Raw genomic sequence first — 60,948 nt, forward strand, 5'->3', positions numbered from 1 at the left:
GGGTGGAATATGGTTATTTTGGCGCAAGCCGACCATTTTAACGGACCTTGTTGCTGATTCGCCGCATGTCCTTCACTCCCTTTTCAAAGTTTCGCCTTCTGATCCGGAGGTCCTTAACCGGTGTGCATGCCCCGGCAGCAGCAAGAGAAAAAAGAGAGCTGTGGTATACTTTGGGGGATAACTCTCCTCCAGCAGCTACGCCTTGGCTACTCATGGGAGATATGAATGAGGTTCTCTCCCAATCTGAAAAAATGGGAGGGAGGCCGGTCACAAATACTCAAGGAAAAGCTTTTTCAGAGTGGACTGACTCTGAGGGGCTGATCGATCTTAACTATAATGGTCCAACGTTCACTTGGAACAATGGTAGGGAAGGAACGGAACTAATTAGGGAAAGGCTAGATAGGGCTCTTGCAAATGTAGAATGGATGAAAGTGCACCCTCTAACTCAGGTATTTCATTTAGCAAGAACTTATTCCGATCACTGTCCGGTTATGATTGATACCGGTTTTGTTGTTCATAATGGCAATTATCCTTTTCGTTGTAAATTAAAGAGGCTTGGCTGAAAACCCTACTTTTGATGTGTTTTTTAGCAAGTCTTGGGGGAAGGGGAATAGTTTTAATGAATCTAAAACCTGCTTTACGACAGAGGTGAAGGTTTGGAAGAAATTTGTTTTTAATTAAGCCATCCAGAATAAGAACAGATTAATAGCTAGAATTCATGGTATTCAAAACGTGCTTAGCACCAAATACTCCTCCTTCCTAATTAATCTTGAAAATTCTCTTTTAAAGCAGCTAAATGACGCTCTAAAATTAGAAAGAATTGCGTGGGTACAAAAGGCCGGGGTTGATTGGAGGAAATACGGAGATTGGAATACGAAGTATGTTCACATTTTAGCCAAGATTAAATATAGTAGGAGTAAAATTTTATGTCTAAAAGTTGAATCCGGAAATTGGGTTGATCAAAATGTGCTTAAATTAATGTGTGTGAATTATTTTAAGAACATTTTTGCGTCTAAACAAATTTGTCAACCTAGAATTGTATCTTTTGTCCCTAATGCAGTGGTAAAGGATGATGACTTTATGTTCCTTGCTAGTGAGGTTAATATGATGGAAATAAAAAGTGCTTTGAATATGATGGCTCCTATGAAAATCCCGGGACCGGATGGCATACAACCTAGATTCAACCAAAAATATTGGATGTGGTGGGCAATTCTATTGTTAATCTTGTTTCTAACCGTTTTATGGAAGGGAAAATTTCGGCTTATATTAATGAGTGCATTTATCTCATCCCAAAAATTGAGCAGCCGGAAACTATGAATGACTTTAGACCTATAGGTTTGTGTAATTCTATTTATAAGATAATCACTAAAACAATTGCAAATAGAATTAAACCTTTATTAGGTGAGTTAATCAACCCGGTTCAATCTAGCTTCATAGAAGGAAGATCTATCGATGAAAATGTATTAGTTATTAAGAAATTGCTCAATTTTTTCAAAAAAGCGAGCAAAAAACACCTTATGGCTTTCAAAATCGATATTTCTAAGGCCTATGATGGCCTGGAATAGGGATTTATTAGGGAAACCTTAATTGGGCTAAACTTTCCTAATTCACTTGTTAATCTTATCTTAAGTTGTATCACTACTCCCTCCATTTCAATCTTATGGAATGGAGAAATTACGAATAGTTTTACACCTTCTAGAGGGATTAGACAAGAGGACCCTCTTTCTTCCTACATACATTTTTGTTCTTTGTCTTGAAAGATTATCATTAATGATTGAACAAAAGGTAAGTGAGTGCCAATGGATTCCCATTAAAATTGATAATGAGGTTAGTATTTCCCATCTTTTTTATGCCGATGATGTATTATTATTTGCTAGGCTTCGGTGGAAAATGTGGGAATTATTAGGGACGTTCTTCTTGATTTTGGCACTAAGTCGGGTTTGTTCATTATTAGTCCTACTAAGTCCAAGGTTATTTTTCCTCCTAAGATGTGCCTTTCCCTTAAAAAAGCTATTCTTGAAGCTTCCAACATTAAGGGGGCTCCATCTTTTGGAAAGTATTTAGCAGTAAATATTAGCCCTAATAGACTTAGAAAGGCGAATTATGTAGATCTCCTTAATAAGACTAAAAATAGAATAAAGGGTTGGCAAGCAAAACTTCTTAACATGGCCGGAAGATGTACCTTAATTAAGTCCGTTCTTAATTCCTATCCTCTCTATGTGATGCAAACTACTTTGCTTCCTAGTGATATTATTGATGAGTTAGAGAGGAGTTGTAGGTGTTTTTTATGGAACAAGGTTGATAAAACTCACTATCTCCCTAGGACTAGTTGGGAAAAGGTTTGTCTTCCATTCGGGTTAGGGGGGCTAGGAATGCGTAACTTAAGGAATTGGAATCTTGCTTTTATGGCTAAACTTGGTTGGAGAATTATCCATGATCCGGATAAGCTTTGGGTTAAAATTCTTCGTGCTAGATATTTCAAAAGATCCACTTTCCTTAATAGCATTCCTAGCACTCAAGACTCTCCTCATTGGAGGGATATTCTAAAAGGGAAAGAGTTGCTTATGAAGGGTATCTCTTATAGAGTTGGGAATGGGGAGGATATTTGTCTATGGTACCACCATTATATTAGGTGGGAGATAAGCCTATTTATTTGGCTATAGACAACCCTATCCCGGATTCTATAGCTCATTGGAGGGTTAATTACATTATTGATAATGGAAGGTGGAATACTAATAGGATTAAGCATATCATTCCGGAGTATCTTTGTAAGCTAATTGAAAGCAATTCCCCTTCCTAGAGTAGCCTCGGTTGAGGACACCCTTTGTTGCGGAATCGAATCAAATGGTCAATTTAATATTCGTAGTGCTTACAATTTTGCTTTTAACTTTGCTGCCCACCCCTCCTTTTCTTGTATTAATTGGAAGAAATTTTGGCATATCCCAATCAACTTTAAATATAAAATGCTAGTTTGGAACGTATGTCATCAAATCTTACCTATTGCTACTGTTTTGGCCACAAGGATTGATAATTTTGACCCTTTATGCACTAGATGCAAGCTTGATGAACAAAGTCACATTCACTTATTTAGAGATTGTATCAATTCTAGAACTTTGTGGTCTAGGATTTTTAGTCTAAAAAAGATGGATAAAGAGCGAGTTTAATTATCAGATTTTTTTTTCAACATTAATTGGGAAGGATGGATGAACTATAATATGAAAATGAGTACCACTTGGAAAGTTACATTCTCGGTGGCTGTATGGCATATTTGGAAGACTCGAAACTATACGGTTTTCCAGCTAGCTATCTATCACCCTTTAACCTTGTTTAATAGATATAAGTTGGATTTGGATGCAACTCTTAATATTTTTCAGTGGAAGGGGAGAATTCCAGCTGTTCTAATTCGTGAGACGAGATGGCAGAGGCCAATGGGAAGCAGCATCAAGATTAACACTGATGGAGCGTGGCGAAGAAATTAAAAGGCAGGAGATGGGGCAGTGGCTAGAACTTCTGAGGTTTTTTGGCATGGCTTGGAGTGTGGCTGCTAGAAACCTTGCTCAGGATGCGGGACTTAAGGATGTCATAATTGAGACTGGTGCATTATCCCTCAAGCGTACCATCGAGGATGTGGGTAAAAATGGTACTCATGAGTTTGCGGTGATCCTCAAGGATATGCAGAGTCTTCTCAGTAAGGGCTGCACCTTCTCGTTCAATTATGTACCAAGGGAGGCGAACAGGGTGGCGCATTATCTAGCCAAGATAGCAGTGGAGTTGGAGGGAGGATCAGGTTGTTTGGTTTTGTTAGCCTGATGAACTCGATTATGCGTGTGTACTTTGATCTTGAGTTTTTGAATTAAGTTATTCTCATTGTATTTGATCTTGTAGACCCATTGTCTATCACTTCCTTGTCTAGAATTCACATCCCTCTATTATTCTATATTCTTACGCCGGTGGGAATATGAGGCCTTACGAGACTATATATCTAGCTATTGATGAAATTTCCCGTCTCAGATCACTACACGTCTACACCTTCCCACACACGTACACCCCTCAACATAATGGTTTTTTCAAACGACGTCATAAATATATTGTTGAAATTGCACTCTCTCTTTTAACCCATGCTTCCATGCCATTAGGATAGAGTATTGGACAAATGCTTGTTCAACTACACTATATCTCATAAATCGTCTTCCAACCACAACATTGAAAAGTGATTATCCATACGTACCCAAAATTATTTGGGAAACTACCAAACTATGAAAAATTAATTGAAAGTTTTGGTTGTTTATGTTACCCATGGTTAAAACCTTATAATAACCATAAACTTGAATCAAAATCAACTCCATGTGTTTTGTGGGATGTTCCACTACTTAAAGTGGCATACTACTTTCTTGATCATCCAAATCAAACAAAATTTACATGCCTAGGTAAAACAAGTTCCCTTATTCTATACCTATTGCTACTTCTACGCCACCTACACCGTTGCTAATTACTAGCATTAATAATATAATTTTTTAAATAGTAAAATTAATTCATCATTAAAATAACATCAATTCTTAAAAGTAATTCATTAATAAATATTTTAACATAACTGTTTCTACATAACTGCATGTGTTGAAAGTGTCGCTGAGTGCTTCTTGGCCATTTGGGTTCTTGACAATTTGATCAATTGATTTCCAAGATTTGCGAATGGATTCGTAGCACTCTGGGTCCGCCTCCTAATTAGTAAATCGTAACGAGTAAAATAAAAATTATGTACTATTATTGTACATTCGTACTAAACTAAATTTAGCTAAAGTATGATAAAAAGATAACCTGGTAATCTTTACTTACTATTTCATAACACCCATCGGGCTGAGTAATGTTACCATAATACATAATCGGTGTTGATGATGCGAGGGCTCCGATAGCTACCTCATGGTATTTTAGCCAAAACCAAGTCGCTAAAGCTAAATTCGCAAAGCAAGTACGAAACAATTAGATTTTTTTTATGCTTATTTCCGTAATTATTGTTTCGGTCAGAAAACAATGGGCCTTCGGCTGGCCCTTCAGATGAGTGGGGACAAGGCCCAATTCAAGTGACAACTGGATTGGGGATTTCCTACACAGCAATGTAAACGTAAACTAGCCTCGGGGGGTGTGCCGAGGAAGGCCCCTCCGATGCCGAAGTCAGTACGGATGCAAAAGTATTAGAGGAAAGCTATGCAAGAGTATTTGTTGCTTGTGGCATTTAATGTGAATGAATGTAATTGTGTTGAAATGAAAGCTTTTATACCTTTGTCCATTGATTAGGTTGGGCTTTGCTATTGTTGACTTGGCAAATGTATTGAAGGGTTGAACCTTACTATTTGGGCTTTAACTATTTTCATTTGTGGGCTAGGCCCAATTGTAAGCATTTTGGACCCCAAACAACTTGCCCCCCAGACCCGATTCGTGAGGATAACGGGTCGGGTTTCAGCAGCTGAAGGATTTGGAGGGAAATAAATGAAAATAATTTAAATATTTTTGATAATTCAATACGGTTAATATAACCGTTAATAATGATTAATTAACCTTAATGACGGTTAATTAATGATAGTGGGGAAGTGGAGTGGATTTAGTGGGAAATTAAATTTAGGCAGTTTTGCAATTGGTTTGAGGAGAATTTGAAGAGTTTGCAACTGACATTAAGTGAGTGGGTTTTTGCGCCAAGTATATAATTTACATTTCGCATAATTATTTCCGGTATTCCCAAATCAAACACTCTTTGCATTTCACTCTCACTTTTCCAGCGAACTCGCGCAAGCTCTTCTTCTTTTTCACCAATTTCCACCCTTTTCCGAAGCTTTTCAGCAGAATTCGTTGCTCCGAACCACTAAATCGGCGAATTCCGAGTCAGATAAAGGTAATTTTCTCCGAATTTCATTCGGATTTTCCTTTCTTTTAAGCTTTTCCCCTTTTTCCTACTCTTTTCGCGTCGCCGTCGACCTAGCAATGGCCGGCAACCCTGGTAAAAGGCCAATGGAGCCTGAAGACGAGGACATTGAGGAAGAGGCGCCGCAACTAATTCTGAAGAGGAACCGCCCTCTGCCTGTTATGCCGTTTTTGAGCGGCCGAAACCCTAACGCCCGAATTGAGGTTGGTTCATCCTCGAGTGGGGAGGGATTAAGGGTTATTCCGCTAAAAATGCCCCTCCTAGAGAGCCATCTGAAGCAAGTACTTCTGGCCGAAGGGGTCCTACCAGACCTCGGCCCCTAACCCCTGAAGAGAGGGAATGGACCGATGAATATGAGAACGATGGTCTGCTGAAGACCGAGTCAGCCGAATGGTGGCTAGCAAATGATGCTCGGTACCATTTTGCCGAGCAGCTGGAGGTTTATTATGGCATAATGGAAGCCGATGGGTATTGGTGCCGAATGCCCACAGTACTGGAGAGAATCTATCGGCCCCCTCCTGGTTACATTGGGGTTTATGTTCGGCAGCTGCAGTTCGGGCTGCGATTCCTAGTGCACCCCTTCGTCACCAAAATTCTGAATGGGTACAATATTTCATTGGCCCAGTTAACCCCTGTCAGCATCAAGAGGATCATGACTTATCTCTGGGTGTGCATTTTCTACGGACTGCAGCCAAGTGTTCACTGCTTTCGGTGCATACATAAGTTGTCGCCGAATACTCAGTCCAGCAGAATACATGGCCGAGGTTGGTGGCACATAGAGGATGAAAGGGGCTACTTGACCTGCTATCCTAACGACACCTCGGATAAACATTGGAGGGAGCAGTGGATCTAGGTGCGAGCTCCTTCAGATGAGGGCCACCCTAATTATTTCGGGGGGCCTCGCTATGTCAGGAAGCCAGACCCATCTATGTCGAGCATCGGCGATGATGATTTCACCGAGCTGGATCGCATGCAGATGGAGTTGTTCGGCAGATCCACGAATCCTGGTGCAACAGGCCGAATGACAATTGTGCCTACCGTCTGGCTGCCCTGTTACCATTACATTTTCCAAGGGAAGATGTTAGCCGTTGCTGGCCTCAGCCGAAGATACCAAGGTGGTAAGTGATTCGGCTGGGGCCGAGGCATTTATTTCCTGTCTTTTAAATGCTCGTGATCCGAAGCCTTTTTGATTAAAGATAACGTTTTGCTCTGATATTTTTTCAGCTATCTGCGAAGAGACCTCTGGCATTGACTACGACCTGCTGGGGATCAGCCAGACTAGAGTGCCGATCACCAACACTCCTCCCATCACAGCCGTGAAGGATCGGCCACTGACGCTGCAGCCGAGGAAGCTCGAGGTGGTCAGCGCCTTTGAGTATCTGGCGCAGAAGCCTTGGTATAAGAAGATCGACCCTTTCTTCCTACTCTCGGCTGAAGAGGAAGCTGCTGCTGCTGCTGCTGCTGCTGTTGAAGGAGGTGACTTACAGACACCGCCTCCTCCATCCAAGCCTATAAGAGAGGAAGACTCGGAGTCTGAAGATACTAACGAGCTGTTCGGTCCTTCGGTTAGTCCTTTACTTATTGATTTTCTCAGCTTGGAACTTCAGCATTTTGATTGTTTGTCTTGCAAAGTATTTTTCCGAATATGTTGATACATAGCTTCAACTTCTGAACATGCATGTTACACATAGCTTTCCTTGAATTTGCACATAGATTTTGCTAAGTGTAGCTCTTCGGATGCGCCTCTGTCTGATATAGTTTCATTTTGCTAAAACTGTTATGTGGCCTCGGCCGAAACATCTGTGTGCTTCTGCTTTGAGCCTGCTTGCTGCTTATTATTTCCTGCATTGTTCTGTTTGTTTTTTTTATCTTCTGCTTCTTTGATCTCCTGCTTATCCTCTTGCCCCCTCTTTCTTCGCTTTTGCAGTCCGAAGAGGAAGAAGAGGTACAGAAAGAAGAGCCTGCCCCCTCTGAACCTGTTGCCGAGGATATGGCTGGCGGAAGAAGAAGGCCTCTGGTTCGGCCTGGCCAATTCAGAGCACCAGAGCTTCCTCTAAAAAGGCCTCGGCTAGCAGAGGTCCAGGAAGAGGCGGTTGAGGTTACTTCCCCCTCTCGGGAAGTTATCATGGAGGTGGTCGATGTGCCTGACCCCTCGTCTCCTCGTCACATGCAAGAACCATTTTCTACAGAGGTTCAGCACGAGGTTGAAGTGTTGGGGATCCAGGATGAGGATCCGAAGCTTGCGGAGAAAGAGGGCGAGCCGCAGCTGAACGACGCTGCAATGTCCGCGCATACGAACATCCCTTCCAGTTCAGCTGCGACCTCCTTCTGCACTTTTCAGTCAGCTGAGATGGGGTTCGGCTCAGCGCCCTTGGTCCCTGTTCCTAGCCATGCCCGCGCAATCATTGAGGATAGGCGTGATTCTACCCTTTCCTATTTCGGCAATTTGGGCAATCTTTCGGCCATTGAAAGGGCCAAGGTCTTGATGCAGGGCGCTGCTACGGGAGCTGCTGAGTCCTTGGAAAGCGTGCCCCATCCTCTTCTGGAGAACCAAAGGGTTCTGATGCAGGTACCCTACTTACACTTGCGTTTTTTTTTTTTTTTTTTTTTTTTTTTTTGGCCAAGTGTTGGACTTCGGCTATCTGCATAATCTGCTATTGTTGGGTTTTGTAGGCTGTGCACAATCATTTCCTCACTGTGGAAATGTTTGACGAGCTTCAGAGCAAAGCAGCCAAGGTTGAGGAGGCTGATACTCTGGCTCGGCTAGCTGAGCTAAAGCAGGCGAAGGCTGAGGACGATGTCTCAGCTGCTAAGCAGGAGATGCAGAGGATGGAAGAGAGAGCAGATAGTCTTTCCTTGGCTGGAAGAGGGCCAGTCCCTCATGAAGGAGTTCGGAGCTAACACCCTCGCTGAGTTCCGGGCTCGGCTTGAGACCAAGGCCAAGGAAGAGGCTGATGCTCAACAACTTCTCATCTCTGCCCATGAACAGCAGCTGGCCCAGGTTCGGGAAGAGGCTAAGAAGGAAAAAGATGATCTGCTAGCCGCGAACCAGAAGCTGAAGGATGATTTGGAAGCTCAAAAGGTCGAGCTGCTGGATGCCAAGGAGCTGCTCAAAACCAGCGTTTGGCTCTGCATGCTGCTCCTGACATGAACTGGGACCAGGTTGAGGCTTGGTCAATGGATGCTGACAACCCTCGGATCTAGGAGGCTAGCTAGGCTGAGATTGACTTCCTAGTCCGCCAGGCTGAAGCTGAGGCTAAGGAGGCTGAAGGGGCTGCCAAAGAGGCTGAAGCTACTGGTCTTGCCTCCTCTTCAGCTAAGGCTGGTCCATCTGGAGTTCCAGGGAATGCTGAAGCATAGGAACTCGGGCAGTCGTCTTCTGAGTCCTGCGGATCAACATGCGCTTAATTTGTAAACGCCGCATCAGCTTTTTCCTGTTCTTTTGTTTCAGCTTGCCTTTGTACAAACTTTTTATCTGTTTTTGTGTACTTTCGGCAGCTGTGTTTTCCGCTATGTGGGCGGCTGCCGACTTTGAATTTTTGTAGTTTTAAACTTCTGAATTTGGTTTCTGTAACTCGTACTCAATGTTTGTGATTTTTCAGTTTCTGTGAGTAGATGAATAGAATTTCTAGTTGTTTCCTCTTTTTCTGCCTGATTTTCCAGCTTTGCATTTGACTGCCCGATTTTTCCGAATTTTTTCGAAATTTGGCCGAGTACAAAGCTTCGGCTAAGAGTTCTTCAGCTGATAACACTTTGACCGTTTTACTTGACTTTTCGTGAAATTTTCTCAAGTGCCAAGGGCCTCAGATAGCAACCCAGCGCGTAGGCGCCTTCTGCTCCCCCCAGAACCTTGAAGATGAAGTCTTCTGGGTTCTGAGTGCTACTGAAGCTTCGTTGTAGCTTGCACATATATGTTTATTCCTTGCGCTCCTGTCAATTCTAACTCATCCGAGGGAACGACTACTTAAGACATAATGCCAGGGCAGTGATCGTCTGAAGCACAAGGCGTAATTTACGCAATACTTCAGAGGTGCAATCACCACCTGAAATTGACTTGCCGACGCACAAGGCATTATTATGCAATGCTTCGGGCATTCTGCCAATTCCTATTTTCGGCTATGTCCTAGATGAGCCTATGGCCTCTTTGCCGAGAGCAGTAAATCCATCCGAGGTACAGTGCATCATCATGCAATACCTCGAGGTTCTATTTACCACTCATATTGGTAGGTTCTCCGGCTTGCTGAAGCACAGTGCATCATAATGCAATGCTTCAGACAGCACCGGGTGTAGACCCTGAGTTCTTTCAAGAATCGGCAGGAACAGAAATAATGGAAGCAGAATAAAATTGTGAATAATTGTGGCTCGAAGGCCTTTCATTAATCTGAAGGGAATATACTTACACAGATTTTTCAAACATGAAATTTTCTAAGTACATCTGCGTTCCAATGATTTTTCAACTCAGGTCCGTCTAACTGCCGAAGAGGATAAGTTCATGGTTGGAGCTCATCATATATTTCATAAGGCCCTTCCCAGTTAGCTGAGAGCTTCCCATGGATGCGACTTTTCTGAACAGCGGCGGCATTCTGAAGGACCAAGTCCCCAACTTTAATGAGCCTTGACTGGACTCTTCAGTTGTAGAATTTACTAATTCTCTGTTTGTATGCCGCCATTCTATCCCTCGCCGAATCTCGGATCTCATCTAAGAAATCAAGGGACTCTTTCATGAGATGCTCATTTTCTTCGGCTGAGAACTGATTGACTCGGAGGCTTTCTGAGCCAATTTCCACTGGTAGAACGGCTTCGGACCCATACACCAATTCAAAAGGCGAATGCCCCGTGGCCTCTTTTTCGGTTGTCCGAAGTGACCATATAGTTCCGGGAAGTTCCTCTATCCATTTGGACTTTTGATCTTCAACTCTCTTTTTGAGAGCGTTGAGTATCTGTTTATTTGCAGCTTCGGCTTGGCCATTACTCTGAGGATGGCAGACTGCTGAGTACGCCTGTTTTATGTCGAACTGATCTGTGTACCGCCTCAGCGGCAGATTGTCAAATTGTCTTCCGTGATCGAAGACGAGCACTTTTGGGATGCCGAAGCGCGTGATGATATTCTGCCAGATGAATTTCCTGACAGTTTGCTCAGTTATGTTTGAAGCTGCTTCGGCTTTTATCCATTTGCTGAAATAGTCTACTCCAACTATCAGCCAATTTTTTCTGGTAGGGAGCCTCGGGGAATGGTCCTAAAATATCCAACCCCCATTGAGCGAAGGGGAGCGGATTCAGTATCGGCTGAAGGTCCCTGGAAGGCCTGTGAATAACGGGTGCAAATTTTTAACATTTTTCACATTTCCGCACCAAGTCCTTAGCGTCTTGAATCACAGTTGGCCAATAGTATCCTGCCCGTAGTGCCTTATGGGCTAGGGTCCTCCCCCCAACGTGGTTTCCACAGATGCCGAAGTGGATCTCCCGAAGGATGTAATCCGCATCTGTTGGACCCACACATTTCAGTAGTGGGGCTGAAAAGGATTTTTTCAGCAGCTCCCCCTTGTAGACGATGAACCTTGAGGCTGCCCTTTTCGTTTTTGCTGCTAAGTTTCTGTCCTCGGGCAATGTTCCCTGCAGCTTATAAGCCAAGATGGGGTCCATCCAACTAGGCTCCGCCTCGGCGCACTGAACCTCAACTTCTAAGTCGATGCTTCTGTTTCAGCGCACTTCCACATATACGGACCGGTTCAGCTCTGTAAGAGTTGAACTTGCGAGTTTAGAGAGTGCATCGGCTTGAGCATTCTGACCCCTTGGGATCAGCTCGATCTCAAAAGTTCTCAGCTTCGCTATAACTGATTTGATCTTGGCAAGATAGGAGACAATGGAAGGTTCTTTGGCCTCATACTCCCCCCGAATCTGGTTAGCGACTAGCTGAGAGTCTGTCTTCAGACAGACATGTTCGGCTTCGAGAGCTATGCACAATTCTAAGCCAGCAATTGCTGCTTCATATTCTGCTTCGTTTTTAGAAGCCTTAAATGAGAAATTGAGTGCATACTCGAAGTTTTTGCCCTCGGGAGAGGTAATTACCACCCCAGCTCCCGAGCCATTTACAGTGGCTGAGCCATCCGTGAATACTGTCCAAGTTCCCTTCCCTTCGTCGAGTATTTCCTGATAGGAACATTCGGCTAGGAAGTCTGCTAGGGACTGGGCTTTTATGGCTGCCCTCGGCTGGTAGCTTATGCTGAACTCGGTGAGCTCGAAGGCCCACTTTGTTAGTCTGCCTGATTTTTCCACCTTGCCGAGGACTTTCTCTAGCGGTTGATCTGTTAGGACCACAATCTGATGCGAATCAAAATAAGGTCTTAACTTCCGAGCTGTTACCACCACTGCATATGCAACTTTTTCGAGCAAAGGGTAACGCGTTTCGGCGTCAGTCAAAGTATGACTGACAAAGTAGATCGGTTGCTGGACTTTTTCCTCTTCCTTCAGCAGCACCGCACTCACCGTAGCAGGGCTAACTGCTACGTATAAGTACAAGATCTCCCCTTCAGCTGGTCTTGCCAGCGTTGGAAGATTTGCCAAGTGCTCCCGGAGCTGCTGGAAGGCTACTTTCTGCTCATCTTCCCATATGAGCTCCTTCGATTTCGGAAATTTAAGCACCTTGAAGAAGGGCAGACCTTTGTCCGAGGCTTTTGAGATGAACCTGGACAAGGCGGCCATTCTCCCCGTAAGGCGCAGAATATCCCTTTTCGTCTTCGGCTCGGGAAGATCAAGAGCTGCTTGCACTTTAGCGGGATTGGCATCAATCCCCCTCTTGCTGACCATGAAACCTAGGAATTTCCCAGACCTCACGCCGAAGACACATTTCTTCGGATTCAGCTTCATCTGATGCTTTCTTAGGGTGGCGAACGTTTCAGCTAGGTCCGCAACATGATCTTTTTCCTCTTTGCTTTTGACGATGGAATCGTCAACATAGACCTCCATGTTGCGGCCTTTTTGCTCGGCAAACACTTGGTCCACCAACCTCTGATATGTAGCCCCGGCGTTCTTCAGGCCGAAGGGCATCATTTTGTAATTATACACCCCGGCGCTTGTAACAAATGTCGTTTTTGCTCTGTCATCGGGGTGCATGAAAATCTGATGGTACCCAGAAAATGCGTCCATGAAGCTGAGCAGAGCGTGGCCACTTGTCGAGTCAACCAGCTGGTCAATTCTCGGCAAGGGATAGAAGTCCTTCGGACAGGCCCTATTCAGATCCATGAAGTCAACGCACATTCTCCAGGAGCCATTAGCTTTCTGAACCATTACTACATTCGCCAGCCATTCAGGGTATTGGCAGGGCTCAATGAATCCTGCGTCTAGAAGTTTCTTGACTTCGGCTGCGATGTCCTGGTTCTTTTGAGCGGAGTAGTTCCGCTTCTTTTGCTTAATTGGCCGACATGTGGGGTCGACATTAAGCTTGTGCGAAATGAGGTTTGGATCGAATCCCGGCATGTCAGCTGCTGAGAATGCAAACACATCTCTGTTGTCCCGAAGGAGTTGGATTAGTTCAACACAGAGGTTCGGATCTAACCCTCGTCCGATGTTGACACATTTTTCAGTATCCCCCTCGGTCAACTGGATTGATTCAGTTTGCTCGTCTGACTCCATTGCCTTGGAGCCAGATTCCTCGAGTTCGGGTCTGCTGTCAATCTCAGCAGGCCTTCCTTTCTTCGGCTGGCTTTCGTCCGAATCTTTCGGTCCGTCCGAAGAGCTCACCTTTTCGGCCCCCAAAGATGCTTTCTTCTTTGGGGACCCCTGAGCTGAAGCACTTAGGCCCTTCGGCCTTTTGGTACCCCGCTCCTTTTCTCTTTCTTTTTCTTCCTCATCATCCTTGTCGCCTCGGCGACTCTTGGATGGCTTGAGGGAGTTGCATTCCCGGGCCTCTCCTTGGCTGCCCAGTATTTTCTCGGAGTGTCCTTTGTCTGAGACATAAATCATTGACTGATGATATGTCGAGACCACTCCTTGAACATCATGGATGAGAGGTCTCCCCATGATGACGTTGTAAACTGACGGGGCGTCGATGACCAAGAATTCGGCCATGATGCTTCGTCTTGCCTGGTCTTGGCCGAGGCTGACGGGAAGAAGAATTTTCCCATCTGGATATGAAGAAGAGCCGTTGAATCCAGTGACCGGATAAGGGACCGGAGTCAAATGCCTGCTCTCCAACTTCAGCTGGTCGAATGCCTTTCGAGAAAGTATATTCGCCCCGCTGCCACCGTCTACCAGCGTCCGATAGACGTTGTGGTTTGCGATGCTTGTCATGATAACCAATAGGTCATCATGGGGGTACACCACCCCCCTCCAGTCTTCGGACGTGAAAGTCATGTTCAGCACCGGAGACTGCGGCTTCTGGAACTCGGCATGATCGATCTGATGGGTGAGACCCCTCAGATGGCGCTTAAGTGCGTTATGAGATATGCCGCCGGAGATGGTCAGGATGTCATTGTGTCCTCCTTCGGGAGGCCTGTCCCTTTTCCGGTGATAGTCCAGCTCTTGCCGAGAATCTTTCTCAGTCTTCTTCTCTTCGCGGAGTTCCGCGACATATTTCTTTAGATATCCTTTTTGGACCAGCTCTTCTATCTGGTCCTTCAGCTGAAGGCAATCCTCGGTGCGATGTCCGCGGGATTCGTGGAACTCACACCAGAGGTCCTTCCCTTTCTTTTGATGCCAAGAAGGAGGTGGCTTCGGCTTTTTGAATATCCCCTCCTCCCTTGTCGCACCGAAAATTTTAGTACGTGGCAAGGTGAGAAGGGTGTAAGATTAGCTCGACGGTCAAGGGAGGTTCTGAGGCTTTTGCCTTCCCTTTCCTTGACGCGGGAACTTCGGCCGGCTGCCCCTTTGGCTTCACAAGCCCTGATTGGGATTGCAGCTTTTCCCTGTTCCATTCCTCGGCTCGGATAAATTTATCCGAGGCGTCGAGGGCTTCTTCCAGGGTCTGCGGGGGATACATGACCATGAAATCCAGAAATTTGCCAGCTTGCAAGCCATTCCGTAATGCAAACACGGCCAGGCTTTGGTCCAGACTTGTTATTCTGGACGACTCGTTGCTGAAGCGAGTCAAATAGTCTCGGAGACTTTCGTCCTCCGCTTGCTGCAGACCCATCAGCTCTGCAGTAGTTTTCTCTCGGCGATTAGCCGTAGAAAACTTGCTTTTGAATTTATTGGCTAGATCGCTCCAGCTAGTTATTGAGCCTTCCTTCAGCCCTTTGGTGATCCATGATTGGGCCACACCTTTAAGGGTTGTTGGGAAGTACTTGCACCAGGTAGCTTCGGACCTGGGGTTAAGGTACATATGCCCCTCGTAGGAGGCGATGTGGTCCTTCGGATCCGAAGTACCGTCATATGTAATGTGTGCCGGAATTTTAACCATCGGCACATGTTCCTCCAGTATCCACCTTTGGAATGGGGAACTGGTTGGAACCATTACGGCCTTTCCCTTCTGCCTCGCCGAAGGAACCCTGCTTCTCCCTCTCAGAGAGGTGGATGCAAGGGGTGTCCCCTCGCGTGACTGGGAAGGATGAGACCCTTCTAGGAAGGTGAGGCGACTATGCACCCCTCCTTTTCCACCTAGGCGTTCAAGGACGCTTCGGCGGGAAACATTGTGGCTGTCATGATGGCCTTCAGAGGTTTGAGCTATGGAACTTTTGGAGTGGCCGGAGCCTCTCCTCTGATTCTGCCCAGGACCACCTAGATGCCCAGCCCTTCGGCTGCCTTCCCCTTTTGAGGATGGAGCCTGTTTTTCTCCCTCGATTATACTCTTCCTCTTTCGATCATTTGATCTAGGAGGGGGAAAGGGTGGCTTTTTTACTGATGGGAAGCGTTCCCCTAAAGTATGCATGAATTCCATGCACACAGCCATGGCTCTCATGACCTCCTCGACTGATGGTCTGGTAGGAGGAGTTGAGCGCATGCTTGGTGAGGGATCACGTTTATGAACCTCACTATCCCTCGGCGAGTCCCCGTTTAGGTGATCCTGCTGGGAAGGAGACCCTTCATGTGAATTTTCTCCCCTTGGGGAGTTGGAAACGGTCGGTTCAGGCGACGGTGAAGGTGTCCTACCGGCCCTCACCGTTATAATACCGGTCTTCCTAGCTTTCTTAGAGCTCTTTGCACTCTTAGTCATTTTGAGTATTGGCTAAGATTCGAATGAAATTTTTGGCTGAATTTTTGTAAGTGTCCCCACAGACGGCGCCAAATTATTTCGGTCAAAAAACAATGGGCCTTCGGCTGGCCCTTCGGATGAGTGGGGACAAGGCCCAATTCAAGTGACAACTGGATTGGGGATTTCCTGCACAGCAATGTAAACGTAAACTAACCTCGGGGGGTGTGCCGAGGAAGGCCCCTCCGATGCCGAAGTCAGTACGAATGCAAAAGTATTAGAGGAAAGCTATGCAAGAGTATTTGTTGCTTGTGGCATTTAATGTGAATGAATGTAATTGTGTTGAAATGAAAGCTTTTATACCTTTGTCCATTGATTAGGTTGGGCTTTGCTATTGTTGACTTGGCAAATGTATTGAAGGGTTGAACCTTACTATTTGGGCTTTAACTATTTTCGTTTGTGGGCTAGGCCCAATTGTAAGCATTTTGGACCCCAAACAATTATTAATGGTAAAATATTTATATAAATGATGATATTGTTGAATGATTTAAAGGTATATTTCTTGTTCCTTGTGTCTAGCTTAGTCATTTAGTAGCACTTTGTTAGGAGTTTAGTTGCTAGTTATCACATAGGTTTGTTATTCTAGTAGTGGAGTGATATTTTTGGGTGTTTAGAGAGCCACAATTGGTGGAGGTGAGAATCGATCTCATGATCTCCTGGAATTGGGAGGAAAGCTCTAACCACTTGAGCTATCTCTCACTCTCACTTTAATTTGTTATATAAGGTGATGTTTTATATGTACTCATTTTCTATTTTATTAATACAATGAATGAAATATCTTTTCAAATCCATTCTCATTTACTATATTTTTATCATTATCCTTTATAAATCTAACAGATGTATGTATGAGATTAAGAAGAATAAAAGACAATATAGTAATCTATCGATCATCTTATCACCACCGTAGCCTATACCGACAACAACAACTAACGCGTAGAGTGCTAATATATTAACCTTGAGGCTATGAATAATCCTCTCTTCTCTCTCCTCCTATATTCAAATACATACAAAATACAACTACTAAAATACATACAAATCCTCTCTTCTCTCTCCTCCTGTATTCAAGTTTCCCCTTTAAAAATTCTAGGAGCTCGCCAGAGTTCCGGCGTCGCGGACGTACTCCGGCGAGCCTCCTCCTCCTCTTTCTCATTCTTCTCTTTTCTCTTGCTTCTCTTCTCCTTTCTTTTCAATTTCCCCTTCTTGTTTAAAGCGTCTTCCTCACACTCTAAAAACCGACGACGTCGTCACCTTCTTTCTTGAGGATTTTTAATCCTAATTTGAGGTGTTTGTGTGAGCCTATCCTAGTGTACGAAGGTTTCGAGGGGAGTTTTCAAATCGTCAGACTCCGACGTCTTTTCCCACCTTTGCATGGAAGGTTATTGTTCGTTCAAAGGGTTTCTCTGTCGGTGAAACAAGGCCTAAGGACTAGGCCTAACGCCGCCGTCAAAGGTCATCGGTAATTTTGACAGTGACAGAAACGGTAAAGTTAGGGTTAGAGTTTCGTGGGCTGGAGGACTATGCCTAACGCCGCCGTCAAGAGAAATACGTGACGGAAACGGTGAAGTTAGGGCTATGGTTTCGAGGTTCTTTGTGTTCGTGGTTTCGGGTTTTTCGGTTTGGACGGTGCTCTCCATCCTCTAGTTTGTTCTCTTTCCTAAGTAAGTTTTTTCTTGATAATTATCAGAGTTTACTTGTCTTAGTTTGTTTTATGGTATATTTTAGCCTCCTTTGGTTGTTTTCCGGGCTCTTGAGTTATTTTGGCTATAGTCTTTTAGATGGTTGTGTGCAAAGGGAGTTAGGATCCTTTGTTAAGGATTTTGGTGTGGTTATAGTGTTAAGAGAGTTTACAGGTGTGTTGTTGGGGGTTTGAACAAGAAGTTGGCCTTGGCTAAGGTGAAGTGTGTATTTTGTTGGAATGGTATTGATTTGCTTTCTTTTCCCTTGCTTGTAATGATTCTTGTGATCATTACTCTTGAAATTTCCTATCCGAAGCAGGCGCCCAAACTTTGTTTTGGGGTTTCTCGAGCCTCAACGTTGTCAAAGCTTTCTTGCCAACAAGGAAAGCTATTGATTGAAAGGTCACTAATTCAAGTGACCCATTTGAAGACCTTACTTGGTGATGAGTTGATCCCGCCAGATAAGGAAAAGCTAGCCATGGTCAAGCAGTTTCGATTCTCTCCGTTGCTCTCTATATGGTGTGTAGTATGTTTTTGCTCCTTGTATTGTAAGGAGGCCCTAATCTGCAATATGTCCGGCCAATTCAAGTTTAATATTATTTTTAATGTCAAAAGTTGTAAAGGGTTAAGTGTTAAAAGCGATGTTTTAAGTCTTAGTTCTTGTTTTGTATTTTGTAAACTCTGATTTCATAAACATATTCTGCTGTTGTAAAAATTAAAAAAAAAATAAAAAAAAAAAGACTGAATAATCACTGCAAAGTCTTGCAAGGCCTGATCCGTACACACAAGCCCGTACTTGATGATTTTCTATAGCTAAGTCTATCTATGGACCTAAACGATATTGTTTCACAGTAAAATCGATGCTTATTGCGATAAGAAAAATAATAAGCTTTTGCATTGCCAAAAACTAAATTAAACTATGTCAATATAACAGAGCATGAATTCATTATTAATCATTATTGAATTGAATATGAACAAGCATATGGAATTTTACCCAGAAAGTGACAAAATTCCTTACATGTTTGGGTCATAAGTTTTCCCAAGTTCATTACCTAATAGGACGATAACCGGAGCCACGGTGTGCGCTCCTACCCACAAAGTATCATTTACCACCACTCTTTGCTATAAAGTGGCGGCTTTAAAGTGTTTATAATGCCCAAAATGATCTAGTTTTTGGGTATAATTCAACACTTTAATAAATACATATACATGCAATATATAATATGATAAAAAAAATATAAATTAATAGATTTTTATAAATTTGATTAAGAATTTGTTTAAATTGATTTGAACACAAATGAATATAACTCTCCAAGCAAATGTATCATTTTGTCTTAGGAGTGCAAATCCTTGATTTTGTCCAAATAAATTAATACGTTCAAACATTATGAATTTCAATATACAGCCTATGAATAATAGGAAGAAAGGTAATTGCATCTACTTGCATGTTTTGAAAGTGTAATTTGATTTAGCGAAGTAGACATGCACATTAAGTACTAACCTTAGAAAGAGCATTTGTACTTTGTTTTGTTTTGTTTTTTTAAGTATACTTTGTTTTGTTTTTGTTCATTTCTCCATCCCACAAAAATGTGAGGTTATGCCACTAAGAAAATAAAGCTTGTAGTGTAAATAATTACTAACCTTAGAAATTAAAGTTTTATTGGCTCCTTTAATAATGCAATTATACCTACACTTAAAGTTTATTGCAATTTAAGTTCTCAAACTTGCTAATAGTTACTATAAATTTGAGTATAGAAAAAAGATAATGAGAGAACAAGACAGTGTTATGTTGAATTGTGTGGAATGAAAAGGAATGGAATGGAGGTTGGGTTTATATAAGAAAATTGCGGAACAAAAAAAATTTCATAAATGGGAATATTTTAGGCATATACAATTATTTATTTCTTGAATAACATAATTGTGTGTATCTAGTCATCATGGTAAATACTTTACATCATACTTAAACTCTAACTTGCGCATGACTTGTCACTTTCATTATTGTAGTTATAGTACGAGCTACTGTTGGTTTTTATGCTCGATCTACTTTCAAATTAAAGAAATACATATTTTGTTTCACTACTTCGTTACAATTAAAAAAAAATGGTAGGCTCACGACTCACCCTTACAAAAGAAAGTCCTTCACGATTAATAAAACAAACAATTATATGAATCGACTTAATTATGTTTAAGAGAAATAAAAAAAAAAAAAAAGGGAAGGTCAATATTCGGTTTGGGTTTAAAATTATGTTTGGTTCAAAATTAGATCGAGTTAAAATCAAGCAGGGTTCATACCAATTCAGTTCAAAACTGATCAGATTAAATTGGGTTTTTGTCGAGTCAATTTCGGGTTAGGTTGAGTTTAAGTCGGGTCAAACCAGTTTCATTTGAATTTAAGTTGAGTCAAATTGATTTCGGGTTAAGTTCAAGTTGGGTGTAATTGATGTCGAGTTCAGTTCAGACAGGGTCAAATTCGGATTTGAATTAAGTTCAGGGTGGTTACATATCTTGTTTGAGTCCTAAAGTTCTCAGGTCAAATTAGATTGACTATAATTCAAAACAAAATATTTTTTCAGATCATTGAGGTCGATTTTGGCACCTCAAAATAAAACAACCTTAGCTTCATGCATACTGTTCAATCAGATCCGTGGAGATATTCAATTAGCATAAGGCATTATGGTCAAATTTCATTCTACAAGAAAAATTGTTCTACGAAGGAGTAATTTCAAATCTGGTAAAACAATTAAGAAACTACCAACCACCTAGTAATAAATATCAACCCAGCTACAAATTGCCGTTACCGTCAAAAAAATACATCAAATGTCGTCTACCTTATTTGAAGTGATGACTTCGGACTCATCATGTTCAATTGAGCTGATATATTTTTACTGTTCCATATATATTACCAAAAGTCCAAAACGCCATTTGATTGACAAATTTGGTTGATCTAATAGATCAACCGGGGCACCTTTGGAGAATTGGATTTTTTCCCAAAGTGAGCTTTATTAGCAAAGTATTAACCAATCTGGTCTCGTGGCAAAAGTATTTCCCAAACTAAGCTTCTGGGGTGAAATGTTGTCTCGGACAGCGTTTAATCAAGACATAAAACGCTGTCTGAGGCAGCGTTTTATGGTAGTTTGACTTGTTGGTATTTATATTGGAAAAAATACCGTATTTTATGTATGTGGGTTGTAAAACGCTACCTCAGGCAGCGTTTATGCTTTAAGTAAAACGCTGCCTGAGACAGCGTTTTATGTGAAAGCATAAAGCGCTGTCTGAGACAGCGTTTTACGTTAAAGCATAAAACGCTGCCTGAGGCAGCGTTTTTCTGCTAGACTGCATCACCAGCAGCCAGCTCCTGTTTTTGCAATCTGCTGCTGATCCTGTCCAGCTGCTGCTGCCCCTACACATCACCCTCATCTAGCAGCATCAGCCTCAGCCCCACCTTCAACCATCACCCCCACCACCATCAACCACCTCCCCCACCACCACCGGCCGCCACTCTCGACCACCCCTATGCAATGCAACACACCCCTAAACAATGCTAGAGCATTCCCACCACCCCCACCACCATGAACCACCTCCCCCACCACCACCGGCCGCCACTCTCGACCACCCCTATGCAATGCAAAACACCCTAAACAATGCTAGAGCATTCCCACCACCCCACCACCATGAACCACCTCCCCCACCACCACCGGCCGCCACTCTCGACCACCCCAATGCAATGCAAAACACCCTAAACAATGCTAGAGCATTCCCACCACCAGCCCCAACATTTCCACGGCGAAAAAAGATATAGTTTTACTGACAAAAGTCAAATTCGGACAAATAAGGGAAATAAACTTCAAATTGTACAGAGAGTCATTTAAAAACCATTTCTTGTATTAATAATGTAAGCGTTATATACAACATTGTTAAATATCTCAGTACCACAAGAAGATCAACTAACTAATACTATCCGGACTCATGTATTGGAGTTAATTGATCTCCATCCTGTGTGTCCTCCGTCCGTCTACGAACACGCCTCGGACGCCTTGTGTAATGCTGAATGGTGGTGAATGAGTCTCGGGACGGTGGAGGAGTCAGCTGGCGAGGCGATGAGTCATCCTGGGTGTGGCCGGGAGCGGTGTTATGGATGAAGTAATCCTCTGCCTGTGTAGAGCCCGAAGTATGACCTCCACCACTGCTCTGTCCGAAGTCGAACTGTGAATGGTAATCACATGCGCCACTGCTCTGTCCGAAGTCGAACTGTGAATGGAAGGAGTTGGGGTCATGATCGTCCCTGGGGTGGACGAGATGGCCATGGCCATATCTCTGCAAGCTATGTATGCCCATATCTCGCACCCGCTCGACCTCAGGCAGCGTTTATTTGTATAAAAAAAGTATGAAATACGAAGTTTGAGAAAAAAGTCAAACTACCATAAAACGTTGCCTCAGGCAGCGTTTTATTTCTTGATTTTTTTAAAAAAAAAAAAAAACTGGGTGTAAAACGCTGTCCGAGACAGCGTTTCACCCCAGAAGCTTAGTTTGGGAAATACTTTTGCCACGAGACCAATTTCGTAAATAATTTCCCAATAAAGCTCAATTTGGGAAAAAATCCTGGAGAATTAGAATTTTACTTCCAGGTGTAGTAAAATCTCATACTTTCCGCCCCTTTAATTGGACAGTGGTTCAATGCCTAAACTGCTGCCCATAACAAATTATAATACCTTTTATATATGTTATGAGCAGTTGTTTAGGCATTGAACCGCTGCCCATAATGCCTAAAAAGCTTTATTTATTTTATTTATTTATTTTCACTTTAATTGATATACAAACACTAACATATACGTAATATATAAACTTTAGATGGTTGTAATACCTAAAAATTCATCCAAAAAAAAAAACAAGGTTACATAGTTTATTCACAGAGACACAGAGTAATATTTATTTATTTACAGAGAAAAGATGTCAAATTTTAGGTGAAAGAGAAATCTCCTTAGACCTCTTAAGCCACAATTCTGAAATTTATGATCAAATGGCTCAAAAACAGTCTTTAACTTTTTGCATGCCAACTTCCTTGACACTAGACGACATCCACTTTGGATTATGCCAGCAGGCAGCAGCCATGTAAATTCAACAACAAAAGTTTTAACCATTAGAATAGATGCAGGCAATTATACACAAGGCAAATTGACAAACAAGAATAAGAACAAATTGGCAAGGCAAAAGCTGCAGCAGCAGCTGTAGCAGCAACATCCTTGCAAGGCAGCAGGTTAAGATAGGAAGGAAGCGCGAGGAGAAGGGGAGATGTGTAGAAGAAGTAAATCCAGAAACATGACCTACACTAAGGAAACATAGCAAGGAAATTAAAATTGACAAAAATGCAAATGTACTTTAAGCATCCAAATAGTCAAGCTCAACACCTTCTCATTCAATGTATATGCTTGTGCTTATAACAAAATTTAATGGACTACATAGTATATACAACGAAAATATATATTCTATGTAAATATTCAATCATTTGTACCTATAAGCATCGGCCACCAGTTATTGTTTATTTACCATCTTGAATCGGAAGTTGCTAATGCAATCAATTATCATAGTCATTGAATAAATTAAAGACGAAGCTCACATGACCAAAGAATATTTCAAGCTAGTACCACCAGGTTATCAGCAACATCATGGTCCAAAGCAAATCAAGCAATTTCAAAGTTGATAATTACAACTCAAATGATCATTATTATCCTAAATGACATAGATACTTTCATTCTATGCTTGTTATACAATTAAGCTAGAAATATCGAGCTCGTTTCAATATTTTCAGTATGAATTGGTAACCTAAATTTTCTCTCTTTCTAACCCAAATTAATTTCTATAACTTCAATACAACATAAATCAAGAGCATTGAACTGCAGAAACATCAAACAACAAATCATCAAACAACAAAACTAGCATTCTTTGTCCTGTTATTAAACCCAAAAATTGGCACCCCATCTATTGCCAGAGAATGAAATTTCTATGCAAAATAAATCATATCATAAATCATGTATATACAACATATAACATTGCTAAATCACATACTTTTATTTCAATAATCTAGCATTCCATTGAAGAAAACTCAAAAAACTAAGCCACTTAATATCGTGCTTCATATATTCTAAATTCAGTCAAAGACTGTATAAGTAGTATTGTTATTGTTATTGTTATTGTTATTGCTATCAATAACAAATCAACAATAACAATAACCAACAACAGTAACCAACAACAATAACCATAACAATAACAATAACAATGAAAAAAGAGAGAGAGAGAGAGACAGACACAGAAATTAATCAACAAAGAAGAAAGGGAAGTAATGAGAATTGAGCTTTGAATTCTGTAAGTTTTATATTTGGTTCAACAAGGGAATGAAAACAAACTTCGCCAAACTAAAGTTCAAAGTTTCTGCGTCAAAAAAAAAAACGGTTCAAGGTTCACCATCTTTAACCCCAGTACCACCATCTGGCATCGGAAGTTCAGGGCCCAGACATGGCCAAGCACGGAGAGAGAAGCTACAGCATACAGGTGATAATCAGCCGCCACCATTGATCTTACTCACCGCCTCTCAGAATTGTCAAGTTGCAGAGTAAGTTCAGGAATTTCAATATCTTACAATTTGGCAAGCTGTTCACATGCTTCCAAAACAGACAAGAGTCAATAATTTAAATTTATGGATCAGGAAGTAAACATATAATTTCAAGATTGACACAGCAAAAAAACACTTCATACCTCAGTACTAGTTGCTCAAAAGCAAGCGTGCAAAAAGTAGTCATTTAGCAAGATTTCTACCTCTTGCTACACAAAATATATGATGCTATGTATAATAAACTGGCTATGGTTCACATGTGTTGTGTTTTTAACATCATCTCTTTCACCATTAATTATGATAGATAAAGCAATTTACTACTAATATGCTTCCACAAGATACAAACTCTGTCAATATTTAGGAATAATGGAGCAGATAACATCAGAAAGCAAGCATACAATAGTAGTAAAGCATGACCAAAACTTGACAGCTATTTGGAAGCAACCATATCAGTAATACTACACAGTCAATAATAAAAAAAAATTATAAAAAATAAAAAAATAAAAAGACAACCTCTTGCTGAGATTTACACAGGACATGTAGAAATAAAATACCTACAAAATAATGCACTCACTTTGATTATTTTAAGTTGTGATGTTAGCATCATTGTCTTCATCATTAAGAGTTGTGTGCAGTCCCAAAGGGTGAGATGAGACTTTCAACATGCTGGTGTACTGCAAACACGGACCGATCAAAATCGATACATGGAAAGGTTCAATATCTTCTACAGCCGGGTCAACCAACTTGAGCTGTTGTGCATGTTTAACCAAACACTTGCCACTTGGGGAGAAATTCATCCACAAGGGGTATAGTACACTACTGCAAGGGACTGAGAACAATTTCTCAAGGAAGTTACCATCACTCTTTTGCTTCAATATCCAAACCTCGCGAGGCTGATCAATCTTATAGCGATATAGTGCTAAGCACCCATTAATCACAGAAGACATAATAACAAGATCACCACTTCCCGGAATCATCAACGGTATTTCTGTTATTTGTTCGTCAACAAAATTACAACAGATAATACTCTTTGTGCGTCCAGCATTTCCCCGTTTTCCAACTGTCCAGTACAGGGTATCATTAATTAAAACCCTGTCCATTTTAAAGGGCTCAAAGGGTTCACATCCATTATCACTTGATAAAACAGAGTATTTCCACACTCCAGCTTTCAGCGAGAACACCCAAAGATGGATGTTTGTTGATACTATAGCACAAGTGTGGTATACAACAACTATCATATAATCATCGATGGCGGATACATATCCGAAACCACCTTTACTCATGAAACCAACAATAGGGGACAAAATATTGTGATATTGATGAGTCGCAGGGTTCCACAAAGAGAAAAAAAATCCACAATCGCTTTGACATCACAAACATACCAAGCCATTACAACAACCAACAACAAACACTAGATGTGGCATAAGATGGTTTACTTGAGTATCTAAATGAACTAATTCTTTCAAATTGTTGGATTCATCGTAAGCTAACGAGTAAAAATTAATCCCAAAACCTAGCATACCATCAGTTATCAGAAATTGAGGAGCAGAAAATGATAAATCAAGGTGAGCTTTAGCAAATTTGGGAGTAGAAATAAGATAATACCAATTCTTGCAAACAGATTTGAATCGAATTAGGGATTTAACCGGAAGCCTGGGTAGAATTTGCACAAAAATTACGTCATCTGGAATGGTTAGGGTTATGGGAGCCTTCACCCTTTCCTTAAAGATTTGATTTTCATTCATATTTGAATGAAGTTGGAAATTCTGTGTATGCCCCCTTTAATCTTTACTTCCTAACACTGGAAATGGTGGGTGTGGACTGGTGGCCAATAGTAACACTTCATAAATTTGAGGGCTGACATTAGAGCTCACAATCTATCTATCTTTATACTACGATGTAAGCAAGCAAGTCGACGTAAGCTTAATATGTGTCACATTCTGATTGGCTTATCTTGTATGGAAAAAAATACTTTAAAATATTACTGAAAATTGAATATTTGACGGTATTAGTTTGTTTGCTACTTTCAGCTTATAAAGAAGATTTATTATGATTCTAATATATGGAGCAGTTATGAATGAGATCATTTTTGTAAGCTAATACTCCCTGCGTTTCTAAATAAATGTCCTAGTCTGACTTTTGCACTATTCACATACACCACTTTGACCAATGTTTAGACCTTATACATCTTATTAAACATAGTTAAGTGTGTAGTTGTTAGAATCGACTCAATGTAAATTTTCTTAATAAATATTTTTTAAATCATTTATACCTATTGATCTAAAAGATATTATTAGTCAAAGATGTGTCAATCAAATTGGGGCATTAATTATGATATGTAAATTGTGAACCACAACATCGATAATATATATATATATATATATATATATATATATATATATATATAAAATTAACTTAGATATAAATATGATTACTTACTAAAAGAGGTGAGATGTATAATGACTAAATTACTAAAAAGTAAAAAGTGTTCTACTATTTGGAATATTTTATTTATGATTTTTTTTACGTTAGGCAATTAGGTATTCAAAAAAAACTTCCCTCATATTAAATAAGAGGTGAAAGAGTGGTATCTAATCAAACAGTCATGAGCCTAGTCTAAGTATTATCTAGCTCATCTTAAACCTGAATGTGTTATGGTAAGTAAGATCATAGTTACTCGAGTTCATCCTAAACATGAATACTGAACAAGTTATTGTAAGTAGGGTCATAGTTCCACGAGATCAAACGATCTTAAATTTCTATGGTCACTAAGCCTAAATCTTTGCTTGGAAAATTCAATCGTCGACGAGGACTTATAAGGAGGTGTCCAAACTCTAGCCCTCATTTGCAACGCTTGATAGAGAATTAACCTCAACAAGATAGGATGTTACTAGCTAGGTAGTCTCCTAATTTTAGGAATAATTATCCCTTACCCCACATAAACAAGGTTAACCAATCTAACTACTGCCATGGATACCTTTTTCGAGGCTCTCCAATTCTAGGAGTAGTTAGTTTGACCATCAAAGCAAAAGCAAAATATAAAAATAAATAAATAAGGTAAAGATAGCACAACTCCAATATACCAAATCATATAGCCAAGCATTATGCAACAAGGGTGAGAATGGCTAAATCATGAATTTCTAAGGGTCACACAACCCCTAAATCAAACCCAACCCCTATATCAAAGAACCTACTCAATCATATTAGAAGGAAACAAGTAAACTCAGCTAAAAAAAAAACATAAACTATTTGGGTAAAAATCCTTAAACTATTTCTGTCAAAAAAAAAAATCTTTAAACTAAAAGATAAACAGGAATAACATTACCATATGGTGTAAAGAACTTAACTAAACATAAAAAAACAAGAACAATTATCAGCAAAGATTAAAGGATAGAAACTTGTACTAATGAACTCCCTGAAAAGCTTAAGAAGAAATGAACAGCAAGCTTCCAAAGCACTTGAATTCAAAGTTACAACTACAAAGATTAAATGTTGAAAGATTTGTCTAAGAAAGAATTAAAAAGTTGGAAAATCAGAAGACTAGTATCAAAATCTACAGAATTCAGAAAATGCAGTTAAACGTACTCAAAAACAAGAATGGCTTATTAAAAACCCTCAAAGAAGAAAGACAGAAGGGTCCAACACAAAAAATCAGAAAGGAAAGAGCAACAAAAGAAACAGAGAGATGAAATTATTAGGTGAGCAGAGAGGTTAGCAAACTCACTTTTATCTCAATAGCAGCCCTTGCAGGTTTGGGTGGCAGGGGCTCAACTCCATGAATCATTTTATGTAAAATGTCAAAAATAGGATTAATGCATTCAGGCTCTACCGATATTTAAAGACAAAAAAAATCTAAAAAGCTCAAAGAAAAATGTTCTCTTACAGATAGAAGTAACCTATGGAATATGAACAGGATCTTTCGGGTTGCAGAGCACCACAAGTATATATTTAATCACCACTTCCAAAGTCCATACTTTATGATTATGCAGAGCATTTAGCTGGCTTCTATTGTGGACTATCTAGCTGACCCAGGGCACATTACAGACTGCTTTGGCAGCACTAGATGGTTCTGCTAAGACATGGGATGGTGCTACCGAATGGCATTAGATAAGCTTCTTTGTGACCTCAACAAGAATGTTTCACGACTTCCACTGATCTACTAATACTTCTTGTCAGTTGCAATTTTCTTATGTACATTATGATACAGTGGATGCTTCCTTTCTTGACAAGAGACTTTCAGTAATCCATATCATAGAACTGCTTGATAGTCTTGAGCTTTTTTAGTCCCATCATACTTTTTTTTATTGTCCTCAATTTGGTTTCACAACAAACAGTGCATTCCACAAATAAATTACACTTGTTGATTTGAAATAAAACTGACCTTCAAATTTTAAAGCAATTCCTTTACTAAAGAATCCTCATAGTATAACTATTCATTCAAAATATACTGCTTGCCCTCTTTGATTAGGTGTTAAAACTCAAAAGCAAATTACGTGAGCTTGCCAAACGGGTTGATAATGATAGCTAATTCAACCATCAAATTCATAATGAACTTGAAATTATTGAATGCCATATACTATGTAGTTCTTTCTATTACGAGTCTTAAGCAGTAACAAAGTCTTACCACTGACATCAAGCAACAAAAACATCACAACAATAGTATATGTTCGCAGCATAACAATTAGATATACTTGCAAAGGAAACGTGCGCTGGAATATTAGATAACCTAAGCAAAAAAAAAAAAAAAAACATATAGTTTTTAAGTGGATTGCCATTTGCTAGGATAAAAAAGCATATAATATAATCCATATAGAGCACAGGAACAATCCAAAACAAACAATCTGCTAAAGAGTGAAGAAACTATAATCTAAAGGAAGACAAGTATTTTGCATGACAAACAAGCAATAAAATGCCAGGATAAAGAGAGAGAGAGAAGAAAAAAAAAAAAAGGGGAACATTGTGAGATTGTTAGATGTGGCACAAAATGCAAATAGTACAATATCTCTCTTTTAGTCCGGTTCACACCATAATCTTCATTAATACCAAACTTGCATTGCTCGAAAAGATAAGATGAGAGTATGAATCTGAACTTAAGGCTATATTCATCCTATGGATGTGCGTAAAATTTTCTTGAGATATTACACTAATTATAGACCTATATTTTGTACTCCCTCTATCCCTAAATGTTTGCCCCAATTTCCTTTTTAGTTTGATCCACATCATAAATGGTTATATGAGACATCTACTTTACTCTCACACCAACTACATTTGGCTCTACCATATTTCCCTCTAATCAACTTTTTCAAACTAAAAATTAAACAAGTAACATCACCCCAATGGGGCAAAAAAATAAGGGACGGCGGGAGTATTAAGCACTTCCCAATCGTAAAGAAAGCAACAGGACGCAAGTAAAATAATTGATTAGCAAATTAAGTAACACTAAATTTGATAGACTTAATGAGAACCATTTCTCCCAAGATTCGCTACCACCTTTTGTCTCAATATCCAAAGATTTGTAGCTTGACTTGCCCTATGGCAACTATATGACAAGCACCCATCAACCACAAAAAAACTACGGAAACATACACACTTCTACTTCTTCGCCATCCCTAAATCATATCAAACAATGCATTATACTCATCCAGCCATTAAATGACATCAAACAACGAAAAAAAAGAAAAAACCTGAGCCACCTAGTTTCCACCTCAAATTTAATGTCACACTTGATGAACATAATCTCTTTCTATATCCCCACTCTCAACAATCAAATCCAAATTAAAGATCATCACTACCATAACTAAGGCATGCAACATGTATATCTAATAATCATCAATCAGGGATACTGATTTGACAATATTCACTGATTTCTGAACAATCACCCAAAATTCATAAGCAAAACAAACCAAATACAGTAACCTAATATCAATTATAATTTCCTGAAATAGGCCATTTCAATGTCAAATCACATAACATTGGTTATCAATCGAATTGTAGGACAACGCGGATAAAAAGGAATGAAATTGGAGGTGAAATTAAGCAAAATCAAGAGTATAAATATAAAATAACACAAATTTTAGCAACAATCTAATAAGGGATTTTACCTGAAAATTTTGGGGTTGTAGGAGAGTTAAGATTAGGGTTTGCTGCAGAACATTCTCAGCCGTCATCTTCTTCGTAAGCTCTTGTTTTTGCCTGTTAGCAAAAATAGCAATGGAAGAATGTTGGTAGAACGGTACTCCAAGTCTCCACAGTTTCACTGGGATTTTTTTCTTTTTTTTCCAACTAACTTCTAAATACGAGTAATAAATTAGACTAGTTTGTCCTCTTCGTAGAATTTGTTATATACATCCGGGTGTATCATCCACCCAACTATGTAAGGTTAGTTTTTGCTCTTTATTTAATGATATAACAACTTCTCTGTTTTTTGTTATGTTAGTGAGCTATTTTTTTTTTTTATAAGATGAGTCATTTTTACTTTACCTTATTTTATTGAATTAAAATTATTATTTTTATTGAACTAAATTTATTAGTAGAGTTTAATGTTTTATTTCTTTAAGTTCTTTGTAATAAAATACTCCTTATTTATAACTACCTTTGTTTTTTGGTAAATAAATCCCTATTCACTTCACCTTAAAAAAAATATTCAGTAAAAATAATTTCAATTTAATAAAATTAATTTCATTTCAACAAAAATAAGTTCAGTTCAGCAAAAATAATTTCAGTTCAATAAAAATAATTTCAGTTCAGTATAAATCAGTAAACTTAAAGAAGAAATATAATCCGTAAAAATAATTTCACTTCAGCAAAAATAATTTCACTTCAGTAAAATTAATTTCAATTTAGTAAAAATAATTTCAATTCAGTAAAAATAATTTCAATTCAACAAAAAATAAGGTGAATTGAACGGGGCCTAAATGGTAATAATTATTACTACCTTTGTTTTATCCTAGTCAAAATTTGCTTGTGACTTTTATATGGAGATGTGATGAAGTGAGAAATGACAAATTAAAAATTAAATAAATAAATAAATAAAAATATATTTTGAATTTGTTACAATGTTTACTTTTATAATATAATTTTATTATAATTTTTACTAATATCTAATTACTTTCTCTGTCACTTTTTGTTTGTCCCATTTTGACTTTTTATAATCAAACATTTAAGACTTTGACCAAATATTTACATTAATAAATATGAAAAAATATAGTCATGTAATATATTGTTAGATTCGCGTTTCAATATAGTTTTGTAATATCAAGATTTTATAATTTTAGTAATGTATAATTAAATGGCCAAAGGAGCATGCATCTTAAAGACCATGTATAGTCAAAATGAGACAAACAAAAAGAAACGGAGGGAGTAAAGGCATTGATGTTCAAAGTTGTGCCTTGACAAGTGTGAAAACTCAAGTGAGGCGTTTAAAAATAAATAGAGGGAGTATAATAAATTTACCACCCGTAAAAGAAAGTGTAAGATTTTATGGATAAAATTTTATACGGCCGTATAGTTTAATCCATCAATTTACCTTTTATTATTATTTCTTCAAATAGGAGCAAGCCCTAATTTATAACCTAGATAAACAAATTATGTTTATCAAATGATATTTTCGTAAATAAGTTGCATTGAAAATTGTGTTTTTTGATTAAAAATATATATTTTTACTATCTGTGGGCCACTATGACAAATTGGACAGATTTTCAAAGTTAATATTGTTAACTCTTCGTTTGCTACTATTCATCATCTTCTTCCTCCCACCTTCTTCTTCTTCATGTTCATCTTCTTCCTCTTGTTCATATTTTTTCTTCTCACCCACTTTAATCTTCTCCCTCCAATCTCTGCCCACTTTCACCTCCTCTTTCAAGTCCGTTCGACTCCATTTCCGCCGGCTTCGTCGGCGAAATTAAACGAAAATAAATCCTAATTACAAAAGGAGAAATTAATGGCATGGTTAACCCTAAAGGGTAGTTGAGCTTTCCTTCCTCCATTAAATTCGACTTCGCAACAACATTTTCGGCTGCTTCACCGCCGGAATTAAACGAAAACCCAAATAACAAAATGAGAATAACGAGCATGGTTAACCCTAAAGGGTAGATAAGCTTTTCTCCCTCCATTGATTTCGACTTGTTCGACGTCATATAGTGAAAAGATGAACTTTCCACCATTGAAATTAAAGGTTGAAGGACAATAAAAGGTTGAAGGAAGAGAGAGAAAATCAGAAAATACCAAAAGGTTAAAAGAGGAGAGAGAAAACAATAGTTAACCAAAGTTAGATGTAATTTACATATACACTCTTTGATAAACAATTCTTGTTTATCAAGGTTATAAACTTGTAGTTTCTCTTCAAATAGCGTGCCAAGGTACAAGTATACAAAAATTAAAAAAAATTAAAAAAAAAGGAAAATTTGCCAATTGCAACCATTAGAGTAGGTATTTTGCAAACACAAAAATAATTCGTATGGCGTTCCTAATAACTACCCCAAACTTCTTATCTTCCTCAATATCCTGCATTTCATTCAAACACTATTTTCTTCTCTTCTTTCACTAACACCTCCCATGGCAGAAAAAACATCATTATCAGCGACATTGCTATTGGCGGTGGCGGTGGTATCGTCGACGACGAAAATCTCATAGGGATCAAAGACGTCGTCATCCATGATGGAAGAGAGAAAGTTTAATAGAATTGAAGAGGATGGAGAGGAGAGAGAAAATAAAGATTGTTGATTATATTTGTCCATGATTTATGCTTGAATTGGCTTGATAATTACTAGAGATTCTCGGATTTTTCGAAATATACCCAAAAAATCAAATTGGGGCTTTCTCGTGTGATGTTTAATTGTTGAAATTGATTGTTCCATGTGATTGTATGTTGAATTGTGAGCGTTTTGATAACAAATGCATGTATTTTGGTTGAGAAATGAACAAGTTATGTTATACCCATGAGCTTAGTACGGGACCTTCAATAGAGGTTCTGCCATTATTGACCTTTTAATTATTTTTATGTATATCAGCCAACAAAAGGAATATATCAACCAACAAATGAAACATATCAGTCAACAAAAGATAGATATCAGCCAGCAGATTGAACATATCAGCCAACAAATGAAGCGTATTAGCCAACAAATGAAGCATATCAGCCAACAAAATGATAAAATCAGTAAACAAAAGTTACAGGTAAGCCAACAAAATAAACATATTAGCCAACTATACATATATTCTAACAAACTATAAATATCATCTATCAAATAACACATATCCTCCACCAAATAATACATCATATCCTTTAACAAACTGTACGTATCCTCTATCAAAGATAAATTGTACATATCCTCTATTAAATACTACATATCCTCTAACAAACTGTACATGTCCTCCACCAAATACTACATCTTATTCTCTAACAAACTGTATGTATCCTCTATCGAAGATAAATGGTACATATCCTCTATCAAATACTACATATCCTCTAACAAACTGTACATATCCTCCAACAAATAAAATATATCCTCCAACAAACTGTACGTATTCTTTATCAAATAACACATATCCTCCAACAAGTTGTACATATCCTCTATCAAATAATACATATCCTACATATAATATATACTTGCCGCACGAATTCTTTGGTGCGGTTTGCCGCACCCAAAACCTTCTCTTTTGCAAATTGCAGCCATTTAAAAAAAAATTGTAAATTGCAGCCAAAAGTGTTACTAACTTGTTAAATGCCACCCAATTCTATTTTTCCTCGATTTGCGGGCCGAAAAATACCTGTTAAGGTTTCTAGGGGTTATTTTATTCCTTAAAACCTCAATTTAGCTCGGAATTGGCAAAAAATTAACGAAAGTGCCTCATTTTAGGGGTCATTTTTTGTTTACGTTATTTTTAATACGCAAAACGAGACACTTATGTTAATTTTTACCAATTCCGAGCTCTATTTGGTTCCTTAAGATTTAATAAGACCCCCTAAAACCTTAACTAGATATTTTATGACACGCATATCTAAGAAAAAATAAACGAGTCACTTTTGGGCTGCAATTTGCAATTTTATTTTTAAGTGGCTGCAATTTGCAAAATACATACTTCAAATGGCTGTAATTTACAAATTTTCCTAAATAAAATAGAGGAGTTATTTATTTTCTCAAGTGCTCATTGACAACTAATCCCTCCGTTTTTTTAAGTGTCTCATATTGACTTTTGTACTGTACGCATTTACCATTTTGACCATTGTTTGTGCTTTAAACATAAGAGTAAATTTCTCATTTTGTTAAAATAAAAAATAAAAAAATAAAAAAAGAGAGAAAATTAGTCATGTTTGTATTTTTTTCTTTTATTTATTTATTTATTTTTTACTGGACAAGTTTGTATTTCTTAAAATCATCTCAATGTATTAGTTTCACATTGACAAATATACCGAACACTTAAAAAATAGGATGAACCTATCGTGTACATTATTAAAAGCCACATACAAAGTACATAACTTGAAATTATAAATGAAATAAAAAATGTGAGAATAAGTATACTTTGTTCATTAAGAATTCTCCTCGTGAAAAATGGTTCCTAAACACTTTCTATCCTTTTCTTACCTTTTTTTTTAGGCATTCTTCTTTGGTATGTAATTTTGTTTGCTGAATTCATATACTCTTTTCTATATTTGGTGAGACTTTTTTAAAAGAAATTTTTTAGTTATAATTAGAAAAGACATTAATGCGTATCAGCAAATAAAAATTTTGATCCCAAATCATAGACACGACTCGAGTGCACGAGCCACCTTCCAAGATTCTGCCAAGGTACTATTTATGCAAAATATTGATAAGTCCATGACTTTGACTTGCATTGTTGCATGAATATAGGGGAATGGTACAAATAACGTTACCATTACCAACCCTCACTAATATTGGTCATGTTTGAAAAAGACAGAATACAGCATATAAAGCAATTCAACTTTAACGACTATTATAAGAAGAAAAAATTCAACAAGAAGGATTGCCTGTGGTTTATCATCTTCTATATCATCTAAAAAAAAAACCTGAAGTCCAACCTCATTTACATGGGCAGGTTGCAATGCGCAAACAACCGATCTGTAGTTCTATAATAAATTAAATGTGAATACTTAACAACCTCATCTCGGAGATAAAACTCTGAGAATGTAGTTCCTGCAGACTAATAATGATCTAAACACTGTATTAAACTAAAGAAGATGATAAATGAGTAAAGGCCAAAGCCTTTATTGCTGCAGCCCTAAGCAGTTGGTGCTTCAACCTTCCGCGCATATGAGATGACCATCACGAACTCCTTGGCAGAATCACCGACAACAGTCTGTATCTTGTTTTGGGTTGGTGAAGCATGAAGCCATGCTTCTAAAAGACTGCTTAGTAGCAAGTCGGGCTGCACTGGTTGTCCTTGGAGCAATATCTGGACCTACAATGATTGATTACTCAAAAATATAAGCATGCACAGAAGATGAAAAGGGAAGGTAGAGACTAGAGACTAGAGAGGATATCTCATTTGAATAATGATGGGAAACTTGGAAATGTAATATAAAACTCAACAGCTCTGGAACTTGCTTCTATAAGAAATACTTTTGTAGCAATTGCTATTGCTGCATGTTTGCGTCCCTAAGTTTAAAAGTGGTCATTTCTAAAACACATCATGAGTTCTTGACATGGGGAAGAAACTGGAAACAGGAAGACAGGACAAAAGGACACAAAAAAATTACACATTAAAGAAAACTTACAAGCTAAACCAGAGAACATCCATGAACTCTTCACATACATACCTTTCAAAAAATTGCATGTACATCAAAACTACTCCGAACTGCATGTACAGACTAAAAAGGCACTTCTTGCAACCTAAAGAATATCCCTATACCCTATTTGCCACTCTCTCCAAGGGTATAAATAATACAGGCAAAGGTAAAAAGGAAACAAGATACGGTGTAGACATATTAGACATCTATGTGCCAGCATTTATTCAAGTATGCACTGGTGCTAGTGTGATAGTATGTCTTTACTAACATCTTCAAGGAGCTTCCATGAATGCTTTTTTCAGATATACAAAAACATATTATGAGTATCACAGTTCGGTCATTTATTTATTAGAGTTTAAGAGCTACAGACTACAGCACCTCTCAGAAAAAAGTAACGTTAAAAATGGACACTGAATAAAACATGATAACAGGGCATGTTAATGGATTTCTCTGCTGGCAATGAACTATGAAATGGATTAACTAAGAACTCACTTCTGCCTCACTTGCAAGATCAAGTTTTTTGACGATGTATTTCTGAATAGAAGAGATAGGCATGTTTCCATCCCTGTAGACAGATCAAGAAACAAAATATAGAAGGGATAAGTACACCAGTAATCAGTTATTGATTATCTGCAGATCACAACACTAAATAATAAGATCCTTGTATAAAAAACCGACTGGAAGATATTTTTACCTAAACTTCATATATTCTTACATTTCTTGAATTGAACAAATTTATTTATATAGAGTAATAATAAAAAGGTTCCTTTAAACCCTAATTAATGACTTTCTTTTTAAGTTTTTGAAAACAAACAGAAGATCGAACTTTCTATTGATTATGAAATTCATTTAAGTCACAAATGGCATTACATCATAAATATTAACTAAAAATCAATATTGATTGCACCCATTCATAATTCATTGAAACAAGGGTATATTACCAGCATGAGGCACCAACGATCACCAACCTCCACACACATATTAGTATTCTACACACACACACACACACACACACACACACACACGCTTCACAATTAAGAGAAACAAATAAAAAAAAGAATATTAACTAAAGAAAAAAGAATATATAGAGTTTAAATTATTCTATAAAACAGATGATAAACTCACTTCACTCTCAAAAACGCTGCAGGAATTTGTGGCAGGGGTTCACCTCCTTCCCTGAATCATTTAATATAAAAGTCAAGTAAGGAGATAAGAAAAATCAACTTCAGATAAATGTGAGAATACTACTAACAGCTAAAGCCAGATGTTAACTTACTGATCCTCAGAAGCAACCAATGTAAACCAGATTGGACCATCTTTCCAATTTCGACGAACCTCATTAACAACCACCTGCGGACTGCTTTGTTCTGCAGGTGCAGATGACCGGTTTCTATTGGATGGACGCAGCCTCTTACGTTTTGCCGGCCCTGGGACAGTTGGCACAGCATTCTTTTCATCCTGGCCTTCATCTCTCTGTTCGTTCTCCTCATTTCTGGTCTTATTCATACTTATATCAGCATCTCCAGAACAAGACGAGTCTGTTTTAACATGAGAAGACCCTTGCAAATTAGACTTAGAAAACTTGCTTCTATTTGCAGCCTCAACAAGAGTATTTAAGGGCTTCCACAAATCAACTTTTCCTTCCCGACCTTCATTGCTATTCTCCAAGTGTTCACCACGATTCTGATCATTGGAAGATTTGGCAGAAGAGCTCTACAGGTGGCAGGAGAACCAACATATTAGCCATTATGCAGTTCATAGACTATAAAATCTTGAAAAGCATTAGCTATGTTATTCTAATAGTAATTTTTACCTCAAGTACCCGTATGGATACTCGACAATATGACACATGCATAAACAAGTAAAATTTTATTAAGGGCCACATATTGGCCAAAACTAACAACTATACAAGGATCTAAATTTGACAACTCTGGCAAATCTAAGTACCACTAAGGAATTTGGCATATTATCTTTGCTCCCTACATCCCACATTACTGACTAGCTTCAAAATTTTTTAAGCACAACTTTTATGGGGCAGACGGAACACGATCCTTGTTGTCCTGAACAGAAGATGATTCTATGATATTCACCTGTTTCTTATTTTGTATGATTTTATTCAGTGTCTCAGGTGAGCTTGATCCATCAACACAATCTTCCATGGAATCCTCCTCTTTTTTAGGAGTTTCTTCGGTGGCAGGACTTGCACCCCTCGGAGCAGAACCTTTTCTTACACCAGCTCTAGTCCTTCTACCAGTGACACCGGCCTGCATGGATACTCTAGGTGTGCTCACCACTAAAGATGACAACGATCTTTCCTTTCTCTTAGCTGGTGGGGAAACTGGAGGGGCAACTTCAGGTTCCTCGACCTTTCTTCCGTTAGCAGGGAAAATCTTGGCGATGATATCTTGCAGATTGTGGTCAGGCCTATGTATTCCAAAGGTGAACATGAGTATGCTAAATGAATTCACATCCATGTGTACTAAGAAGCTAAATTAATAACACTGCAAAAGCAGAGATATTGCTAGTTTAATTGTAGCTCCTTTGGTAAAAACAGGTAAGTAACGTCAGTTAGGGAAACAAAGATTAAATGATTAATGAATAGGCAAGTAGACAAGTCTAACCCACAAGGAGTTGTTCACTAGCACTACTATTTTTCAGCACAGTGAATATAATGTAGCATCCAGTAGAGTTTATCTTTGGCATTTGATCATTCAAGCAAATAACAAGTTATTCGGTCAATGATTCCATCTAACCATATAATCAGGGTTAGTAAACAGCCATGAGATTTCACTTGACTGGCTTCAGATACCATAGAATGAGGGCAAGCTAAGGGAGCAAGAGAGAAAATGCAGTAGACCTGAGTTTTTCCTCTGGGACGATTCCAAGGTTAACATCACACACCGGACAGCAGTCAACGTCCTCATCTGAAAGCTTATCATAAATGCATTTCCTGCAAACTGAGAAAATATCAAAACTTAAGATGCATCAGGATTCAGCAGATTAATCAAATACATCGCATTCATTTAAGTACACAAAAATTACTATACTTCACTCTCCTTTACTAAAAGATGGAGCATTTTCAGTAACTCATGCACGTTATACACCAATGTAGACACAAGTTCTTTCAGAATCAAAAGCTAGATAGGTTACAGAAAAGACTAAAGTACACTCACGGTAATAAACATAGTATGGTACAAGCAAAGATATGATCTCAGAATTATATCAAACCACTAACAAACAGGAATGCGAGATGTTATCGTACTCATATGTGCCAACTGCCAAGTGAAAAAAGTTTTCAAAACAAATTTTAAGCGGGAGACCAATCAACCAAGCCATTTTACAAGTTTGCATGCAGAACTACGCAAGAAAGATGTCAAACACTATGAAATAGATAGAATTATGCACTGTACAAACAGTAAAATAGCTAAAGATATCCTCAGCAATGCAGAGGCAATAAATATACTTGATAAGCAGTACAAGCTTATCTAAAACTGCACAATTGTCAACTACTGCAATCTGTCTACAACTTAACAGGCTTTCACCTTGATAAGAAATCGACCTTCAGTCTGTTTACAAATTAACATGCTTTCACACCCATGCAACCGATAGTCCATTTACGTAAACTAACCAACACGAAAATGATGTTAATTTTACCATCTCAAATCAACAATACACAGTCATCACTTATCAGCTCACCACAAACTCAAAGCATGATTACAATTCAACAAATGATTAAATCAATCCCACAACAAATTGCAAAACAATGAATTGCAAACAAGCAAAACGACACAAACAGCTGATCATCAATTCAGAAATACAGCAGCAATTAACTCTCAAAACATGAAATTTACCAAAATCCAACAGAAATTACATGAGCATGGCCCATACAATCCAACAGAAATTACATACTTTAGACACACGATAAAAATTCGATCAATCGAAAACTCGATTTCAAACTACAGCGTAGACCAAATACATAACTCTATTGACTATATCCACAAAACCAACAATCGTAAAGAACACACAAATTCAGTCATCGATCACTTACGTGTCACCAACATGAACAATTATAAATCACGCGAAAACAACAATTTGCATGATTAATACAGATTCAACTTCATTCACGTAAACAATTCACACTACTTTACGTCCAAATTAGCCAAAAAAATCACAACCCCAGATCAGACAATTCAAGAAATTCATAATAAAATCCACAACAACACAATGTGATTAAACTCAATTCGTCGAAAAACCCGAAAACTCGAAACCACAATCAAATTAAACCAAATTAAACAATACCCAGTTGATAAAAACCAACAATTAAACAACCCCAGATAAGAAAATCAAAAGACATTGGATAAAAAACAACAAAAACAACACTGATATCATAAAACTTACATGTATGAAGGCAAAGAGAGATAGTAGTGGCTTCTCTGAGTAGCTGTTTGCAAAGAGGGCATGTCATGCATGCCTCTAATTTGTCTCTGCGAACCTGCACAACAAGCTGACTCGCCATAGTTGGAATTTGCTTAATTTCTCTCTCCAAAAACTGGGAAATTATTGGTGAAGAAGAAGGAGGTGAAAAGGGGGGTTTAAGTAATGGAATTGAAACGTACAAAAATGGTAAGAAAGCGAAATGGATCTGAAAGGATTATTTGGGGGAATCATATAGATGTTATATCAGGGAGGATTTTGATTGATTTTTCTGTGTGTTTTTGCTTGTTGATTTTCAATTTTATTTTATGGGAAGGAAACTAAAATAATTGTATTGTATACGTTGGGTTTTTTATTTATTGTTGATTTTTAATTTTGTTTTCTTGGACACAAAAGAGAGAGAGACGACTGAGTTTCAGTTACTAACTTACTACTAGATTAAAGGAGAGAGAGAATCGTGAATGATGAATGTGATGCGTGTGCAGCTAAAAACTGTTTTTTAATTTTATTTTTTTTTACTCGTGTAATGTACGGGATATTATATTAATTTGAATAGCACATACTTAGTACTACATACTCTATATAAGAGTACATTTTATATTCGAGTGTATATAAGAATTTTCATGGGATTTGTGTATTTAAAACTAATATGGAACATGTAGCAATTGCTTGATTGGCATCTTGAAGTGATTAGGTTAGAAAAAAATTCAGCACGAAAATGTAGTTTATTATACATAATAGATTGTATGGGCTCATTATCAGTTGGCCAAACTAACACCGAGAAAGTCCACGAAAATAATTACTTTAATATGAATGACAATAACAAGAAGTATTAGCTAGTACTTTTAACCTCATGTTGATATAAATATTGTACCAGTATGAGATTCGGTCTAACGATACTAACAAACACTTATTATTGTCATTAATAATGAGAGTAATTATTAGTTCTAACAACCTCAAGTGACACATAAGCACAAAATTTATTTATAGTAACAATAATAATAACATAGGGTGCATTATGTATGGATAGGCTAATTATTGGTGTTTTCATACTTTTTTCAATTTGTAATTATTGTCATATTTAATCAATCAATAGGCATTTAATTCCCTCTTTTTTAATAAATACATTAATTAAAGACATATTATTAATATTCCCTCCGTCTCTTAATTAGATTCCTACTTCTTACTATTATGTGAGTAATAAATGAAGGAAATAGGAATCTAATTAAGGGATGGAGGAAGTATTATAAAATTTAAGAGCCTATGTGGTTCATTTTAATATGACTTAGGCTATGTTTAGTTCAACTTATTTTTGTTTATATCATCTAAGCTTAATTAGTTTTTCGAATTTGATTGCATGATTTGACTAAACTTTGACCTTATATGTACGCTAATATAAGAGGAAACAAGTATTAAATGAGGTCTAATTAGATTTGTAATGATGTGTATTTTATTAACATGTGTTTAAAAAAAAAATTCATCACATAACTAAAGATTTTCATCAATTAAATTGTAAATTTAATTGTAAAGTTTAGAACTTATTTTTTTTATCTAACATAAAAAAGGAAATTTTGTCAACAACTACTAAATTAAGCCTCTGTTTTGAAAACAACTACCTTTTAATTTTTTTTTTTTAAAACAACTACCACAAACTTGTAAAAAGTTAGAGTAGCACTACCACTCTTAAATTTCCGGCAAGAATCTCCGGTGAGTGGGTCCCACTTTCTACCTTTCCCTCCAATTTAACCATACGAAATTACCTAATTACCTTTATTCCAGATCCAACTACCTTCCCTTCTCTTCAATTCCAAGGATGAACCCTTCAATTACTTGCTGAATTTTTCATTTTGCTCAACCAATCTTGGTTTTTGATCTTACAGCAAACAAACCTCTTCCTTCAAATTAGCAATTTCTGCCTTCATCAACTTCTTCTCCAACACAAGCTGGTTGGTAATGACCCTTTGCCATTCCACAATCTCTACATCAATCCATTCAAAAAACTTGCATCCACGCCTACCAGTATAGGCATCGTAAAACTTACAGGCAACAAACCTTCTTCCAGGATTGGTGCTGGTCCAAGAAGTCTCCACTTTGGGGGGGATTCCACAATAGCACTTGCTAGGAAAAGGACGAGCTAACTCATAGGATGAAATGGACATGATTCAATTCGCAACAATCCTTCAAATACATGGATAACAACCAATTAATAAACCCTAATGTCGATAAATTCATTCAATTTACCCAAAAAGCAAAAAATTGTGAAGCCCTAGTTTTCCCAATTTTCCCAATTTCGAGTCATTAAGAACCCTAATTAGCATATAAAATTCTCAAATTACTCGATGTAATGTTCCAGAAATTATTCCTCTTGCTCAATTGGTGAAAAAAGGAAGAAATTTGGAGGAAAAAATTAGGAAATTTTGTTCAATCGAAAAACGAACATTAGCAGATATGTAGAGAGGAGAGAGAAACAAAAATTGGAGGGAAAAGTAGAAAGTGGGACCCACTCACCGGAGATTCTTGCTTGTCGGAAATTTAAGAGTGGTAGTGCTACTCTAACTTTTTACAAGTTTGTGGTAGTTGTTTTTAAAAAAATAAAATTTAAAGGTAGTTGTTTTCAAAACAGAGGCTTAAATTGGTAGTTGTTAACAAAATTTCCTATAAAAAATGTAATAAGATCAACTTATTTATGTATGGTAACAAATTATAATATTGAAGCTTTTCACTATTATATACGAAGTACATGTCTAGGGTTGCTTACGACGTGACACAACTCATAAGCTACTCGACATTGCCTCGGTCTCGACTTGAAATATTTACGAATCAAGTCAAGCAGCTCGATACTTGACTCAAAAACTCCTGATAAATCAAATTCTTTAATATATATTTAAATAAAATGAGCTTTTTTAAAAAAAAAAAAAAATACTCCCTCTGTCCCATAATACATGACACAGTCAAACATTGCACATATACCAATGAACTAATTTGACTTTATTTTTATATAATTAAATATTAATGAAAATTACTTTTAAAATTATATTATGAAACTTTATATTAAAACCTATCTAACAATATATTTTATGAAAAAATATATTTTTATTATGTTAGTAAAAAATTAGAGTCAAACCTAATACATGAATAGTGAAAAAAAAGCCTAACGTATCATGTATTATGGGACGGAGGGAATAAGAAAAAAATATATCTATTTAAAAAAAAAAAATTAAAATGTTTTCACAAACCACATTTTAAAAACATTTTTTTTGTGAAACCTTATATTTATTGTGCGTTTACTTAAAGTGTTACTCTAACCAAATGTGCCTATATTTTTTATAAGAGTTAACACTTTCATTTTTTTTTTTTTGGCAGAAAACTCATTTTAATATTTTATATCTCTCATTTCATGGTTTCACAGAACGATAGAAAGCCGCTCTTCATAATTTAAACTTACCTAAGCTCAAAAAAAAAAATCCACAATTCGTATATTGGTTCACTCACCTCAAATTAAAGATTAAGATCCTAAACCAAGAAAATCTTAACCTATGTTCACAAAATTATACAACAATATCTCACAAACAAAAATCTAAAAATCAAATATTCAATATAACAAGTATAAAATTTATTAAATTGACGAGAAAAATTTGAAAACAAAGTGAAGTGGTGTCAATTTTTTCATCAAGAAAAAAGAAAAGAAGCGTTTGCACTTCTTAACTTTGAAGAGGAACAATGATACTAAGGTAGTGTTTGGCCAAGTTTTTCAAAGTGTTTGGGGAGCTATTTCTTGGGGAGCTACTCTGGCCAATTGATCAGATTGGTAAATAAAAAAGACCCTTAGCGACAATTTGGTAAAAAAATAACTCCGGCGACAATTTGGTAAAAAAAAGTTAACCCTAAGCGACAATTTGATAAATAAATTTATTTCAGGCGACATTTAACCCAAAAGATACAAAAATATCCGACAATTTACTCGCAAATACTTAATTTAGTTTGTTTTTCGTGCAGTTTTTTTATCAACCCTTTTTAGGAAATAACAACTTCAAGAAAAAAAATTTGTTAAGTATCAATTTTCACTTAAGTTTCATACCCCCTATTTACAAAATGTTTTTAAAAGGGGTTGGAAATAAATTTGGTATTGGGATTTAGCAAAATAAAAAGGAGATGACATTATTAATTCAAAATTTTAAAAGGGAGAAATAAATTTAAAAACAAAAAAAACAAATTAAATTAGGATTTTTAAAGAGTTTGTCAGAAAAAATTAGATTTTTTGGTCTAAATGTCACCGGAGTTTATTGTTTTTACCAAATTGTCGCATATGGTTAGTGTAGGGAATATTTCAATACTCAACTTTGAGCCCCACTGTGATCATGCACTTTAGCATGGTGGCGTCCAAAGGGAAAGAAGCTAGAGCAAAAGAGTCGCCAACAAGTTTTAGGAACTTGTAAACCGTCCACAGGTGTGAAGGTTACACCCCATTCACGATCACGGAGATCGCTAACTCCATAGTGGTCCGGAACCATGACTAGATATTCGGGGATGATGGTATGAATCCAACCTAAAAGAGATTGAACTCGCTTTAAATAGGCCTCTACTTTATTCTTATCATATTCATTTGTGCTTTTCGATCAACATACAATCAATAAGTTAGCCCTAAATCTGTTTAATCTATGTTGGTTGATTATTAATGCACAAATAAATATATTGTTGGCGATCACTTGAATTAAAAACATATTAGCCTAAAAACAATTTATTAATTATCTTATTAAGCGTGATTTCATGTACAAATTCCCTTTAAACCTACAGAAAGGGGCGTGATCAAGCAAAAACAATAATATCAAGAATAATCAAGCAACATAACAAGCAATATCGACACAACAATCATCATCGACATATAATAAATATTATCATTAAAGCATAATAATATTAGCAAGATCCTAGGCATGATGATTAATAACAAACCCAAGCATGTCACTAAATAAAAATCAAAGTTTTATCCTAAACATGATACTAGCAATATGATATTAGAAATATTAAAGACATCCTAACATGATACTAGAAATCATAAAGACATCCTAACATGATACTAGGAATTAAAATAATATTCTAAGCATGATTTCTATATCAAAAGAATAAATATTAGGGAGATCAAATTACTCACTTTGATGCATCGATCTCTTTCTATCAAAACAATAAACACGTTAGTAACTTCAAGAAGGATTAAATCAAACAATAATATAAAGAAGAATTGAAAAATAGATTTGGGACCAAACCCTTAGAATTATCAATATTTCACGTCGATGTCGAAGGCAACTTCGAGCTTGGCTTGGAGTATTAGAGTCTCGCAAAGGACGTATGGTGTGTGTTTGTGATGTGTTTAGGCTAAGGCTAAGAAAGAGAGAGAAGATTATAGCTTATAGAGAGGATTAGATGATGATTGTTGGTGAATGAAAACGGAGGAAATCGTCCCCTATTTATAGAGAAAAAACCACTGAAAAGATCAGAGAACGATCCGAATTCCATCCGGAATAAAAGGTTTCATCGCGTTGCAATGGGGATATCGCTGCACGATATTTTCATCGTTGTGCGATGGATCCATTGCTGCGCGATGTTTTTCAGAAGATAGGATCCGTACGGAATCCGACTTTCAATCAAATTGGGTTAGTCGAATATCCGTACTTATCCTTGTTTTATTAGAATTAAATCTATTAAAAAACACATGTTTTATTCGAAATAAAATTCTTAATCATTATCTTTTCAAAAAGAGGATAAATCCTAATGGATTTAGGACTCAAAACAACCTTCTAGATAATTCTAGAAGCTTAAGATAATTTCTAATGGTTTTGGAAATATAATTAAGATTAATAGACCCTCTACATGATCATTGGGTCCACATATAAAGCTCGGTTTGGGCACAGTTTAGTATATTGGCCATGACTTCTTATAATAATCGTTGGAAAACTCTTTTCAAGCCCCATCCAACTACACAATTATTGGACCCAGATTATGGACCAAAATAAACTAGTTTGGACGTTATCTTAAAGAAGACACGAAATGAACGATTTTGGAAATACGAAATGAATTAAAACATTTAGATTAGAGATTAGAAAAGGTGAAATTCACGAGACTCTTCAACATTTCACCTTACTCGATAATCAAAGACGTGAAAGTTACTCATCACTGGGTTTGGTTTTTTTTGGGGAGACACAATCAAGAGTCTACAGTTAGCTCTTTTTTTTTTTTTTTTTTTTTTTTTTTATTACCAAATTGTCGCTATGGGTCTTTTTTATTTACTAATCTGATCAATTAGCCAAGCTACTCTACCTATTTAATGGTACTTTTTTTTGGACAAAAACACCCTTTAAATTTTGCAAATTGACCTCCAATATCCAATCTAAATATAAAAAAGGATCCATCTTCTCTATTGGGCCAAACAGGGTAAAATAGTTTCTATTTTAATTCTTTAAAACCAAACCCTTCTGTTTCAGGTAAGTGTTGTGTTTCTCTAGAAAACTATTTTTAAGAAACAGAAGTTATTTTCCAAAAGCTTGGCCAAACAAACCCGCACGAAATTAGTGAGGTTGATTAATAGAGATTAGAGAGAAAAAAGAACATAAACAAAAAAAAAAGCAACAATTAAGAGAATATTTTTATTTTTTTTAGAAGAGTAAGATACATGAAAATTAGGAACGAACAATTAAGAGAATATGAAAGAGTATTAAGAATTAAGTTTTTTTCGGGAAGAAAGTGAAACTAGATTATTCAAAAAAAAAAAAAGTGATGTCATCATTACATTTAGGCGGGAAAAAATTTATAAGATAGTGACATGTATATATCTTGGGAGGAAGATGATATTAGCGGTTGTTATTTTAATACTTACCTCTGTCATTTTTAGTTGACACGTATTCCTTTTTAGGAAGTTTTTTTTTTAGTTGACACGTTTTTTTTTTGGGTAAGTTTTTTAATTTGCATTTACTAGCTATCCACTTGCTTTATCATTCTTTCTCACTCTATCTCCTCTCCTTAATATGTATGCCTAAATTAAACGTGTCAACTACATAGAAACGGAGAAAGTATTAGTTGTAGTTAGTTTGTTGGCCCGCCCGCCATCGACCCACAATTGTCCATTGACTTTATAAGATGTAACCCTCTTTGATCTGATCCGCAAATAACCTACACCCCTGACTCGACCTGTCCAATAACCAAGTCAAGTTATTAAGTTATGAAATGAAACCAAGTCGAATTAGTTCCCAATTTGCCATACTGGGGTGGGACTTTTCAAACCGAACCGGAAAACCGCCCGTTATCGAGCCGAACCATCACGGACCGATGCGTTTATAAACCGCTAATTTTAAACCGAAAACCGAACTGAACCGTACAATGTCAAACCAAAACCAAATCGAACCGCTTATTATCAACCCGTTACGGACCGTAAACCGATAACAAACCGAACTGCTCAAAACCGAAACGAAAGGGAACCGAACCGAATGGTTTATAAACCCGTTATTGACCCGAACCGTTTATAAACCGAAACCGTTTAAACCGTAGAAAAAACCGTTTAAACCGAACCATTTGTAACCCGCTAACCGTTTAAACCGACCCGTTTATGAACCGAAACTGTTTAAACCGCAGGAAAAACTGTTTAAACCGAACTGTTGTAATCCGCTAACTGTTTAAACCAAACCGCTATAACCCGTTAAACCGTTAAAATCGAAGTGTTTTCAAATCGCAACCTGTTTAAACCTGTTTTCAAATCGGGAACTGTTTTCATTGGTATGTATGTATAATTGATAAACATATCTGATTATTAAAACTTAAAAGTTTAAAACACGTGTTGATCGATCTAATTGAATACTTGTACTTCCTTAATTATCGATTTATCGTATTCTAAGTATCAACTCATTAAATCAGGGTCATGACGCGATCTTTAAGACAATCATGACCCAAACCGCTTATAAACCGAATTAACATTGACGGGGTAAAACCGTCCATGAACCGACCCGTTTCAAACCGATTCGATCATGACACAAAACGTTTATAAACCGAACCGGCATGATTCAAACCGTTTATAAACCGAACCGACATTGACCTGGGTAAACCCGCCCCTAAACCGACCCATTTCAAACCGAACCAGCATGATCCGTACCGTTTATAAACCGAACCGACGTTGACCCGGATAAACTCGCCCCTAAAATGACCCGTTTCAAACCAAACTGGCATGATCCGAACCGTTTGTAAACCGAGCCGACATCGACCCGGGTAAACCCGCCCCCGATACTGTCCCGTTTCAAACCGAACCGACATGATCCGAACCGTTTATAAACCGACCCGCTTATGACCCAAACCAAATTTAAACCGTAAAGAAATAAACCGAAACCGAACCGACTCGCGACTAATGCAAACCGAACCGAACCGACCCATCAGCTAAATAAAACCGTTTCAACCCGAACCGCTCCAAACCGAAACCGACTCAAACCGAGGTCAAACCAAACCGCCAGACCGAAGTCCCATTCCCTGGCCCATACATGTATGCGTTGGCCATGACGCATCGCAAACTTTAACCACCCTAACATTTTTAATATAATACGGAGTAGTAGTAATTTCTTATCGTAAAACTGTAAAATGATTAACACATCCTAGTTCCTAACCGTCCATCTCCCGACTCCCCCTTCCAATTTGACCCACTTTACCCTCACACAGTCACACTAACCAAATCAGCTGTTTTCTCTCTCTTGTGGGCTCGATGACTGGGCTTGTCAATAATCTTCCTCCTGTGTCTCCTCCATTGAAGCGTACTATTAACTCTCTATTGAAGCGGCTTTTGAGCTTTCTCGCTCCATTGAAACAGATTATGAGGTAAAGTCGGTTTAGTGTTCTTCTAAGTTGTACAGTACAATTGAACTATTTCGTTATAATTACTCAAGAGTCAAGACTCATAAAACGAGCGATATTGTTGCTAGAATTTTTCCATTGCATACTTTGATTAGAATTTTTATGCGATTTATAAAGCCTAATTTTGATAATTGAATTAAATTTGGTTGCTAACGTGTTGCAGGATTTTGTTTATAAAACTTTAATATTAGGAAGAACAATGAAAATGGACATTTCTGCCCTAATCCAATTTTGGGTACTTACCCATCTGGTTTGATCCATTAAACTGTAAAAAATCAGAATCAAGCAATCTAGGGTTTTATAGGGACCAGAAAAGGGTTGGAACAGTTGAATTTGTTGCGAAACAAATGGGTCTAAAGTTGATTATCTAGGTTTGCTGCTGTTAGTAGTATGAATGGTTATGTTCTTGGTTTTCTTGAGAAAACTTCTCAGTCTTTCAGATTGGTTCCCATTACTGTTAATAGGGTATATTTCCATTCACCTTTTTCAAGTTTATTTCTTGTGATTTGATCCCATGTAAATATGTAATGTATCGTAGATTAAGCTAGTTGGCATCCATGGGTTTATCTTTTTAATGGTAGTACATTTTACATGAGTTTATTTGTGACATTTGGTATTTGATTATGCTAATTGATTTCAACTAAGGAATGTTGATTTTTTTTTTGTTGGTTTAGTTAGTTGAGGAAGGGGATTACAGCTGGTTGGATTTTGTTTTTGTTTGATTGATATCCATGACAATGAAACTGATTTGTACTTGTGTCATTGTGTGATCATTTCGGAACAACTTTGGGAAATTGAAGATTCTTATTTCTCACGCTTATTTATTTCGTTATTAGTGTCATAATTTCATCAACTGGGATAGCTATGCGTTTCAGAATTCATTCATGACATTCCCTGTTATATAGATATGCAGAATAAAAAAGGAATAGCATAATGTTCCATTGGGTTGTCGTCTTTAGAGTGACATTTTGTTGGGATAATTTACTGCGATTTTAAACCCTCCACTCGTGTGTTTCTAAGATTATGATCTTCACGCATGTTTTTGAAGTAGACACCTATATGAGCTCGACTCCTATTCCTAACATGGACCTTGTTGTTGACAATGGTCAGATATTCAGGTTACAACCATTAGCTAGAGCATCACAGTGTATCTGAAAAGGAACCAGAAGCTCCAGCCAAGATTGATGATGCTGAAGATAGAAGACACAAAAGGAACAAACTTACTGACTGTTATGGTACCAAGGGTGCTATAAAGAAGGTTTGATACTCATCTTTGGCATTCAGAAATTGGGAACCAAAGGCATGTGATGTGATACCATGTAGAGAACCTTTTTTCTTTGATCTGTTGCTTCTTGACTGATAATGAGATATCTAAATCAACGGCCATTTGTTTTTCTGCGTTGTGTTATGATAAAACCTTTGAACAGGTTCTATTAAGTTTTAACACAATTCATGTTTAATGAAGTTATGGGGCATCTTGATGTATGCATGTACCAAATTATTAACTCATCAAGTGATGAAATGCTAATTGCTAATGAAAATTTACTTATGGATTAGTCAAAGATTTATAACTGTCAAGTGTAATATAGTAATATGTAGCTATCCAGATTACTGATAAGAGAGTAAGAAGTTTCCAAAATTAGTGGTCAGTTGGTCAAATGTATTAGACTGTATATAATAAAGTTCAGAACCCATGTATAATTTAGATCAGATTTGATTTGGAATTAGATGTCTCTGTTGCAGGACAAGGAGCAATGCGCTTAAGTCAAAAGGCAGATTCTGATGCCATGCCTGAGATAACCGTAAGCCGTGTTTATGAGGCAACTCCTATAGACAAGACAGCAATTGCAAGTTCCAGTTTGGACACTCGCTACAATGTTACCCCACATGTTCTCTCTGCTACAGCACCAGAGAAGGCTAGGCTGATAAGTTGATTGTTTTCACGCTGTCTTAGATGTTTGACATCTTTTCCCCTGAGATGCCATGTAAACATTATATTGTCATCGTACTAATTTATAAGTTTTGGTCTTTTTGGAACTAGTATTGATAATCAAGGCTTCATCTACATCTTGCTACAAGAGAATTGTGTGTTGGAAAGGAGTTGAAATTGGCATGTGCTTTTGTTTGCTTAAAGTAAAACAATAGCAGAAGGTAGATAAGGAAAAATAAAGGGAAGTAGGTGAGCTAATTCTGCCAGCCTTTATATTTGTGTGTGTATTTAGGTGGGGGGGGGGGGGGGGGGGGAGGGGCGGGGTTGGGGGGGTGGGGGGATAAGTTGGTTGCTCTCAGTGAGTTTGTTTTGTTTAAGACATAAGAGCAAATGATAGTGAACTTGGGCTATATGTCAATCTGTCGTGGAAAATGTAGTAAAAGGGTATATACATCTTTGGGTTTGTAGTATAATAACCAATAAGATGGCAATTCTGGCATAGTATGTGTCGGTCATACTGTCTGATCGTGGCTAGTGTTTTGGTAACTCAGTGCTTTTTGTGCATCTCATGCCTAATTCTCGCTGCCTAACTGTTCTGTCTAGATCTCATTTTTCTAATACTCTGGCTAATATCATTGATCTCAAATCCCAATACACATTTTACCTGAATACTCTTTTATTTTCCCCATAGATATGTATGAAGTATGTATGTTATTTTCTATTCTTGATGCTGCAGGATGAAGCACCAAAAAGGTTTGCTGGCATCTTGTCATATTCTCTACTCATAAACTTCAAGAATCGGTATTCTGCTGGTGGCGGCAGCAACCTTCCAAGAATAAAAAATATCTCCCAAGAATTCTGTAACAAAATGTTTGTCGATTCAGATAAAAACAGGATCGCGGATGACAAAATAGGCTCGTTCATTAGCTATGTGCTGGTTCTCACCTTAATGGTTGATGAGTTTCAGACTGGTTATACTGATATTGCCAAGGATCTGAAGATGTCTGCTTTAAGTCCAAGACCTTATTTCGAGAATTTGGGCTGTAAATTTGCGAGAAGAAATAAAGTGGCTGTTGCTATTCTTCCTATTCCTTTCAAGTTCCCAACGCTGAGGAAGAAGAGAATAGGATAGATGTAAATATGGCTTCTGGTAGACTGCTATGAATGAAAGGTAAAGTTACTGACTTGTTGCAATGGAGAAAATTGTAGGATTGTACTAATTATGATGGCTTATTGATTTTATAATTCTGACCTAAGTGCATAGATATACGTAATCAAACATTTTGTGCTTTAAATTTTTTGTTTTACTGATTTGATATTGAAAAACGTGCTTTACTCTTTTTATTTTTTATTAAAAATTTTGTTTTACTGATTTGAAATTGAAAAACGCGTTTTACCCTGGATTAGCTTTGGCAAGTTTATTTTATTTTTTTATTTTTTATTTATTTATTTTTTTTTTTTTTTGACAATGAGTACATATAACGAAAGACAGAAATTACAACCTATAAGAGCTAAACAAAACTACATCAAACCACATACATAAACTACGAAAGGAAAAACTTATGAACTGTAGCTGAGGCAAGATGCTTAATCCATCCCATAAACACGGCTTGCAATGACCACCATTGGAGGACAATTGAAGTGACTGAGAACTCAAACAATGCCTTGCTTCGTACATGTTATAACAGAGCCTGGAAAACCAAGAAAAACTTACAATATCCTTACCGTGACCCGAGAGTTGCAACCTTTGTCGAGAAACTTGAAATGGACAATGGTTGCGGGTTGAAATTAGGGAAGGGAACTGAAACTTGCAAACCCACAAATGCAAGTTCTTGATAGAAGAAGTTGAGAGTTGCCACGACCGAAAGATGAAAGCATCCTGTTGACGAAATAAACCTTCACAACATTCCACTCCTAGGGATCGGAAAGCATAGCTACTTCCTAGGAGTCCAGGAACAAATCTAATAGTCATCCTATCTTATGACTCCGACATGAGAAACCGTACACCCAAATGTGGTTTCTCTTCCTGCAACTCTACTAACAAAGAGAGCAAGAGATTGGAGGACTTTGCTCACCCCAAACATTAAAGATGGGGAGCCTCCGTCTAGATGAGACTAAAAGCGATGATTGACTTTGTCATCACAAAGACTAACAAAGCGATGAAAGCAACCGAACGAATATCTAATTCATGCTTTGATCCCACCTTCCTACTGGCATCTCTCCATGGAGACGGCAACATACCTTCTGAACATTTTGCCTACTAAAGCCCTTGTAAACACCACTCTCGCACTTGCTTTATTTCGCAAAATTCCTTCATATGACCATTTACGAGTATTTGGATGTTTTTGTTTTCCTAATTTATCAGCTACAACCCCGCACAATTTAGCTCCTAGGTCGGCTCCATATGTCTTTTTGGGATACCCCACAAACCACCGCGGATACACTTTTCTAGACCTATCTTCAAATAAAATTATTATTTCCCGTCATGTCACTTTTGATGAATCTACCTTTCCGTTTTGTAATTTGGCCAAGTATCGGACATCAGATTATGATTTCTTAAATCCGGAACCAAGCCCCTTATTTTCACCTTTGTGGGAGCAACACACCCATAATTCCAGCCCACAAAAACAAGTTCAACCGAACAACCTATCCAACAATACAGGCCGGCTCACCAGGTCTGCTACCAGCCCAGCAGGCACTGGTTCACCAGCGGCCCACCCATAATCTGGCAGCCTGCTCCCTAGCTCTCCTACGGCTGGGCATTCTTCTCGGCCTAGTTCTGGGCAGCCCATTGCTTCACCACTCTACACGCCTTCTCCCCTACGTGGCTTAACACCCATTCAACCCACTCACCCCCGCCTCCCTTTCCTCGTGTTACGCGTAGTCAACACGGGATTTTCAAACCCAATCCCAAATATCACCATGCTCACATGACCATATCGTCTCATAAATCACCACTCCCCATGACATATAAAAATGCTCTTAATGATCATAACTGGAATGCAGCGATGCAATGCAAGATGAATATGATGCTCTTATTAAAATAGGGACTTGGGATTAGGTACCCAGGCCTATGGGGGTGAATATTGTTAATTGTATGTGGTTGTTTAAACACAAATACAAGTCTAATTGTGACCTTAAAAGGCACAAAGCTCGTCTTGTTTGTGATGGCAGGTCACAATGCAAGAGGTTGGTGTGGATTGTGATAAGACTTTCAGTTCGGTAGTTAAACCGGCCACTATTCGTACTGTTTCGGGGTTTTCTGATGTCCTGCGGGAGAGTTACAATTCCGAGACTGGAACCGGACGCCTGTACCTGCAAAATAACGGAGACTCCTGAGAGCTCCGCCTCCAACGGTCAAGTTAGTACCTGATTAAGGAGTAATTAATACAGAAATTAAAGTAATGAGATCTCTCTAGGTGAGAGTGCTTAGTGTTGGTAATCTGCGTCGTTAGCGAGATTAGCCGGTTGTTGATGTTCCGTAATAACTCTGCTCTTCTCTGCTTGATTACTTGATTCTTCGATTACCTAACTAATGAGGATTAATTAAGTATTTATAGCCTCGAGAAGCGTGCCACTCTCTAGGTTTAAGGTAAACCTAGGGCTGATCGGGCCTCTAGACTGGATTGGGCCTTGATGGCCGGTTTTCCCATTTGGCATGGGTGGACACGTGGCGTGTCTTAATTGGTCCGTAGAGGACGTATCTGTGATTGACACGTGGCAGGCTCCTGTTGGCCTTCGTGAAGGACACGTGGCGGAACCTGGTTGGTCCACTTGTCAGACGGTGATTGGTGGATAAAAATCCCCTAATCATTTGCCCCTCACAGGTGGCACGTGACTGGTCACGTGTCGCCTGTGACAGGTGTCGCACGGTGACAGGCGACGGCCTGCTACAGGTGTCACCTTGCAAACGGCCGAGAGATTTTCCCGCCCAAATTTTGAATTTGGAAGCGACCCTTCGCCTTCTCACTTTGCCTATAAAAGGAAGTGCTGACTTCAGTCATTGTCACATTTGAGAACTTTGCGAGAACATTCGGACCCCTGAACTTGCTCTGACATTTCGGACTTTTTCTGCCTACCGCCTGTTCTGACAAGCCGACTGCACCGGACTTCCAGGACTTCATCAACCGTCACTCGTTCAGGTAACTCAGTTCTCTTACCCTTAATTTTATTTTTATTTTTTGAAATGGCACCATGGAAGCACACGACACGACCTAAGTTAGTGATCAGCCGGTCACCGGGGACGGCTGAATCTAGGACTAGGAGTGCCGCCTGCCCTTTTCTGGACCCATCTTTGCCCTTTATACAAAGTCCGACTGTATCTGTGTCTATGCAGAACGTGATGGCCAGAACGAAACAGACTGCTATGATATCAAACTCAGACGGCTCCTCCCAAAGGGTACTCCTTAGTGAAACATCTGACCAGGCGCCAGATGTAGAATTGAAACGAGGCGACTGCCAAGCCGACAGTTCTGAGAGAGGGGCCAAGGTGGTCCCTTCCCATCTTACCGTTGACATGTCTAATTTTCCTCCTGCTCCTTCTAAGGGAGAGGAGGCGGGCCCCTCTAGGAGAGGGGAGGAGTCGTCCTCTTCGGACTCGTCAGAGGACGAGTCCGAGTCCAGCTCTTCTGGCCATAGTTCTCCTGACTCAGAAGAAAAACATAGCCGCCTACAAGAGGCGAGACTTTCTCACGCAGTTGAGAAAGGGGACAATTGGGCGGAGCCGTCCGCCTCTTACAGAGAGGAAAACGCCCCCTACTACTGCAGGGTACCCCGGGGCCGGATTGCAACCATGCAAGACAACGTGGCGAGCTTTATTGCTAACCACAAAATGGGCCCGGAATTTTTACTGTTCGTGCCGGATCCAGAAGACACTGTCGTCTGGCCGGCTGGTACCAGCTATGGTGACGGCTGCTTTGGCTGCTATGTGGCGGCCATCAAAGCTGGACTGCGCTTCCCATTACATCCGGCTGTTCAGCGGATTTTAGATGGGTATGATCTGGGGTTATGGCAGTTAGCCCCCAACTCTTGGGTAAACGTACTCGGCTATGTGGCCGGGTGCGAAATGTACGGGGTGGAGCCAAGCTTTGAGGCTTTCGCCCACATGAACTATCTCAGCCGGACCCCTAAGTCGGGGGGTACCGGCTGGTACCAATTAACAAGCCATAGGGGTTACCTCATGACGAGAGGTAAGGCGAACAAATGGAAAGATTGGCGGAACACCTTCCTAATTATCGAGGGTTCAGACACGGAGCTGAACAAACGCTTTAACAAGTGGAATAGGGATCCGCCTCTTCTCGCAGGCGGCCGCAGCATGCCGCCTGTTCCCCCAAAGGCTAAAAAAGAGATCCTAGACAAAGGACTCTTCAAAGTAGAGACTAGGGTGAACTCTACTTCAGGGGTACGAGAGCAAGTACCCCTAAACTGCGTCCCGAGCTTCAAGTGGCTCTATGACGAGTACTTTTTGGCCGCCTGTGGCCTCGGCAGTCGGTGCTCTAGAGGTAGCCGGCCTGACAAATACTCTGTTTTTTCACGCCTTGTTTACTTGGGATTTTTACTAACTTTGTTGTTTATTTCTTGCAGCTGACGCCATGAGTAAAATAACAACATCCAAGACTGCGGCGGCCATGTTGCGGGCCTCGCTCATGAAGCAGTCGTATGCCGACTCCCCCAACAAGGAGGCACCCTTGGTAAGCTTCGAAAACTCTTCCTCTTTTAGTTGTCTTATGCATATACTAACTCTTTTTGTTTTCAGTCTGGCACTCCAAGGGCTTCTTCCTCGCAACAGCCGGACCCCAAGGCCCGGAGGACGACTGTTGCAAGCTCTCCTGGGTCTTCCAGGAAAACAGTGGCGGCTGAGAAGCAGCCGGCGACTTCTTCAAAAACCCAGGCGGGGCCGCCTAGATGTATGGACACTCACTTGTAAAAACTCACCCTTGCTTCCTTCTTGACTAGGTCTAACTTGTTTTTTCCTTTCACTTAATGCAGCCGGCCCCCAAGGGCTTGACTTGGTTGAGGTAGCCAAGTCCATGGTTAAAGTAGTTCCTCCATCTGACAGGGAGGCGGTCAGGGGTGCCGACACCCTTGACCTTGATGGGATTTCAGGGGTCCTTGCTGAGGTATACTTAGCATTTTTTTGAGCTTTTGAGTTCCAGGACGCCTGTTAACTTTTCTGTTTGGAAACTGACGCCTGTTTTTCTTTGTACTTAGGCCCTGCTCCGAGTCAACAGCCTTCGCAAGCCGATTGATTGGAAAAACAAAGAGGTAAAGGCCGCAAAGGCTATGGCCGCCTCCAGCTGTGATAAGGCAATGTTTCAAATTGCCCAAAATGAAGTACTGACCATTGATCTTCTTTATTATCAGGCGCAGGCTACCGCCGCTGTTCGGGCTCAATTAGAGGCGGCCCAAAAGAAGGTTGACGAGCTGGAGGGGACCGTCACCAACCTTAAGGCCGAGCTGAAACCTCTTCGCCAAAAAATGCACTCTTACGAAGCCATGGAGAAATCTTTGGCCAACGTAAAAGAACGCCTGGTGAACCAAGAGAAGAGTCTTACCCAAGAGCTCTCGGATAAGGCCGAGCAAGAGAAACAAGAGCTCGTCCGGGAGATGGTGGAAGACTCCGCTCAAATCCAGCGCATGACCTGGGAACGACTGTTCCCCAGTGCCGACTTTGCCTCATGGGAAAGAACGTACCGCCAGTGTTCGGAAACATATAATCAACAGATCCTGGCGGCTGCTGAAGAAGAGGCGTTGGACGGTGCGCTTGAGGAGGAAGAGCCGGTTGTGGCGCTTGTGCCACTTGGGGGTAAGGCATCAAAAGAGGGTGCAGCTAAGGCCGAGTCCAGCAAGAAGAGTGCTGACCAGGCGGCAGCTGCTGATACTGAACTGCCCCCTTCTTAAGCTTTAAGTATATTTTTTTTTTTTTTTTTTTCTCACGGCCTGCGTGCCGTTTGCTTTTGTAATTACCCGGCCAGGGGGCCGGGGTTTTGAATATTCTGCTGGTCTTTAATGGCCGGCTTATTTTTAATCAAATTTTTGTTTTGGTTTAAATTTGTCTAAGTATTTTTAATTTGTTCACTAGACCGACTGTTGTGTATGGCCGAACGTTAAGACAGGTACAAATAGTATGCCGCCTATGCCCCTGGACGACTGGTGGTCTGTTTCCAGGGTAGAAGATCAGTCGGCCATTTATTCAATCGGTATTCGAACTATTTATTCAATTTGTCTGACCAAGTAAATAGTATTTCCTAGTCGCCAAGGAATTAAGTAGGATAACAAACGGCGGTTGCCGGTTGTTTCCCTTTATTGCCAATGTTGGCTTTTAACTCGTAATTTGTTAACCTAGCAAGAGTATTGGTTGAGAGCCTTTGTTTATTAAAAACAAGTGGACGACTCATACCTTTTAGGCTCCATACTAAGTTTGAGTGACTATTAACTTAGGAGTTACTTAGTCTTTGTCGCAATCTAGATTGAGTAGTAGAGGTACCAGACGGCGTAGGCCGGCTAGACCCCTTGATTCGCCAATGTTTGTGGCTATTAACTCAATAGGTTATCTAGTAGGAATAGGGGTTTGAGTGCCCTTGTTTGTTTGAAACAGGCGGACAACTCAAACTTTTTAGGTTCCATACCAAATTTGAAGGAGTGACTATGAGTTAACGTTGGAGTTACTCAGTCGCCGTCACTTTTGTTTGAGAAGTAGAGGTACCAGGCGGCGTAGGCCGGCTAGACCCCTTGATTCGCCAATGTTTGTTGGCTATTAACTCAATAGGTACCCCCTGCATTTATCCCAAGTAATACAGGCGGTCATCCGACTCAGATGTCAACCGCTACCGCTGGTTTGGTTAGTGGTAGAGTTATCCTTGTCTCAAAAACGGCTACGTGGTTGCCCTTGGGACAGTCGTATAGGTGCCGTGTAATTAGTTTATAGAACAATGTTCCACCCAAAAGGGAGCTGCTCTCTGCGACGAATTTCATCCGGGGGGATGCCGTCGGACGCCTGCTATGATGTTGGGACAGGTCGAATTAGTTTTGTAGATTTGATCAGTTGGCTTGGCGCCTGGTCTGATCATTCGGCCGGTGGCCTTTGTAAGTTCTTGGTGAACGTAGGTGCTAAGTGAAAGAAGGGTAGCCGCCTGTTAGGCACAGGGTCGGCCAGGCCCTAATCTTTTTAGCTAAGTGTTTGAGTAAAATACTCAATGGAGAGTAGCCGACTGTAAAGGAACAGACGGCATGCCCCTCAGAAGATAGAGTGAAAAACTCAATGGAGAGTAGCCGACTGTAAAGGTACAGACGGCATGCCCCTCGTAATATGATTAAATAGTAAGTGCAAACTTTATTAAGTAGCTCTTTACTTTACATCTCTCAGAAGAAATATTTTTTAAGGTTATCTACATTCCAAGTTCGAGGCAACGGTTGTCCGTCTGGTGTTTCCAGACGGTAGGTACCGTCCCTGACTTCCTCATAGATTCGGTAGGGTCCTTCCCAGTTGGGAGTTAGTTTGCCAGACTCATTAGCCCTACCTACTGCTTCCATTTTTCTAAGTACAAGGTCCCCTACTTTGAGTGGACGCCTGTGTACTTTTTTGTTGTATGATCTAGTCATTCTCAGGCGATAGATCTCATGGCGCAAAACAGCATTGCCCCTCTTTTCAGGAAGTGAGTCTAATGCCAGGCGCATGGCTTCCCAGTTTGCCTCTTCGTTATACAGCATTACTCGAAGAGTCGGCTCGTAGTGTTCTATTGGAAGAACAGCTTCCGCACCATAAGTTAGGAGGAATGGAGTTTCTCCAGTCGCCCCTTTTTCAGTCGTCCTAATGGCCCAGAGAACATGTGGTAGTTCATCCGCCCATAGGCCGCCTGCTCGTTCAATCTTTTTCTTGAGACCGTCTGAGATGATTTTATTAAAGGCTTCTACCTGGCCGTTTGCTTGTGGACGACCGACAGATGCAAAGTAGTGTGCAATTCCTTGGTCTCCCAACCAGCTTTTGAGAACAGGCGTCTCAAATTGGGGACCATTATCAAAAACCATAGACATGGGAACCCCGAACCGAGTGATGACGTTTTTCCAAATGAATGAAATTACATCTTTCGTCTTGATTCCCTTTACAGCCTCCGCCTCTACCCATTTAGTGAAGTAGTCAACGGCAACAAGTATATACCTTCTGCCACCTGTAGCAGGCGTATATGGACCAAGAATGTCCATGCCCCACTTAGCAAACGGCAGTGGGCTGTGAATGGTAGTGAGGTCAGTAGCCGGACGGTGAATTAATTTGCCAAACCTTTGGCACTTGTCACATTTTTTCACCATCTCCATTGCATCTGCTTCCAAAGTAGGCCAAAAGTAGCCCTGGCGCCTTGCCCTTTGAGCAAGCATCCTACCACCTATATGGGAAGCACAGAAACCAGAGTGAAGATCATCTAGTATCTCTCATCCCTTTTCAGGAGTAACACACTTTAAGAAGGGTTGAAGGTACCCCCTCTTGTGAAGTTCTCCCTGTATCATTTCAAAACAGGAGGCTCGTTTTTTCAGTGCTGCCGCCTGTTGAGGATCATCCGGCAGTGTCCCGTTTGTCAGATATG

The 60,948-nt window shown here is 38.9% G+C and overlaps 2 protein-coding genes and 1 long non-coding RNA gene across 7 annotated transcripts; 1 reads left to right on the top strand and 2 right to left on the bottom strand.

The window, feature by feature from the left end:
- Positions 1-24,086: 24,086 nt before the first annotated feature.
- LOC110737073 (F-box/kelch-repeat protein At3g23880-like) lies at positions 24,087-31,037 on the bottom strand. Of its 4 annotated transcripts, none has more exons than XR_002514331.1 (3): positions 30,485-31,037; positions 24,958-25,443; positions 24,087-24,432 (listed from the first exon to the last, which is right to left on the bottom strand). XR_002514331.1 is itself a non-coding variant. In XM_021917442.1 (2 exons), the coding sequence occupies exon 1, from the start codon at positions 25,664-25,666 to the stop codon at positions 24,968-24,970; it is 699 nt and encodes a 232-aa protein (XP_021773134.1). In that variant the 5' UTR covers positions 25,667-26,695; the 3' UTR covers positions 24,087-24,421; positions 24,958-24,967. The 4 variants fall into 4 exon arrangements, 2 of the variants coding, with proteins under 2 accessions (XP_021773134.1, XP_021773133.1); XR_002514332.1 differs by lacking the exon at positions 30,485-31,037 and adding an exon at positions 28,108-30,477; XM_021917442.1 differs by lacking the exon at positions 30,485-31,037 and having other exon boundaries at positions 24,087-24,421; positions 24,958-26,695.
- A 4,008-nt stretch (positions 31,038-35,045) lies between these two features.
- On the bottom strand, positions 35,046-41,364 carry LOC110737074 (E3 ubiquitin protein ligase DRIP2-like). Of its 2 annotated transcripts, XM_021917445.1 has the most exons (8): positions 40,525-41,364; positions 38,984-39,083; positions 38,217-38,550; positions 37,776-37,839; positions 37,403-37,664; positions 37,252-37,302; positions 36,619-36,691; positions 35,046-35,798 (listed from the first exon to the last, which is right to left on the bottom strand). In XM_021917445.1, the coding sequence occupies exons 1-8, from the start codon at positions 40,640-40,642 to the stop codon at positions 35,619-35,621; spliced, it is 1,182 nt and encodes a 393-aa protein (XP_021773137.1). In that variant the 5' UTR covers positions 40,643-41,364; the 3' UTR covers positions 35,046-35,618. The 2 variants fall into 2 exon arrangements, with proteins under 2 accessions (XP_021773137.1, XP_021773135.1); XM_021917443.1 differs by having other exon boundaries at positions 37,403-37,839; positions 40,525-41,361.
- Positions 41,365-49,203: 7,839 nt separating this feature from the next.
- On the top strand, positions 49,204-53,842 carry LOC110737075. The gene is made up of 4 exons (XR_002514333.1): positions 49,204-49,404; positions 50,551-50,698; positions 51,184-51,619; positions 52,107-53,842. It is a non-coding gene; the product is annotated as an uncharacterized LOC110737075 (long non-coding RNA).
- Positions 53,843-60,948: the final 7,106 nt, after the last annotated feature.

This window comes from Chenopodium quinoa, unplaced genomic scaffold (genome assembly GCF_001683475.1).
Source record: "Chenopodium quinoa cultivar QQ74 unplaced genomic scaffold, ASM168347v1, whole genome shotgun sequence".
Lineage (NCBI taxonomy): Eukaryota > Viridiplantae > Streptophyta > Magnoliopsida > Caryophyllales > Amaranthaceae > Chenopodium > Chenopodium quinoa.

Excerpts from the sequence above, each read along its gene's own strand:
- LOC110737073 (XM_021917442.1), bottom strand. The coding sequence starts at position 25,666 with ATGAGTAAAGGTGGTTTCGGATATGTATCCGCCATCGATGATTATATG.
- LOC110737074 (XM_021917443.1), bottom strand. The coding sequence starts at position 40,642 with ATGGCGAGTCAGCTTGTTGTGCAGGTTCGCAGAGACAAATTAGAGGCA. Across the intron at positions 37,840-38,216 it reads TCATACAAAATAAGAAACAG|AGCTCTTCTGCCAAATCTTC; the intron begins GTGAATATCATA and ends TGCCACCTGTAG. Across the intron at positions 37,303-37,402 it reads TTGGTTGCTTCTGAGGATCA|GGAAGGAGGTGAACCCCTGC; the intron begins GTAAGTTAACAT and ends TAAATGATTCAG.